Here is a 72,089-nt window from a genome sequence, read left to right as displayed (position 1 = left end):
TTCAGGTCCCAGGAAGTTCTGTTCTGTAGACACTACCAATCACAGCAAACAACACACTCCAACCCCATGAGACACAGTCTGTGCCATCAGCCTCAGTCCTCTCCCTCAGCTTCAGCAGACATTTCTAGCTCAGCATCAGCAGCTTAAGGTCTGAGGATTGATTACAGAAATATTTTGTGCTGGTTTCTTTAAGTTCTGTCAGCCAAGCACCTGCTGTGCCCTCCTCTCACCCTCATTGGAACCACTTCAATCCCAACTGACCTCTCTGTGTGTGTCCCGGTAAGAGTGTTTTCCCCTTTTTGGCTCCTTCACCAAAAGTCAGGTCCTGCACTGATTTCCTTTTCTACTTTTCTTTTTTCTCCTTCCCAATTTTGTGAGTACCCTTTCTGTCTCTTGAAGTAAGAGATGTTCAACCAATGTTCAGCAGGTGTCCTGAGAAAAGGGGTGGGTGTACATGGATGAGAGTGAGGTAAGAATGCACTTGTAATCAATGAAAGATATCAAACATGAGACTGTTATATAGGGATTAAGTTTTATAGGAGAAGAGGAATGAAATGAGTTCCACAAGAGAAACAACTATGTAAAATTCCTGGATTTTCTAGAAGAGTTTGTTTATAATGTGGTTGTTTATATGGATGACACGGTAGATACAAAATCACTTTGGTATTTAATTTAGCTTCCATTGTGTACATTAAAAAGAGTGGTTTTTGTAAATCAATATTTATAATGTCAGAAGCACCATCTTTTATAATGATTTAAAGTCAAGTTAAAATTTTTACATATTATCTTTTTAAATGGATGAGGAAAGGACACAGTGTTTCAAAATCCTTTTAGAGGGTAGTGGATGAAAAAACATTCAGGCACTTTATTCTAAAGTGCCTGGAAGCCAAGAACCTGTGCTGACAATTTAACATTTTGACCCAATAAAATGATAAAGCCAGAGTCATTTCAGAAATATCCAAAAGCTATTTCAAGCATCCCCTGCAAATGGCCAAATCCAGAACTCTGAACACAGTAAATGTTAGGTTAACACTAGGTCATTGACAAAATATTTTGGCCATTCAACTGATATCTATTAACAGCATAAATACAATATCCCTCCTTCCTACCTCTAGCCTTCAAGAAGATCTTTCAATTTTTCAAATATCAGTCAAAAGTATGTTATTGAATGAAGCCCTCTACTAGATAATAAGTACACTGAATTTGACTGTTTCATTCTTTTCCAGATATTGATTTACATGCCAAGTATAATGCCTGGGCCAGGAAGCTCAGGAGATGAATAAAATTACTTGATCATGAAGTAACACTGAGGAGGAGGCAGAGATGATCTCTGGCATGGGTATTATAATAGGTGTAGTACAAGGCTTAGAGGCAGTGCAGAGAAAGAAATGAGGAGATCTTGGAAGTGGTGGGAAGAGGGCAAGAGTTTGGAATGGTCTTTCAGAATAGGTATGCTTGAATTGACTCTTGAAAGATGGGCAGGTGTTTGACAAGGCAAGGTGAACACCACAAATAGAGGGGAGTGAAGCCATCTGGCAACCTAGTACCTTCCTCTCTGCATTGCAAACAGTTTGAGATGGCTGGTGCATGGCATGTGACTGTGCACGTTGTGTCCATGGTTTGTACACTGATGATTTAGAAATGACAGAAGGGAAATAGGTGAAGCTGGAGAATTGCAGAAGCACACAGAGGAAGACTGTCTCACATGGCTCTCCAAGGCATTTGGACATGATCCTGTGACAAAGCAAGTCATTACATGATTATTAAACTAAGCAGTAGTGGAGTGGAATTTGCCTTTCACAACAATTATTTTCCTGCAGTGTGGGTGACAAATTTGGGAGGTGGAAGAGGGGAAAGAATACAAACTGGACTACTGGTTGGAAGACAATTAGCAGTGGTCCTGGAAAGACTCAAGGCAATCAAGATGCTGTAAAGGAAGGGTGCTGAAGGGAGGGACCTTAAGGATATGGCCTCTGGACAAACTGATTAGTATTGTTTAAGGAGTAGTTTAGTGGGGAGCAAAGCAAAGAGAAGCACAAAATTTGTTCTAAGTTTTTTTGGGTTATGTAATTGAGTAAGTGGTATTGATATTTGCAAATATATATATATATATGTATATATATATATATATATATATATATAAAATCAAAAAATTAATCACATTTCAGGGAGAAAAAGTATTTTCAGCACCCTAACTCCAGGTCCTCATTTTTCCTATGAGACAGGTATCACAGGTGATGTTATCCCCATTTTATGTCAAAGGGGTAAATCTTTTGCCCACTATCACATGCAGCAGGTTGGGAAGTTTACTCTCTACCAGGCTTAAGAACAGGTAAACAAGGGAGAAAATATCCGTGCTTTCACAGAACTTAAATTCTGGTGTCTGTGTTGTGGGGGACAGAAGATGAACAAGTCAGCAAACAATGAACCTAGGCCTGAAGGACTATGATGGTGGCAGGCAATGGTAATTTATCTAGATATTATGGAAAGTATCCCTGAGGTCACACTGGAGCTGACCTTCCATTGAGAAGGAAGCAGTCATTCAGATTCTTAAGGGAAGAATGTTCCAGGCAGAGAACAGCGATTGAGAAGTCCCCGAGGTTGAAACAAGGTTGCTGCACCCTGAGGGAGGACTTCCAAATACAGAGTAAGTGAAGAGCTGGGGAAATTCCTAGTTCCAATGGCATTCCTGGGAAGGTGAAGGTGAAAGGCTTGTGACCCCTTAGGGTAAATACATAGCATAAATACTCTTGGGAAGGGCTGGGAACCTACCCACCATGCACAACACTGTCTCTAGAAACTGTATCATGACTCACAAATGCTTTTGGAAGACAAGTCCTTGATCAGTTGTCTATTTTGATAACTCATTTAACTAAAACTCATTTAGGTTTGCCTAGAGAGATGAACTTAAAAATATTTAGATGAATGGAATTCGTCTTAAATTTATCAGCGCAGAACAAGAAACCACCTACAGTCCAATGGCAGGCAGTACTGCCCCTGAGGCTCAGTCATGCCCTAACATGTTACATGGGAGCAGAGCCTCCCAGCCAACTTCCAAAACCCTAAAAAAGACCAGAGAGGCAACATTTCCCCCAAAAGATGCCCCATTAGCTCAGCTGGACAGGACAAGGAGAAATGGTGCCCACTGCCAAGGTGCCAAGCTGGGCTCTTGTCTATGTGAACCTGGAATGCCTTGGAGAGATGGGACGTTGAGGCTGCCTGCTGGCTCTGAGATGGGCCATCCCAAGTACAGTCCTGCCTGCTCTCTGGAACACACTGCTCACACCTCTCATCCTGTGGTCATCTTCCACTGCTACTTTGTGGGCTACCTATTCTTCTGCCAGCAGTGTTTCTTATGCCACCCTATTCGGCCAAATGGCTTCAAATTCAAATTCTCACTATGGGTAATGCAGATCAACCCTCTGACCCTCTCTGAAAAAATCCTACTTTACAGCCAATTCTCTCAGATGCCTCTGCTTGGTGTATCAAAAACAAAAAAAGATATGTGAATTTAATATTTATCAATATAGCATGAATAAATTATGAAATATTTAAATTATTCCTAAATTATGTAGCCCCTTTCAGAGTATCACATTGAGAACTTATATATCACGGGCATTTATTTTAAAGACAGCCCCAAACCATGAAATGCATTCTTTGGAGTGGTGCTGGAGACTATGGCATGTCCTGGTCCATGCCGAGTGTAGCCTTACCTTGTGTCTGAGCTCATTTCAAACCATATGCCCATAACATCTCTTTACTTCAGCTCACCGGCCAATTTTTTGTTCCTAAAGTCACCATTCAACTTTTGATCATAAGATGTTTCCACATACTTTCACAGCACCTGTACATCTCCTTCCTAACAACTTTAATAATGGCAATTTTTCATTTATTTGCAGTGATTGATTCACCTGTCTCCCTCAGTAACTGCAACTTCCACAACAGCAGGGACCATGTGCATTTCTGCTTACCAATATGTCCCCAGAAACTAGCACAGCTTCTGGCACACAGTAGGTGCTTAACAACTAGCCACTGGGGGAAAAATACTATGAAATATACTCATTAGTGGAAATGATTCTGCTTCTAAGAGTGGATCTACCAAAAATCATTCAAATCAAGGCTAAATAAAGTTAAGGCTCAGCTATGCTTTTTTTTCTTAAAAAAAATACAAGAAACACTTTTCTGCTATTTGGGTTTAAACTGATTTTGGAGACAATTATCAAAAGGTTTGACTAACAATTTAACAACTCTCATTTGGACATGTATGGAGATGACCAATTTTAAAACTTTTTTTTAATGGAATGAGAGTTCATTTTCAAAAAGGTTCAGCCAGATTAGACCAAATTTAAAAAGATAAGAAAAAAACTACCACTTACTTTGTCAGGCACTCTATCTCTATTATTTTCATTTAATCCTCATATCTGAACCTTACCCCTGGGTCACAGATGAGGAAATGGAGGGAGCAACAAACTGGGGTTAGAAACTGACTAAGCGGCAGAGCCAGGATTCACATCTAGGTCTATTTGATTCCAAGAGCTATGTCTTAAATCTAAGCCATAATTTAAGCTAAAAATAAATGCTGACATTGAATAATAATGTGTTTGTTGCTCCCGCTCATGAAAAGGTACAAGACCACAGCTTAGTACCGTCAACTGGGGCAAGTATTTAAAATAGAGTTTGGATGCCAATGACGGGGTAGCAGGGAAATGAGAAAATTCACAAAAAAGGAATAAGGAGGGATATGAACTAACATTAACCAAAAGCTTGTTTTATGCTAGATACTGTATTAGATGCTTTCATAGTAATATTTCTTTTAATCCTAACACTCCTGTGAGATGGGTAATAACAGTCAAGAAAAAAGAGATATAGAATAACTGGTATTTGGCTACTCCAATGTTCCTTTCCCCCTTTCTTTCTAAGGCTGTGAACCTCCCACATTTCAGCTGAGTGTAAGGTTATCTGGAATAAGGACAGTATTCACCAGTCTCTATTCCAGCTAGGTGAGGTCACAATACTAAATTCTGTTCAATGAGATGTGACAGGAAGTGTATGACAGCCTCTGGGAAATTTCCTTAAGAGACCATAGATTCTTGCCTTCCTCTGTCTCCTTCCCTTTCTTCCTTCCTCCTTTCTACATTGCATGTGATGGATAAAGCTCCATCTAGGACCATGAGATTGAGGGCCTCATCTGATGTTTACTGAACCTAAAAGGTGGAACCAGCCTAAGTCTTAGGAGATTTGTGAAATCATAATACCAGTTCTGGATTGTCTCTATAGAACTTTTTTTTTTTTTAATGTGAAAGAGAAACAAACATCACTTTGTTTATGACACAGTTCTTTTCAGTCTCTGTAACTGGCAACTAATTTTAACTAATCCAGAAACTTATCCAAAGTGATCATGTAAGGTTCAAACCCAGGCCCGCAGTCTGCAAAGTCCACACTCTTAGGCAGAAGCCTGAAGAACTCTTGTTTATAATCTGCAAAAAATTTGTGGTGGGACAAGAGATTGGTGTGTGTGTGTAAAACTGCTGACAAGAATTTGACAGAAGAAAAGAAGGAATGTTCGAATATGCTCACAATTCTGCATACCTAAGAGACAATCAAAGGGAATATGCTACTGGGCAGTAAAGAATGTAGTCTCCATCAGAGATGGACAGAGAAAGATCTTTCACCTGCATGGATCTGGAAAGAGAAAGGAAACAGAAGCTATGTCTCTGAAAGATACTGCTGACTGAGGAGGGGGCAGTGTGGAACAGAGCCCTAGAAATGGCCACAGGGTGAAATAGATAAGGAAGAATTACAAGGAACCCTGAAATCAGAGAAGCAGGAGATAAGATGCACAGTCTGGAAAGAGACAAGCCACGTCACATGACCCATATCAAAGACAGCATAAAGCCCAAAAAGGCAGAAAGAAAGGTTAAAGTTTAAGCCCTGACAACTCATTTTTATTCATTTCCTTTACACAGATTCACAACAGCATTGAAGAAGTGAATATAAATTGTGTTGCAATTGAGTGGAATCCTAAATGAGGGGAAGTCATAGAACAGGGAGTTTATTATTACCCTTTGTTCAGTTTCTAAATGAATAGCACTGATAAGAACTTAGCAGAGATCCAGTGATTGGAGTCAGGCCTAATTTTATTTGAGATCAATCTTAATAGTCCAGAAAGGGAAAGATAAGTTGTTATGTCTGCCAAAGACACTACTTTAAACAGCAGAAGGGGAAAAAACACAACTAAATCATAATAAATGTATACAGGAAATTTATAAAATATAGATGGGAAATAAAATACAAGTGGGTAATAGCAAAAAAAGGAAAGGCAGTAAGGTGAAAGCAGACATGACAGAAATGACAATGCATTCTACAACTAGTTAAATAAATTCTATGCTATAATTGGACCACCCAAATTTCTTTTGAGTGGTCACAGATCAGAATTGTTTGCAGAGCATCCTGTACTCCCCAAGTCAGGAAAGCAGAGAAGAATATGCTGTATAGAAGACAATGAAAATCATGCTGCTGGGGGAGAGGGTAGCTCAGTGGCAGAGTGAGTGCTTAGCTTGCATGAGGTCTTGGGTTCAATCTTAAGTGTATATTTTCCCTGATGTTATCAGTGTATGCTAGATGGATGCTGGAAATGAGAAAAAACAAACAAAAAAAAGTTGGAACTTCAATGTGAGAGACACTAAATAAATTTCAGAGATTAGACAAAACAGGCTATTTTTGAATGAGCAGTAAAAAATCAAAAAGGAATATAAAAATACTCAAGTACCATCAAGAGAATTTTTAAATTAAAAAAACCCTTGTTTATAAATTTGAAAAACTGTCTTAAGCAAGAATCTTCTACATATTAAAATATTTCCACCCTTCGACCCCAGAAAACAAAACAAAAAAAATCACTAATTTCAAGCCACTGCAGGAAAATGCCCACACAGTCTAAAAAAATTTGGAAGGATAATGGAATATTATTCAACACTGAAAAGAAATAAGCTGTCAAGCCATAAAAATTCATGAGGGAAATTTAAATGCATAATATTAAGTGCAAGAAGCCAATACAAAAAGGCTGTAGACTGATTCCAATGATATGACATTTTGGAAAAGGCAAAACTATGAAGACTGTAAACATATGAGTGGTTGCCAAGGGTAAGGTGGGAAGGAGGTATGAATAGGTGGAGCACAGTGGATTTTGGTGGAGTACAGGATTTTTAGGTCAGTGATAATATGATATATTATCACACTCTGATGATACTATAATGGTGGATGTATCATAGAATGTAAAAAACACCAAATGAACCCTAATGTAAGCTACTTATGGTCTGTGGGTGAGAATGATGCATCAATGTATGTTCATCGATTGTATCAAATGTACTACTCTGGTGGGGGATGCTGATAATGGGGAAGAGTGTACATGAGTTGAGCACGGGGTATATGGAGACTGGGCACTTACTCTCAATTTTGCTGTGAGCCTAATACTGCTCTAAAAATAAATTTTAAAAAACAAAATAAAACCTTGGAAGACATGATATCTTTTTCCAGTTATATTGACTAGGGCACTTTTCATTTTAACTGATATTAGTGCTTCCTTCTAAGGATTCAGAAGACTGAAACAGCAATGGGGAGAGGAATGGTCTTAAAAAACAAATCTTAACAGCAAATCTAAATCATTGAAAATGAAATCACTCTCAAAGTAAGAATGTTCATGTTAGGCTGGACATGTTGGAACACCTTTCCAAATGAATAAAAACAGAACAAGTTTCAAAGAATTGTAAATTTAATTCTAACATATAGTAGAGGGGTAAGTAAGTGTAAGTGCCATAACTCAAGTGTACACTCAGTGACAACTGTGTCCCCTTCACTACTTGAACTAAGAGTAACATCAGATATGTCATGGCTTATATTCTTAAATCACACAGACCCAGTTACTTGTGCGGTTGTCTGCCATTTTGTATTCCTTCAAGGGTGAAGCTATTGACTAAGAAAGCCGGGGCAAAAGAAAGTTATCTTGGCACTCACAAACCAAAGAGCATTTTGGGGTCTCAGGATGTGGAATCTGAACACATGGAGGGTACTGGAATTGTTAACTAATTATACTGCAGTTTGGTTGCTTCTGTGTCTTCAAACTAACATTTAGGTTTAGCAGACCTAACAGTCTGATAAAAATACATGCCATTTCATTTTCTATTGGAAAGCAGTGAACACAGCCTATTTTAATTTGATCACGTATTTGCAATTTAAAATTTTCATACTGATATCTTTTCAAGGACTTTTAGAAGTTTTTGGTAAGGCAAATTTATTCAAGAAAATTAACAGATAGGTTTTTGTTTTAAAACTTACCTGCCCTTCTCTTGGGAGGAGGGAAGAGGGTTGCTGAGAGTGGGCAGCAGGGCACTGCTGCACCCCTCTCATGGGCTAGAAAAGTGGGGGTCTGTTTTCAAGAGTTGGGAAAGATGCTTAGGACTGTCCAGGTCCACATGCAAGGGACTTTGGAAGTACAGTATTTGTGTCGGGCCACCACCTTCTCACAGGTACATCCTGAGTAAATTGTTATTTACAGATGTGCTTTGGATCCTAAGGGAAGACTCGGAGGAGAATCAAAGAACTTAACTCATACACAGAAATCTCTTTATCTTTTCTTACACTGTGTGCTTGTTACAGAAACCTGAATCCTATTGAGAGACCAAACAATGCTCAGAGGGTTGGAGAACTCAGGTTTATTATGCCAATGGGCCCAGAGGAGTTAACACTCCAAGCTCTGGGCCCTGTCTTTAGGTTTACAGAGTCTTTTATAGGATTTTAGGTTTCAATTAAGTTTGCACCATATGCAAATGAGGTGTTAGAAAGGAACCATTTAGGAGTGAGCTTTTGGGAACCAATGGAATTTTAGGGGTAAGTTTTGTTTTCCTAGAGCCAAGCAGTTTTACAGAAGCACAAAAGTAGGAAGGCAATGACCCTGCATGGGAGGTCGTGTTGGCTCCTTTGTGGGCTTTGCCCCTTCATACCTAGAAAGGCTGCAGGGCCATGTGACAGTTTACACTTGTATTAAACTAAGATGTTTAATTAAGGATTCTGGGCCTCCAGGAGCATCTGCTTCTCATAAATCCTTACCCTCAACATAGGGAGGGAATACCGTGGCAGAGGGGTCTTGCTTTACTCTTAAAGAGGGTTTTACGGCTAATAAACTGCCAGTACACCCATCTACTGCCCTGCTCATTTCCTTCTACAGTTGAGTGGCCTTCCTTTGAAAAGTAACAAAGAGCCTTGCCGAACAAACAGAAAATTAATCCAAATTCAGGAATTTGGGGGATTTAAAATTTCTGTTTTTCTCATTCAACCCCTACTCTCATCCCCACCCCAGATTTAACTGATTCTTTTTGCACAGACTCTCATCCTCAACACTCTGATTCAATTAGGCAACATCTCTATCTCCAGATTGCTACAGGGATCACACTCCCATTAAAAAAAAAAAAGTTTTTACAGGAACCTCCCAAAGGAATAAAATAAAAACTATAAAAAAACTCAGCATTTGAAGCATATCTGATCAGTTTGTATAAATGAAAATAAACAGCACAACTGCATTATATGAGACAGAGATTTGTCTGACAGAGACTGATTAGGACTATGGATTGAATTACCCTAAAAAGGAGTGACACTGCTCTATTCTATCTTTGTCCACTCCATTCTGAGCTGGCACCTGTTCTTCCTGAGTCTTGGAGGAAAGGCTGAAAGAGCATCCCTTCCTTTGGTCATCGATAGAATTTTTATTGAGCTTATGATTGTGAGACAGATGAGAGTATGAGTTTATGGACAGATTTCTTAAGGTAACTTAGATTTGGGTTTTGTCCTCAAACTGACTACAATCTGGAGGGGACAATAAAAGCTACAGAATTAAACATAAAACAGGGGAAGAAGTGAGTGTTATGAGAAATACTCATTGTGAAGTCATTACATTAAAAATTGAAAATGTCTAATTTCCCATATGTGTCTTTGAATATTTAGAAAGGAATATTCTCTCCCCTTCCAAATCTATGAACAGAGAATGCATTCTTCTGTCACAAATACCTATGTGATTTGGGGGAGTCACTTAACGTCCTTGGGAGTCAATCTCTTTATCTATAAAATAAGAGATTATAAACTAGGTGATCTGTTAAGATTTCAATTCCAATGAGGATATGAGTACAAAAGTGACTCCCATCCTTGGTAACCAAAGTCACCATTAGCAGGAAGATAAAATGCTCAAGTTTATTAAAACCATATCAACTCTGGTTTCATCTCAAATATGTAGCTTATAAATGTGTTTATTTTATTCCATTTCTCATTAATAAAATCACCCTCCATGGTAACAACACATATTACTAACACTGGAAAAAGTGGGCTTCTGAACTTGGGATATTGCTCCTGGGAATCCTCCTCTGAAACTGTAGCATCAAATAGATGTTTCTTTGTTTCTTCTTCCTCCTGTTTCACTTCACATAAACTGCTGCCTGCATTACAGTGGGGAGAAAACTGAATAACCTCAAACGCTCTTCTTGAAGAACTTTAATATTACTCACATGATTCGGGCCCCAAAAGAAAAGAGAATATTTAGGAACCAGAAATTACTGGCATCCCAGGGTAGGCCTTATAATGAGAAATACAAAACCACTTGGTGTTTTATGCCTGTTCACAGTTTTTTGACTACATTGCAATCTCTTTTAAACATGACAGGTAGAGTCTTGAAATATGCTCAAGTCCTTAGAGGAATATCTGATATTCTCTAAGGGACCCTCGATCAATTTATTTTGATCAAAGAAAGTCAATTATTCTGTTCATAGAAAATTCTGAAAGACTCAGTCACTATTTCCAGAGCCAAATTTGTCAAAGTGTAAAATTGTGTTTAGAAGTCTCATCATAAATATTAAGCACTCATTTTGTGCCCATCAGTATGCTAGATATCAAGCACGATATCAAAAAAGCATCAGTCTTGGTTTCTGACCTCAAGCAGCTCAGAACTTAGATGAACACATAGAAAACAACCAGGTACTACTTATATGAACAGATGGATCAGTGCAGATGATAATAATCAGAAAGAGTCTCATGAAAGAGAAGCAAAATTTAGAAAGACCTAAATTCTATACCTTTGCCTTATCTGCCCCAAATATTGTCTTAAAATGACCAATCCACCCTCAGGGCTCAGTCAATCTCTTTCTGGTAAGCTGAGAATATCCAGAAGAAACAGACATAGAAATACTCTGTTTTCTACAGCATCTCATTGGTTTGGGGAAATATCTAGGGGTAGGCTCCTCACATTCATATGATAAAGGGGATGACTGTGAGCAGCAATGTGGTCAGTTCCTCTGCCCAATGGCACAAGCAGTCACAAATAACAGAAATGAAAGTATCACTATAAATTGTGTTATTGAACTGCATGACCCACATGGAACAATCAACTCACTCCTAGGTTTGGCAGGGCCCTTCTGAGTTGATTCCCTGAAAAACAAAACAAAACAATAAAAGCCAAACCAACCAAAAAATAAAAATTACATATAAAAAAGAGAGACTCTGAGTGTCATCAGCTTTGCTCCATGTGGCTGCCTTGATAAGAGTTCAGTTTTCTCTGTCATGAGAAAATTTTTATGATTAATGGAAGAGAGAATATTATCCAGTATTAATAGTTCTTTTCCAATTCTGTATTCTAAAATTATTTCTGATAATGGAAAATTCTCTATTTCTTTAAATTAATTAAAACATTGAAAGTCTACAGTGTATAAAAGAAAGCACTGGAGTTCTGGAGAGGTGAGGCAGAATACGAAGGTAAACAGGAATTATTATTCCTTTTCTCAGAGGTATGTACTCTACAGGGGAAGCATGCAGCACCTGAAAGTGGAGGAGAGGTTGGTGGGCCATGCAGGTTTGAAGGAGGAGCATAGGAACATGGATCTGGGAAAGTTTGGCTAGCTTTACAGTGCTTAATTGAAATACTACTTTGGAATATTTTCTCAACATCAAGGTTCAAGTTTGTTAGTTCTACTGAGACAGCAGTTCAAAAGAAAATAACAAAAGTGAGAAGGCATTCATGGCTTTGCATTCTCAGAAAGTCATCCTGCTGGTTCAACTGTGTATAATTGAGCATATTGTCATTGATAAAGAATTTTTATTTATTTTTGATCAAAGACTTCACCATGTTTTCCTGACCTTTTCAATCTCCTGATTGCAGAAGTTTAAGGTGAGCTTTGCTCAGGCCTGGGAGAAACTCTGAGAATGACTCCTGAGAATGAGCTCAGTGGTGAGAATTCCAAGGACAGAATGAGGTGGACTTTGAACGTGTTTTTGGAATAAGGTAGCTTGACTAGAAACTGTAATTGTGCAAGGCCAGCTATGCACTTCTGTGTGAGCTGATCCCTTATCATGGTCCCAGTCTTAAATATTCATGACCAATTACTCCGTGTTCTCAGTACCCACTGTGCTGATTGACCCTCTGCCTTAACTATATGACATCCCTTCCTTTTATGACAAGTGTTAGGAAGGTGACCTTCCAGGCTCTTCTTCAAAGGAAAAACACAATTTCCTGCAGCAGGATGCCCGCCATCTCCAGCTAATCTGTCTTCTGGGAAGATGTCCAAATATTTCTTTGAAAGTTCCCTATGCATCCCATTTAAAGAATATGTACTGTCATCTGGGTCCCATATTGAAATCTGCCACACAGGAGCCAGCCATTTATTGACTATTGTCTCTTTCCCATCCATAAAATGAAGACTTCTAAGAAAATATTTGCAAGTGAAGCCAGGCTGAAAGCTTAGAATTAAAGCAGAATTGGTGCTCCTTAGCTCCTGTGAAGTGATCAAAAAAAGCCCTGATGGGTTCTGCTAGTGACTGAGACAGTGCTTGCTGGGATCCCTGTAAGGATTCAACCTGTGTTCCCTGGACCATGTTGAAATCTGGGCAAAAGTTTTCCTGATACTGTGAAAGCAGCTGGTTTCTGAGGTTCCTCATAGTCAACTCTTTCATTTCTTTGATTAGAAGTAACCCAGGTCGAGTCCCAGCTAGACCTTGATTCCATGCCCCCCCCCATCATTTTTTCCTCAATGACTGTGTGTGTATGTATTTGTGCACATGTGTTTCTTGGCCTAATATTAGGCTATCTGTTAATTGTAATACACATTTAATACTGAACTTCAATTCTAACCTTAACTGATTCTCTAAGACTAGGACATAATATGTATGCATGTGTCTGTGTATGTTTGTGTATATATAGTTTGTTAAGAATTTTTAAGAATCAAAATAAATTGTAAAAGAACAAGATTCAGAACATTTTAGAGATAGAGAAAAAGAGATATGTGCCAGAAAGTGTATGAGAATTGGTATCTTGGGTCCTGCTTGTGGCTCTTCTGGCCGTGATATCTGGGGCAAGCAACTAACAGTCTAGACAGGAGTTTCTGTTTTCTATGTGCTTAATGTATCTATCCTGGACTATATCAGAAGAGAAGATAGGACTATTTCATGTTCCAGATATCTCAGACTTCGTTTCACTTTACTCATTCATTTATCATCCAACAAATATTTATTCTATGCCTACTGTGCACAAAACACTGGACTGGTTTCTGAGGATACACTGGTCCATTTGATGGATGTGGCCTTTGCCCTTCTGGGGTCCACAAGTCTCCAAGCATTCCTCCTGGGACCATTAAGCTGGGCATGATAAATCAGTGAGGACTAGCTAACTAAACCCCAGTGTGTCCCCACACCACCATTCTCTTTGGCTTTGTCTCCTGAATCCTACGTATCCAAATGCAAACACATCTTCCAATTATCCAGTTATTCTTCTACTAACTTATCTCTGCCACCTTCTTTGTATCCAACTCACTCTCTCTACCAAATTGATTTTGGAGGGATCTCTGTAAGAAATAAGCAAAAAGACATGTGCCCTCAAGAAGCTTAAAGTTAAAAAAAAAGAGGCAAATATGTAGCTGGATATATGAGCAAATATAGGGCTGAGTAGACTCTTCTAATACAGGATATTGACATGGTTCAGAGCCTATGACTCAAATACGCTTTATAATAGCTGAATGTAACCAGGTCACCTTATGAAAAAGAGCAGTATGATAAGAAATCAGGTGTCCTTTATCTCATTACAAAATTGAAGGGCAAAATTAGTTGAGTCTTACATTGGTAGATGAAAGAGTGGTTTAAAGTGCAGAGGACTTCCCAGATTTCTCAGAGAAATTGAGACCTAAAGGGCAAATTAAAGAACTTAAGGCTTAAGGAAGCCTGTTGTTTTTGTGAGCAGAATAACTTTTGGTGTCTGGTAAAGGCCTCTGTGTAACTGGGGCAGTTAAAGACAGATTAATTACAAGTAAAAGTGAGAGGGGAAGCATACTGAAGGATGAAAACAAATATATAAGTGGGTATAAATTTTACAATTTTACCTTCGTCTTTGAGTGAACTTGATTATCAAATAAAATCCCTGGATTTGCTTAATTTACTTAACCAATTCAATAATCAGGTATAATATTTTGCTCTTCAGGGTCCTCAAGGACAAAAATAAAATGTGTGCATTCTGACAAAACACAATCATAATGCAAATAATTTCTATTTATAAACTATTTTATAGTTCATGCATATCACTCAGTGTATTACTGTCATTTCAAAATAATATGCTCTCTCCTCTGTAGTCTGTACACCTGAGAGTGACAGCATCTATTAGCAGTCCCCAGTCTTGCTGAGTCATTCTGTTCATCCTCCTGTAGCTCAGCCGTCATTCAGAGGCCTAGCAGGTTGAGAGTTTACAAGTGCTTAACTATGGTTCCCTAACTTCTTCTGCAGGAATGCTGCAAGAATGTGGACCACAGGAGGGCAAAGGTCACATCCATCACATAGACTAGCACATCCCCAGAATCCACTGCATTGTTGTGCATAGGGAAGGCACCAAATAAATATTTGTTAGATAATGAATGAATGAGTGAAATAAAGTCTGAGACTTCTGAAATGCACATCTTCTTTATCTTGTATAGTGCAGTGTCTTCTCAAGAATTAATCCCTAGCTCTGTCTACATTAACATGTTCTTACTTGATTGAGGAATTAACACACTTAAAGACTGGGATTTGGAAGTGAGAAGGAGTACATGGGAGTGATTCAGGAAAACAAGGAAATGAGATACAAGTGGCAAAATTTGTCAAAGTAAGCTAAAAAAATACTTATTACAAGATTACTTATTATATTTCTCATGGCTGTGCATGTCTTCATCTTCACCTTCTGGTAACATATACATCCAAGTTGAATTGAGCCATTTTTCCCAAATCGAGGATCTTGTGACTTTAAAGTACCATAATATCTTGAGATTTCTATGACAAGTTTTGACCAATGGGTTCTAGAGATGCTGGAAACCTTGAAAGTATAAAATAACAAGACAGTGTAAAAACATGAGTCAGAAAATCATGACTGCCTTTAGACATAGCTACTTAAATATAGCATGGTGACTTTTAGTATGGATTCTAGAGCAAGACTACTTAGATTCAAATCCTGACTTTGCTCTTGTGAGCTATTTGATTTTTGTTGTTAATTAATTTCTCTGTGCCTTAATTTTCTATTTGAAAGATGACTTGTGGTGAGGATTAAATAAACAATACTCTTAAAGCAGTTCTAGGCATATAGGAAGTGCCGTATTAATCTTAGCTCTTGTCGTGATCCTGGTTAAATCACTTATCCACTCTGGGTTTAAAGTTTCCAGGTATAAAATGAGAGATTTTGACTAGATTTTCTCTAAGGCCCTCCTGAACTGATTGTTTTCAAATGCTTAGAGTCCATGTGCTTTTCTACATATATGTATGTAGTTTGTGATAGGAAAGTGTATGATTAGTTAGTAAATGCTTTCCTTGATTGATGGAAGGAGAGGTTATTAGGGGATTCAGGCAGTCTTCTTCACTAGGCTAAATTCCTTGAGGGTAAGAGTGTATCTTTTCCTCCTCAGTATCCCAAGGCCTAATGTGGTGCCTGGGGACAGTGGGTGCTCTGTAAACTGTTAATGGATATGGAATAAATGACTGTGTCTTGTGTACCCAGGTATGTGGGAATGGGAAAGGGTTGTAACTCCTTCCTAAGACTTATTTCAATTAAAGCTACTTACACCGAATATTCAAAAAACATTAGTGCTCTTTTCTGGAGACATTCCTAGAACAAGAATTCAAGTTTGAGTTTTGATGGCAAATTCTTATTTGAGTTCATAAGTCCTGGATTTGAGAAGTAGGGGATAGCAGATACACATAGTTTACTGTGTTGCAAGCACAGATTTGGTGTTATGGCATTGAGGATGGCATGATCAGCGTTAAAATGCCAAGTCTCATTTCTTTGCCATGTATTAATGCCTTTCTTCCAGAGCACCTGTATCTATACATTTGTTCACATGTTCTGTTTGCTCTCATTCATTTTAAGTGAAAAAAAAAAAGAGAAATAGCATTAATTAAAAAACTTAATGTTAAGAAAATGAAAAGACAACTCACACTATGGTAGAGAATATTCACAAATAATATATCTGACAAGGGACTTGCATCCAGAATTCATAAAAACAAAACTAAGCAAAACAATGGGATTTACACTTCCCATTTATTATTTTCTCTATACCTCAAGTCTTTTTTTTTTTTTTTTTTGCATTATTGCTTTCTTTTTCATTAATGGAATATTTTCTAAAATTACTTTTTAATTTCTTTAGTGATTTTCTTGCTATATATTTTTAATTATTTACTTAGTGATTGCTTTAGGCCTTACCATATATGTCTTATCAAAAACAGTTTCAGAATTACACCAGCAACTTCAGAGAATGTAGAAACAGCATTCCCATATTCTCTTTTCTTTCTTACTGTGGTATTCTTGTCATAGGTATTATCTCTATGCATGTTATAAGCCCAACAATACATCAGTATAATTATTATACCTTTATGTAATTTTGTGCCTTTTAAAGAAACTGAGAGGAGAAACGAGAGCAAGTTTATATGTATAATTTTTTTTAATTGAGTTATAGTCAGTTTAAAATGTTTTGTCAGTTTCCAGTGTAGAACACAGTTTTTAAGTTATATGTATAATTATTCTCATATTAGCCTTCTTTCCATTTCAGGTTCTATACATTTTTTCCTTTGGATTCAAGTGAAACATCTGGGGTCAATTCTTAACCCAATGTTGGTTTGTTCTCACCAACCTCCTTGCCCTGCTATTGGTAAATATATTACATTTCTGTATGTTATATGCCCACAAATACAATTAAATATATATTGCTTTATGCTTTTTAAATAAGATAAGAGAAGAAAGGATAAGAAATAGGCATTTATACTCCTTTATAATTGCATAATTACCTTTATCAGTGATCTTTGTTTTTTTTGTGTGTGTATTCAAATTACTGTCTTGGGTCACTTGCTTTCAGCCTGAAGAACTAACTTTAGTATATCTTGTAAGGTAGGTCTACTGGCAACAGATTCTTTCAGATTTTGTTATCCGAACATCTTTTTATTTCATCTTCATTTTTAAATGATAATTTTGCTGGATATAGGATTCTTGATTAAGAGTTTTTTAAAATTTGAGGGCTGAAAATACATTATCCTATTGCCTTCAGCCCTCTATTATTCTGATGATACACATAGTTATTTTTCTCTTGCTGCCTTAAAAATTTTCTTTGGCATTTTTACTACGTGTCTATTCATGGGTCTTTTTAAGTTTATCCTACTTGCAGTTTGTTGAACTTCCTGGATATATAGATTTAAATTTTTTTAGTAAATTTGGGAAATTTTTAGCCACTAATTTTTCAAATATTTTTCTGCTCCTTTCTCTCTCTGTTATTCTGGTACTGCCTTTACTTGTCTGTTGGTATACATTAGTGTCTCACATTTCTCTGAGGCTTTGCTCATTTTTTGTTCATTCTTTTTTCACTCTGTTCTTTGGATTGCATAATATCTATTGATCTATTCTTAAGTACTTTTACTTTCTGCCAGTTTAAATGTATTACTGATCCCATCTAGCAAAGTTTTAAATTTCAGTTTTTGCTCTTTTCAGCCCCCAAATTTCCATTTGGTTATTTTTTAATAATTCCTGTCTCTTTATTAATGTTCTCTATGTGATGTGACACTCTCATCATGTTTTACTTCTAAAATCATGGTTTCCTTTGTTTCTTTGAACATATTTATAATGGCTTGTTTTCTCACATCTGGTCACTCCTGCAGGTGGCTTTATTGCCTGCTTTTCTTCTGGTATCTAGGCCATAATTTCCTGCTTATTTTGCATGTCTCAAAATATTTTTTGGAAAATGAACATTTTAGATATTGCAGAAACTTTGGGTACTGACTTCATCTCTCCCCTCTTTCAGTGCTTGTCATTGTTGTTAGCTTGTTTACTTGTTTAAGGACTAACTGGATTATTTTAGTGATGTCTGTTCCCTGCTCCTCCCCCTCTATCCCCTAAACAGACACAGAATAAAGCCTCTAATGTTTTTCCTCAGAGATTTGTCCTTGGATATGCCCAGCCACTCTGGGATAACAGGGTTTTAGCAGGACTTTGGCAGTGTTTGTCTAGTTACCTGACCACACTAACCTATGAAACTCCACTAACTGCTGGTTAAAAGCTCTATTGTTTGTAACAATGCCCTGGAGAATAAATTATTTACACCCTAATCCAATCATATTCAGGCTGGTATGAAGGGACAGTTCCTGATGGCCAATGTTTGAAATTTATTCAGACTCTAATTCTTGCAGTTGTTTTCTCATTTTTCTCCAGCAACTAATTGGCTTATCATTTAGCCTGCATCTTCAATGAATTTATCAGTCTCCTCTCCATTGCCTCTCACCAACACTTCTACTGTTTTTGAAAGCACCCTTAGATTTGAACTTCATATGCTGTTGGAAATAAAGTTGGCTCCTTTGGGGAGATAATTTGAGCTCTCTGTTCTATGGACTACCTTTCCTCCCAGGAAAAATGTCTAAGCCACAACTCTGGTGCTGGAGTAAGGACCAATAGGTCAATTCTAAGAGACAGTCCAGTTTGAAGAACTAAGTGCTCAGTGGATATATGAGCAAGAGCCCGAGGTGTCTTTGGCTTGTCTCCCTTGGCACAATCCCCTGTCCTATGAGCTGAGTCAAGAGCAATTGGGACCTCAGTGTCCTACCATGCCCAAGGTACAACCTTTGTCTCATGAGAGGAAACTTGGTGTAAGGATGGAGTCCCCACCTGTTGGCTGCACTTGTCCAGAACTTTGCCTCAGCAACAAGCATCATGGGACAGTATGAGAAATGCTAATATCCTGTCCTTCCCAGGAAGACAACCCTGCAACCAGGACCTGGGGGGAGTCAGAAATTTGTGTTCTTGGTTGTACAAGTCTGGGTGGAGTTCCCAGCTCAATGAGTGGAGGAGGTAACAGTACAGATCTTCAAATACTAAAGACTCATCATTTTATGGAGTTTTAGTAAATATTCTTGAGTAAATATGTCCTTATTTGCTGTATATCTGTAGCAACACTTCCATTTTTTATGCTTATAAGGCCAACTATTTTTAAATGGGTTTTTAAAAAATTTCATCAGTTTTGCTGAGGAGTGATTCTGACTTGCACACCATAGTGCCAGAAGTGGAGCCAAGAAGGGGAAACTGATCCAGTATAGATTAGCATTCTCTTTAGCTGAGGGCTTGATGTATCTTTGGTTGCTAGTGGAAGGCCTAAGATATATTTGTAGTATTAAAAATAAAAATTAAAAAAATAATTTTCTAATGTTAGTATCTTAAAAGCAAAGCATAAGATGGCAATTCCTGTAGATGATTTGTTGCTTGAATCCTCTGAGAATAAATCTTTAGAGAAGTGGAGACACAGGAGGTTGCCAGGCATTTCTCAAGGGAGATCATGTGAGCATTTCCAGCAGCCAGCACTCATAACATCTTGGGATGGATACTCTGCTGTAAAGAGACTAAGAGAGCTCAATAGCAGCTATCAAAATCTAAATCATCCTCATAAAAATAATCATAGTAAAGAATATGTAAAGAGTAAAAAGACTCAGTGTAGAGTTTACTAACAGCTGCTCCAGGAACTCAAATCAACCACATAAACATAATTGTAGTAACAGTAATAAAAATAATATAACAGCCACTCTTATTGGACACTTTCTACCTTTTAAGGAATACACTTACTATCTCTAATTCTCATGATCACACAGTAAATTAGATATTATCCTTACATTTATTCAGGTGAAGAGATTAGGTCTAATCTCTTCTATGTCACTTAGCTTGGTTCTAGAGCTTAGTCTCAGATGCAAGTTCTCTGACTCCAAGGCCTGTCCTCTGTACATTACTTACATAAAACTGTCCAAAAAGAGGTAAAGAAATGAGAAAGAAAAAAGAAAAACAAAGGGTAAAAACAGAGAAGAGAATAAAATGGTAAGGAAAAATGTATAAAAGTATAGTCATGCATGGGAATGCCAGGGCTGGATCAACAGGTGCCCCTGTAGCTCTTCATTAGCACAAATACCCTCTGATTTGGTCTAAGCCTTCTGAGGTGAGCTTCATCAAGGCTCAACAATGCTGAACCCACAAATACTTTCAATGTAGCCCTATCCCTACCTTGGGTTTTTGCTGAGAAGGCTGAGGAAAACTCCCTTAAACTTTCTAGAAAACCAATTGTTTGACAGCATCTATGATACACACTGTATCTCCTCAGAGAGTCTTTTTCTTACTATGTCATACTCCAAGGATCCAACCTTAAAGATTCTGAGGTTTAAACAAAAGACTCTTCAGTCACATTCTTCATTTCATATTTGAGCCCTCCATCTTTTTTTTTTTTCTCTTATCTGGCAACACCCTGGATTTGTTCTTTGCTTTGAAATCATTTCTTAATTTAATTTTAGGATCATTTCCATTCCTGGGAACTGCTGCTTTGTGTCTTCTTTGCCTCTTCACAAAATTGAGTTTATGGTCTCCATAAGATTATATACCATGACAAAAGTGTCGTACAAGTCTCCTTCAACTTTCACTGCATTTCACAAATTTTGATGAGTTGTATTTTTATTTTCATTTCATTGAATACATTTTAAAATCCCTCTTGAGACTTACTTGACCTATGTATAATGTAGAAGTTTGTTGTTTACTATCCAGGTATTTTAGGACTTTCCAGCTATCTTTCCATTGTTGATTTCTAGTTTAATTTCACTGTAGTCTGAGACATACATTGTAACATTTCTGTTCCTTTCAATTCTTAAGGCGTGTTTAATGATCCATAATGAGGTTTATCTTGGTGAATGTTTCATGTTAGCTTGAGAAGAATGTGTATTCTGATGTCTTTGGTATTCTATAAATGTTGATTATATCCTGTAGATTCCAAATAGAAAAATCAATCAATATAATATACCACATTAAGGGAGCAAAGAAAAAAAATTGGTCATCCAATTGATTCACAAAAATCCTTTGAACAAATTTAATAATCTTTCTTTTACAAAAAAAAAAAAAACTCAAAAATTAGGAATAGAAGAAAACTTCCTCAACATGATAAAAACCATGCATGAAAAATCCACAGCTACATCATATTCAATGATGAAAGACTGAAATCTTCTCCCCTAAGGTAAAGAAAAAGACAGTAATGCCCATTTTTACCTCCTCTATTTAACATACTATTAGAAGTACTAGCCAGTGTAATAAAACAAGGGAAAGAAAGAGATTTAAATTTGGAAATGACATAATGAATTCTCTCTTAATACACGACATGGTATTAAATATAGAAATATCAAAGTTTTCACCAAAAAATAATAGAAAAATAAACAATTTCAGCAAATTTGGAGGATACAAAATCAACAATTAAAAATCAGTTGCATTTCTATACACTAACATGACAATTAAAAAATTAAGAAAGCAATCCTATTTAAATAGGATCAAAGAGATTAAGATAATTAAAAGTAAATTTAGCCTAGAAGAAGTCTTGTATACTGAAAACTATAAACGTTGCCAAAAGACATTAAATAAGACATAAAGAAATAGAAATACATCCATGTTCATAGGTTGGAAGTTTTAATGTCACTAAGATGTCAGTACTACCCAACACAATCTACAGATCTGATGTAATTCTTATTAAATTTTGAATATTTTTCCAGAAAAGAAAAAGTCATTGTAAAATTCATAGGGAATTTCAAGAGATCCCCAATAAGCAAAGAAAAAATCTTGAAAGAGAAGAACAAAGTGGGAGATATCATACTTCCTGATTTCAAAACTGACTACAAACTATTGTAATCCAAATATACATATAGACCAATAGAGTAAATACATATTCTCATATGCGGTCAAATGATTTGGTAACAGTGTCAAGACCATTCAGTGGGGAAAGCACAATATTTTCAACAAGTGATACTGGGGAATTTTGATATTCACATGCAAAAGAATGAAGTTATACCCTACCTTCTTCCATATTCAAACATTTACTCAAAGTAGAACAAAGATCTAAATGTAAAAGCTGAACAAAATCTCTTAGAAGAAAACGTAGGGAAACTCTTCATTCTATTGCATTTGGCAATGATTTCTTGGATATACACCAAAGGTGTGTGCAGACAACAAATGAAAAAATAGATAAATTGGTTTTTACAAAAACTTAAAACTTTTATGCATATCAAAGGACAATATCAAAATATAAAGGGCAACTCACAGGATAGGAGAAAATGTTTACAAATCGTATATTTGATAAGAAATTAATATTCAGAATATATAAAGAATCATTTAACTCAGCAACAATGAAATCAAAAACAAAGAGCTCAATTCAAAAATAGTCAAGGACTTGAAGAGACCTTCTCCAAATAACAGAGATAAATGGTCAATAAGTACCTGAAAAGGTGCTCATCACCATTATTCATTAAGGAAATGAGATATACTTCACACACATTAATATGGTTGCCTTTTCTTTAGAAACAGAATACAAATTTTGGTGAGGATGTAGAGAAATTGATAATCTTGTATATCATTGGTAGGAATGCAAAATTGAACAGCTGCTGTAAAAAACAGTATAACAATTCCTTAGAAAATTAAACATAAAATTACCATTTGATTCAACAATTCAACTTCTAGTTATATATCTCAAAAAACTGAAAGTAAGAACTCAAATATATAGTTGTACATCAATGTTTATAATAGCATTATTCAAAACAATAAAAAAAAATGGAAACAATCTAGTTATTCACCAACATATGAATGGGTAAATAAATTTTAGTGTATTAGCTGGTCAGAATGGCTGTCATCAAAAGATCACAAATAACAAATATTGGCAATGATGTGGAGAAAAGAAACCCTTGGTAGCCTCTTGGTGGGAAAGTAAATTCATGCAGCCACTGTAGAAGGTTTCTCCAAAAATCTCAAAACAGAATTACCATATGACCCAGCAATTCCACTCCTGGGTATATAAAACCAAAACCAAAAACAAAAACAAAACCACTAATTTGAAAAGATACTTGCATGTCAATGTTCATAGTATCATTATCTACAAATGCCAAGGTATGGAAGCAACCTAAGTGTCCATGAACAGATGAATGTGTAAAGAAGATATGATACACACAAACATGCACATACATATAGATAGATATAATATTTATAGATATTTACTGTATACTATACACTCACACACACAATGGAATACTACTCAGCCATAAAAAATGAAATTTTGCCATTAACAGCAACATGGATGAACTTGGATGGCATTATCTAAGTGAAATAAGTCAGACAGAGAAAGACAAATACTATATGATATCACTTATATGTAGAATGTATAAAATACAACAAACTATTGAATATAACAAAACAACAACAAAAAAGAAGCAGACTCACAGATATAGAGAACAAACCAGTGGTTACCAGTCGGAAGTGGGGTGAGCAATATAGGTGTGGAGGAGTGGGAGTAACACTATATTGAGTATAAGACGGGCTACAAAGATGTATTGCACAACACAGGGAACATAGTCAGTATTATGTAATAATTGCAAATTAAGTGGAAATGTAAAGTTCTATGAAAATTAAAAATTAAAAAAATAAAATAGAATGTAGTACCTTCTTACCATGGAATATTATTCAGCCTTAAAAAGAAGGATATTCTAACACATGTTACAGCCTAAATAAACCTGAGGACATTATGCTAACTGAAATAAGCCAGTCACAAAAAGGAAAATACTATATGATGTCATTTTTATGACGTATCCAGGGTAGTTAAATTCATAGAAACAGAAAGTTTACTCAAGATTACCAGGAGCTTGGGAAGAGGGAAATGGGGACTTTTTCATTGGATACAGAGATTCAGTTGAGCATGATGAAAAGGGTTGGAGGTAGATAGTGATGATGATTGTAACATCTATGTGAATTTACTTAATTCCATTATATTGTACACTTTAAATAGATAAAATAGTAAATACTTGTGCATGTTTCATCAAAATAAAATAATTAGGTACTTTAAGTGGAAGGGAAATACAACTTGATTGACTGCATTATCTATATTAATGGACAGTCAGCAGGGACAGAGAGAGATTGGGGCCTTAGACCAAATATATCAGGGGAGGAATTCATTACTCATGTTTGATCAGGGACTGTTTCCTGGGCCAAGAGTGGGCACCATATTCAATGCAGCCTGGGACCAATGTCCACAAAACAGTGGGCCACTTGTCCACAAAAACAGTGGTCAGAGAAAAAGATCACATTATCTGAAGTAAAAGAGATTCCATCCAAATAACACGGTTGAGTAGCACAACCACACTTCCATGGAAAAAGGGAGACAAGGAAGAACATTCCAGAGTTGACATATCAGTCCTAGTAGAGTCATAGAAACAGAATCCACTTTAGTTTGTTTAAATATAATAAATTTATACAGGTGATAGAGGAATAGAGATCAAAGAACACAAAATTCTTCATCAAAGCCTTTAGATTTTTGCCTATTGGTAATAGGAGGGATATTTATTACCCTTTGAAAAGATAAACAAATGCCACACTTATTCATTCATCCAACCATTAATCTATTTATTCATTGTTTCAATCACCATGCATGCTGGGTTTTACCTTACTTTAATGTTATCATATTTGGTCCTTAGGGCTCTATAATACAAAACTATATCCCCAGGCAAGATGCACTAGTTTGAAAGCAAACTTAAAAAAATGATTATTTGGTTGCTACTTAGATTCTTGGTCACTACACATAAGATACACACACACACACACACACACACACACACACACACATACATACATACACACACACACGTATATGCATATATATAATTACAATATTTATTTCTGCCTAAATAACATTATGTAAGGTCCATACATGGTGTAAGCTGCATGAGGATAAGATCTTTATTTTTCTCTCTTTACATAATCCAGAAGAATGGCAGGGAGGACATAAGAATTTAGCAAATAGTGTAAATAATTAGAACTAAGCATTCCTTAATGAGGATTAGAATAGATATGTGAATAAACTGTTAACTACTTTTTAAAGCCTTTTTATTTTTCTAAGTGATTATTATAAGTCAGTTTTATTATTTTTTATTGAAAGGAAATAGAAACAGTATTTCAAAGAAACATCTGCACTGATGTTTATTGCAGCATTAGCCACAATAGCCAAGAAATGAAAACAGCCTAAATGTCCATCAACACCAGAATGGATACAAAAGATGTGACACATATACATATACATATACATATACACAAGGGAATATTATTCAGTCACAAGGAAGGAGGATATCCTGCCATTTGCAACATCAACGGGCCTTGAGCACATTATGCTGTGAGATAGGTCAGAGAAAGACAAGTACAGTGTGATATCACTTACATGTCGAGTCTAAAAAAGGCAAGACTTCTCTTTGCTCTTCAATTCAGGGTGTGTCTAGTCCAGGGGATTTGAACATCTGCTTAAGTCAAGCTCTCAGTGGGGACAAATATACAGATACTTCTGTAGAATAGTTTGCTTTTCCACTAAACCCCACAATATATTGGTCACATATTCATTACTATATGGTTTCTTCTTTAAAAGGCAAAGCCATTCATTCCTCCCTCGGAACACCTGAAGCCATGGCTAGATGGAATCATTTAAAGTCTCCAGTGGAGATGAGTTAACATCCTCACAGAGATACAGAGACTGTGTGCATAAGGTCACAGAGGGGGAGACTGTAATGAAAGATTTTCTTCTGCTCCTCTGGCCCTTAAGTTAACTTAGAGACTTTAATCTAATATTTAAAATCCAAACAATCTATTACCTCAGAACTTTGGAGTGTTCATGGAATTCTGGCAATTGAAAACAATCACACATGTGTCAGCTTTTTGTTTTTTCCAGAAGTTTCTACTAAGTACCATCTGTGCCAAAACATACACTATGAAGATATACAGAAAAAAAATACATATAATGGTGTCTGTCTTCAGATGAACTTTACTTTTATTTGAAAACAAATACTAGACCAAGTTAGTTGCACCTGGGCCAAGACAGCATTTATTACCATGATGCCATGTGCATCTCTAACAGGGAAACTGTGATGTCTTTTCAGGATCTGAACACCACTGTTAGCTTGGATTCTGATTCTGAGAGTCCTTGAAATGTTTGGGCATTCTCATTTCCCAGCACACATATCCAAGTACATTTCCAGAACTCCCTTAGGAGAGGGACTGTGAAAATCATTATCATTTATCCTCATCCCAGAGTTTAAAGGTCTTTTCTCTTAGGATCCTGCCCTCCCCTCCAGGTGACAGTTCCATCATCTGAAATTGGTTCAGATCAAGGCTAGTGATTATAACCTTTTATCTATGCTACCTCTCAGCCTCCTATAAATATCCTTGATTCCGTTTAATTGTTTCCTCCCCATTCCTTTTTTCTCTACAGACACCTTGTTTTATTTGCCATCTTCAGACTTTTCTCTGGTCAGTTCTGCTGGCTGTCACTCCAACCGTATTATAGACTGAATGTTTGAATGTGTTCTCCAAAGTCCATTTGAGGAAACCCCAACTCCCAATGTCCCAATGTGCTTGGAAGTGGGGATTGGTGGGATTAGATAATGAGTGTGGGGCCTTCATGAATCTAATTAGTGCCCATATAACACAGAATCATAAGATTCATTCTCTCTCTCTCTCTTCGCCATGTGAGGACACAGTAAGAACCTTGTCATCTGTAAAGCTGGAAGAGGACCCTTACCAAGAAAATAACAATGCTGGCACACTGATTTTGACTTACAGTCTCCATAAGTGGGAGAAATAAATGTTTGTTTTGTAAGCCACACAGTCTATGGTAATTTGCTATAGCAGCCTGAGCTAAGACAAACCACAATGCTCATTACTCTCATTATATGTACTTGGATTCTGATGTTTAAATGCCAACACCTGGCCTCTGTGTGTCTGGGTTTATCATTCCCCAGTACTGTCAAGGCATCCATTTCTGCAGTGGTGAATAACCCCTTCTGTACTTGCCTGCAGCAGAGATGCCACCACTGAAATTAAGGATGATAATTCCTCTCAGCAGTGAATATTCTTAATGTTTAGCAATTTGTTTCTAAACACCTTAAAAGTGTAATTCAAACCTATGAAGTAAAGGTTACTCTTGCTGAGATTTCAAGGGGTAACAGGAAAGTTCATACCTTATTTTTGAGGCAAATATAAGGGATTAAAAACCAAGGCCAAAGTGAAAACAAGATTAGGATGCAAATTTTATTTTCTAGTATTTTGATCTTAGTCTTAGACCCCTTATTGAGCAGATTATGTGATTTCTAGAAGCAATGAGCAATTCCATTTATTCACATTCAATTTACTATTTTAAATATTACTATTATACTTTGATTTCTTTGTTATTTGAGAAATGATAACACAAGCTATCTTTGCAAAATTGAAGAGATAGGGTATATAATGAAAATCATGTGTCCTTTCCATCCCTGATGTCAAGCTGTTCTCTCCAGGAAGAACCAATGATACCAATTTCTAATGAATCTTCCAGAAATGTTCTATATATACATATGTATGAGTGCCCATAATAATTGCCTTTTTTTATGGTGAACACTTTATACTAACTGTTTTGTGCCTCATTTTTTCACTCTACAACATATCTTCCAGATTGTTCTATACTTACACAAATAGAGCTCCACTATCTATTTACTAGCAATCTAGTATTCTAGTCTATGTGCATGCAAAATATATATTACCAAATTACATAGATGAGCATTAAGTGGTTTCCAATCTTTTGCCATTAGAAGCGAAGCCTCAGTGAACCTCTTGTATGTATGTACATATACATATATATGATTTTGCACACATATATATATTTCCTAAAAGTAAATATGCTATATCAAAGTGTCCATTCATTTATTCTATCTAATGTGGGCCAGACATCAATATTCTCTAGAAGCCACTTTTTATATTTAAAGCATTGCTGAATGAATGTGAAAAGCATGGACATCAGAAATAGGCCAGAGAATATACATGTATAATATATTATATATCTGATTCCTTTACAAGGAGAGCTACTTCTTTTTAAATAGTGAGCCCACTCCTTTCACAACATTACCAAGAATGTTAGCTGGGGCAGGCAATAATGAAGTGATTCTTTTGCCAAGGTTGTCCAAGGCTTGTGCAAGCAAGGTACTATCATCATTTTTAGTATCAACAATCCTCTTTCTCAAACGATTTATCTCTGCATTCATCTCCTCACATTTCTTTCTAAATCCTTCAGTACGCAGATCTTCTTGGACCTTAAAAAAAAAGTGAGGAAGTAAAACTTTTTAAATCCCCCATTTATTTAAGGATTTCATTTTGTCAAACTTTAAAACTTTGTCAGGCTATCTTTGTATTAATTCCTAAAATTGTTCTCTCTTAATCATGAAAGAAGACTCTTGTAACAAGGAATATTTCCTGGTTTGGACCTAAATATTAAGAGACAGTGTAGTTTACAGCCTTAATAATATTCATATACCATAAGGTTTGGTCAGGAGGCTAAGCCTGACATGAGGACAAATGTAATATTTTCCAGTCAAAAAATGCAAGTGAGAGTTAGCCTTGGTCTGACTGCACTAATTCTCAGTCCCTCTCAGGATGGTACTGTCACCCATATTATAGAAATCTGTTATAAACACATGGTCACAAAATTATAGGAATCTCTTATAAATCATGTTCAGATGGACAATGAGAGAAATCCCTCCAAGCCACATGATAGCTTGGGGATCTGTCCACAACTGGAGGCAATGCAGCAAGTGTAAAATCTATCATTTCCCTGTGTTTTTAAGCCTGGATATTTCTAGTAGTTTTATGTCAGTACAGATCTACCTCAGGGCCTTGGGCTGAGCAGGGCTCCTGGTAAAAGGTAGTGATCTTGGTAGAGCATACTAGTTGTTGCTCATATTAAACAGTAGTTGGAATATCTGTTCAATCAAGCCCTGTGAGGTAATTTTAAAATTCCTAAAATGGCTATTAAACCCTATTTATATTATCTGAGGGCTTGGAGTGGGGGCCATACTCATCCTGAACTCTCCAAAGTCTACTTACAGAGCAGAACTCAAAGGTTTTGGAAGGATTCAAAATCTTCAGTGTTTTAATAAATCATAAGCAGTAAATGCACTGGTGATCCCTGCATGATCTTGCTGTAACCCTCACCCATCCCTTCCTGAGGAACCAGGGCAGGCTATCAAGCTCTACTACTACCACAGCCTGATTCACCTTCAGCTGATGCTCCAACATCTTGTTCTGCTCTCTCAGCAGGTTTTCTCTTTCCCTCACCAGCTTCTCCATCAGCTGGACTATGTGTTCCTGGAGACTCCTATTCTGAGCCTCCACCTGCTGCTGCTGCTCCTGCAGTTTCTGTTTCAGCAGCTCCTGTTCCTTCTCAGCTGTCTCCTTCCTGGCCCGCTCCTCTGCCCCAGGGAGGTTTTAGAGAGGAAAGAAAATAAGGTAAGGAATGACCTCCACCCTCCTGAGCTCAGAGACAAAACCAAATTGAAGAGAGAGGTAGGAAATCTCTGAAGTCCACCCACACCCCATGTCCACACCATCAACAGCACACTTCAGAATGTGAGGGGAAAGGCTCTGTCTGTCTGGCATCCAACCACAGTTCCCTTTGCTGTTTCCAGATGCAGCAGGGTTGTTCCACAGAAAGGAAGGAAGCTCCTTGTATTGGGAAAGTCTTGTTTTCACACCTGTCAGAGGGCACTGCAAGAATCTACCCATCTCACTGTGAGCCTAGCCCTACCCCGTACCTGCTATGGCCTTCTCCCCATCAGTGAGGGCTTTATCTGCCTGCAGGATGGATTTCTCTATTGCCACCTGTGACTGCAGAAAGCTCTGGAGGACCTCATTTGCCTGAGGAACCAAGAAGGAGCACAGAACTTAGATTTCCAAAAGAAGATAAGTACTGCCAAGACAAGTATGTCCATGTAACTTTTACTTCATGTTTAATATTCCATAATGGTTCCTTACAAGTCCAAGCTCCTTAGAGTGACCTATCTCCCTCCAGTCTCTTGCCCAGTGCTACTTCTTCCTCCACACTCTAGATTCCAGCTAGTCAGAACAATGTTCAGTTCTGAAAACCCAAAATCTCTGGTGCTTTTACATACCTGCCTTCCCAATGTGAAATATTGCCTCAAGTTCTGCTGCTGTTCTCTTCTGCCACTAGCTGATTATAAGTTTAGACAACTTATTTTAACCTACCTATGCTTCTCAGTTCAGATTTTTAAAATGTTGATAATGAGAGTAGATGCTTCTTAATGCTATTTGAAAGATTAAATTAAAGAGTCTAGGGAAAGAGCTTAACATTTTGGCTATAGGAAACAACAGTTCAATATATGTTTGTTGCATTATTATTGTTGTTGTTTTTTATTATTATGATTGTTTCTACTACCTAAGTAGCTCTTTCCTGAGTGTTATAACTTTGTATGTAATTGTCTATGTAGTTGACTTCCTGCCTCACTTGTAGTCATCCTTGGATACAAAGACTGACTTGTAAATTGTCAGTGCTCAACACATTAAATATCATGTTGTTGAGTAAAAAAAAAAAATGAATAATTTCTGTTCTGTCTCTTGTGGATTTTAAGAAATCTGTACTCATGGTTGGGAGTTGACATTTCTACTCTCTTCAGGAATAAATAACATGCAGTGGACCTTAAGAGCCAAAGCTATTCAAATAGCCCCTGCTCTCTCTTTATGCATGCATGGAGCTGTGCTCTCAGATTTTCAGGAGACCCCTTTGACTCTATTCTGTAGGTTCCCCATGTTTCCCTCATTCCTCACCTTCACTCCTTTCCTGGGCACTTGATGATACTCCCTTTCAATAATTTCCTTTGCTTTCCTGTAGAGTTCATGACCTCCAGGAACAGAGAAAGTTCCTGCTGAGATACTTTCCATTAGTGTCTTTGAAATCTGATCAAGTTTATTCTGGCAGTATTTGATTGATATCTCTTCATTCTGCATCAAGAAATCCTCTTTCTTATTCTTTATGATTTCCTGAAGGGTAAAAAGATAGATGGATGTCACCAGAAGCAAGGCACAGAGGAGGTAAATTTCCAAAGTATCTGGTAGAAGGATTGGTCTAACTGTGGTCCTCATGAGACCTCCAACATGGGGTGTTGGAGGACATGTAATAAAACACAGTCATAATATTTGATTTACTCACAGCTCTGAAAACTCTGGAAGACCATGGGAAAGTTCCCTAACCTCCTTTTGGGTATTTCATCTGAGCTGTTGGAGTTGCATTACCTAATCTCTGTGGTTCCTTGAAGCTGCCACATTCAGTGATTCTATCTGTCTTCAATGATACATACAAAAAGGAGCAACCGAAGCTGAAAGTGGCCTGAGATGTGGATCTGAAAAGAGAAATTTTGGCTCCCAAGCATAGGAGTGTGTTCACAGAAAAAGAAACCAGGTAAAGAATGTCTTTTGGGTGTTCTGGACAGGCTTGGAATCCACAGAAGTATTTATTTCAAGAGGATCTCTATACTGATTTTGCATTGAAGGTCAAAGAGAGTTCCAGATAAACTGCCTAAGGTCTGGCAGTAAAAAAAGAAGGAAATGTAGTCCTTTGAAACTCTGTCCCTCATAAGGACATGGACTACTTTATCCCTGAGTAAGAGATGAGCCATAGGACCAGTAACAGCACTTCTAGGCTTCATTCTTCAAGGGGAGGGGACATATGGTAAATACTAAGACAGATTACCACAAGATTCTTCTGGAACTCCTGCTTGTCATCCTTGAAGGAGTGCTCCATGAAGATTGCAGTGGCTTCCCTCTCACAGGCAACATGCACCTCCAGCAGCTCCTGCAGTGTGTCTGTGGGAAAGCTCACTCTCTGGGCCATCTGCTTGCTGTAGTGGTTGGCTGCCTTCTGAATGGCAGCTGAGTTCTCCAGCTGGGCCAGAGTTGTCACTGCGTTCTCCAAGCAAGGTACTGCTCCGCTATTGATAGTGTCCACATAGGTCACAACAAGAGTCCTCAGCCCTGAAGAAGCAAGGAAATTTAGGGGCTAAATATCAAGTTATCAGTCAATGGCTCCAGGATTCTGAGACTACACTTCTAGGGTCATATACACATGCACACACACAAACACACACATGCACCGCTACATTCTTCTACTATTATTGCCTTCATTTTCCTACCGACTCTTCATTTTTATGGTTTTCCAGGCCACAGAACTAAAAATCTTAATATCTATTTCTATCTAACATACTAGGGACTACCTGGAAAATATGGTTTCTCACTTTAAAAATTGAAAACAATATAGATTTCATAGGTAGACATATGAGGGAAGGTGTACCATGCTTAATTTATTCCTAATTCTGAGGCTTTGAATGGATTTTCAGTGATTTATGGGCTAATATTTATTTTTGGACCACTCTAAATTCTCAAAATATATTTTGAATTCTCCTTGTGAAGAACACTTACTGTATAGGACTTCCTTTGAAAACATGGAGTATTCTGTTTTTATACCAAGAGAGTGATTTCATTCTAAGTGAAGGATGTTTTCAGATAAGTGGAAGCCACAGATATCAGTGACAAAAATTGCAATTTGGGGGAGGGATTTGTTAAGCCCCCAAAGTGAGATAATTATAAAGTATACAGATTTCTTCATGGAGTATAAATATCTGTAAAATCAGAATTCTTTGTAGAATCAAACAAAAATACTAGAAAACTCATTATATAAAGTATTCAGCATGTATCAGTCCCCACGGAAATGGGAAAAAGAGACTCACTTTTCCCAGTGACCATGATTCCTTCTGTGAGGGTCTTGGTCCTTGCATCAGCAAAGATGTAAGAACAGAAATTTTTTGTTTGCTCCTGGAATTTAGGATCTAGTTGGTCTTCAGATACCATCCCAATATTGGCTAGAATTTCTTTGTCATTTGTTGGCCGGTCAAAGACAAAACACTTCCGTCTTGGAAAGAATTGCCTGATACACTCTCTGGGTAGATTGGATGTTTGGGCTTTAGGATTCTTCCCTGAGGACAGAAAAACAGGAATTAAAGTGTGGAGAGTCTTGAGGCAAGGGGGCTACAGGTGCTTCCAGCAGGGATTTGTGTGTCTTTGCCATCTTCTACACATAGAACTCCTTTAGCATAAATAGTCAATAATTCTTTGCACATCAGACTTACACCAATGATATAACTGTTGAGAAATTTAGGGAGAAATCTGATACAGTAAAGGAAACCTATGGCTGGTCTCTCCAGACCTGCACAGAGTAGAGTGGTTGTCTATTAGGTGTCTACTGAACTAGCAGCTAAAAGGATGAACGGTCAAATGAAACTTTCTACTCAACTCGACCTCATGTAGGAATTGAGCAGTGGAACCAAAAAGAAGAGCTAAAAACAAGGGATCATGGGCAAAAATTGGAATATTAGGAATGACACCCTCATTATTTAAGGAAAACTGTTTTGATGCTGAAAATAATTGATGCAGTGTTATCTATTTTTTTTTTTTAGCAAAAGCCTCTGAAGGGTAAATGCACCTGAAATGTAATTTTAAGGTATCATCACTAATCTATAAACTCTTTGAGGTAAAGGATTATATCTGTTCCTCTCCTGCCAGCCAGTTTCTCAATAGGTGTTTTGAGAAAGCATAAATAGAAGCATGAAATTAAGAATGAATAAATTGGAATTGATATTTTTCTCAAGGTTTCAATAGACACACATCCTTGTAGATGTAACCAACGAAAATAATTTATTACCTTGTAATTAAATCGTGGGTAAACATGTGGTAATTAAGAGAAAGCTATGATGTGGAAGGTAAAATGAATGTTCTTATAAATAGTATTATTGAAAAGGCATAGATTGTAAAGACAGTCACTTCTTCAGGTTTATTTACAGCATACAATCATTTTGTAGATGATATAATTATACAGGATTAGAAAATTATATATCCCTCTTTGATAAGAATAGTATGTGAAATATATATTTTGTTCATTAGATATGCTTTTCACTGCAGTTTCATGTCTAACAACTAGCTGATTAGTTGTTTTCTTCAACAGAAACAAGCAGAAGCCAAAATAGGATACACAGTGTCTAGTCTTCAGAAAGTTTCAGCACCCATTTAAATCTGAATGCTAAATTTAAAGATGTGTAAAAAACAAATTTGCTTTGAGTAATTTCACTTTACACTTTACTTTTCTTAAGTAAACTTCAACTGTAGCCCCTAGATCTTTGCAACCCACTTTTCAGCCACCATTTCCACAGACATTGATTTAGTCTCAAATACAAATGCAATCACAGAGATAAGGGACAGTGTTTAGTAGATCCCACCCTCTATTGGACCATACACTGCCCAGGCCATGCTCTGATACCTGGAATCAGCTTCAGGGCATTCTCCAAGTACTTATCTTCTGTGATAGGCTGACCATGTAACTTCAGCTCTAGGGTGAAATCCCGTACAGTCCAGATAAAGTCTGGAAAGAAACTCACAAATTCTGTGGAATCTTCTACTCTATCAGGTGTTTGAGAGGACTTTGCCCTGATGAGTTTTGCAAGCTCTGTCACATAACTAGGACTTGGTTAAGGAAAAGAAACACACTACCAACAATTCCCAAATTTCTCGAATATAAAAGCATTATAAACACTCTATTTTGCCATGGGTCCCCTCTGCTCCACCCAAGGAAATTAAATGACAGGGAAGGAGAGACTGATTCTATCTCCATTCCCATGAATTCAGTGAAACAGTGGTTCAAGACCTGGAAGGATACTGCAGCTGCTCCAGGGCCTGGTGGTTGATGGTGCTCATGCTGTTGTAGACAAAGCTACTGCACAGAAGCACAGCCAGAGCAAAGATCCACGAATCCTTCTTAGACTCATCCTAGAAAGCACATTAGAACAAGAGAATTATAAGTATACCCATAAATTAGAAATTCTTCCATACACTTATTCAATCATGGTTTCATTTATTATTTCAGCTAACATACTCACCATGCAAAGAAATTGCTTGAAGACAGATGTAAATGAGGATATCAACTTTGATAATTACAGAGACATTTCTTGTGTTTGCAAATTTTTCATATATAAAAGGATTCTAATGTTCACAGTGCTTTCTTTTTCCTCGATTTGATAAAGTAAAATAACTTATACAGAAAAACTAATACAATACCTGTTGTGCAATTAAGTATGCAGTGATGAGTGCGGGCACTTATTCATTCTACATATATTTATTAATCAGAGTCCATATAAAATATACCATAGTTGGTATAACTGGGCATTTAAATTGTATCCAATCAATAAATAATTGCAGGAAGCTACTAAATATCCCCCACTGTTCTTAGATTTCAAAAAAGCAGTGCTAAAAATGAAACTTATTCCTTTCAATATGACTATTTCAAAACAGTGGGCAAACATCCATAACAGTAAGTGCAACAAAGATAGCAGTATCTGTAAAAGGCTTACTCTCAGTAATGTATATAAGCAATAGAACCTATAGCTTTAACACTAAACTAAAATTTAGAAGTCTATCAAGGAAGAACAGAGCTATGAAAGTTGGAGAAAAAATATATGGTCTGAAACCTTCCTCAAAGTCTTGATCTGAATATTAAAGAACTGGTAAATGTGGAACTGAAGAAAGGAAGGAGATCCCATAGACAGAAACACCCAGAGAAACAAAATTAGAGATGGGAGAATACAGGGGTCTTGTAGTTAAAATAGAGTCATTTGAGTTGACTGGAGCTGATGGCAATTGGAGAAGTTAAGGGGAGCTTTCATGCAGCCTAATCAAGGGCCTTAAAGCCCAGGCTAATTTGTATAAATAATAGCATTGTCTAAATAATGGCATAAACCAGAAATTGTTTTTATTATAAATGGCATGTAAAGTTGCTCCCAGTGCAAATGCAAAAACTGATTTATGCTGAGAAGTTTCTAAATGGGAGTTTGGGGGGATAATAGTCTATTCATTACTTTATTTCCCCAAAATCCAATTTTTAAAAATAATTAGGGTAAGAAGAAGTAGCACTTACGGCAAACAATTATTTCAACACAAGATTATATTATTGTTTGATATATGGCTTTAAAAATAAGCACAGGAGAAGCAAGATGGTGGAGTAGAAGGATGCTTGCAGCTCACCCTCTCCCACAAATACACCAAAACTCACATCTACAGACCCACTCAGCCAACCAGATCACCTGCCGAACTCCGACAGAACATTGTCCTCTTTGAAAGATAGAGACACCAAAAATCTGGTAGGAAAAAAGGAGAAAAAGCAAGAAGAAAAAGCAAAACTGTGTGGGATTGATCCCGCTGGGAGGGAGCAGCAAAGGAGTACTGGCACTTGTTTGCTGGGTCTCACCTCTTCAAAGGAGGGGCCAGTGGGATGGAGGGGGAACCTTGAAGGCTCAGATCTGCCCTGAGCACCCCTTGATCAACAGAAATGAGTTAAATGGGCACAAAGGTTCCCCACGACACCCAGCCCGAGATGTGAGTTGGCAGCTGGGGACAGAGCAGGTGGCCCGAACTGGGCGGAGGACTGGGGTGGCTGCACTGAGGCTTACCAGGGGACTGCAGGGTTCTGTGTACCATGGCTGGGAGGGATACGGAGCAAAACAACCTCAGTCCCCCATAAATTGTGGAAAAATCAAAGCAACAAGTCTGGTGTGCCCTGGGGGGAGGGGTGCTATAGCCGTTGTCTCCTCAGACCTGTGCTGCCATTACTGGCACTTGTCATGAGAAGAGAGGCGGGGCACAGCCAAGTTTCCATATTCTCCTGGTCACAGTGCCTGGGCCAGGGTGGGGCCGAGCCCTGAATCTGCACCTGGGGGATCTGCAACCTCCTAGGCAGGACTGAGACTTGTTTACAGCTGGAGGCAGATAGGATCTTTCTGCCCTGTTCCGTCAGAGAACTCAAGCCACCAAGGCAAACAAGGAGGTGAGATTTGGCATGGAGCAGAGGTGGGGCAGTTCCATGACCTTCCCCGAGCCCACCTTCGGAACACCAACCCGAGGCGAAGTGGGCAGCTGCACAGCAGCAGAGCGACTGTTGCCGGGAAAGAGTGGGTGGCAACCCACTTTCCTGGCAGAAATGCAGCACCTGGCCACGGTGCTGGGAGAAGGCGCTATCCACCCACCTGCCTCCTCTGAGTGCAGCATCTGACTGCAGCATCAGGAGGGGGAGTGACCCTGCTTACCCACTGGATAAGAGCTCAGCACATGACCCAGTGTTGGGAGGGGGTGCAATCTGCTAGCCAACAGCCACTGGGAGCAGCACAGAAGAGGGTGCCAACAGAGGGCCTCTGGAAACAGCAAGCTGACTTCATGAAATAGGACAAACATGTAAAGACCTCTCAATAAAATCACTAAGAACACAGCATCTCCATGAGAACTAGATAACTGATACTCCTTAAGCCACAGTGCCAGAGAGATATGAACAATATGAAGAAGGAGAGGAACCACTCCCAATTAAAAGAACAAGAGAAATCCCCTGAAAGCATGATCAAGGAAGTAGACATTGATGGCCTACTAGATCAAGATTTCAAAAAATGAGTGATCAAGGTACTGAGCGAACTAAAAGAAATAGTGTTTAGAGATATAAAATATGTCAAAAATGAAATAGAAGCTATAAAGAAGAACCAAGTAGAATTAGTAAACTCATTTGCTGAGATGAGAGCTAACCTAAAGGCTGTACAAAGCAGGCTAGATAATGCAGAGGAATGAATAATTGACCTAGAAGACAGGACAACATAAAGCACCCAATCAGAACAGCTGAGAGAAAAACAAATAAAAAACAATGAAAACAATATAAGGGACCTAAGGGATAATACAAAGTGTGCCAATCTATGCATAATAGGGGTTCTAGAAGGGGAAGAAAGAACAAAAGGGATTGAAAAGGTATTTGAAGAAATCAACTGAAAACTTCACAAGCCTAAAGGAATCAGATATCCAAGTACAGGTGGCTCAGAGGGTCCCAAACAGGAAGAATCCAAACAGACCCACACCAAGACATATCCTAATCATGATGGCCAGAGTCAAGGATAAAGAAGTGATCCTAAAGGCAGCAAGAGTAAAACAAAGAGTGAGTTACAAGGAAACACCTCATAAGGCTCTAAGCTGATTTCTGTACACAAACACTACAGGCCAGAAGGGAGTGTCAAGATATATTCAAAGTCCTGAATGAAAAAATAGATGCAGCCTAGGATACTTTATCCAGCAAGGCTCTCATTTAGGATAGAAGGAGACATAAATAATTTCACAGACAAGCAGAAACTAAAAGAGTTTAGCAACTGTATACCCATGCTTAAAGAAATATTGAAAGGTCTACTCTAAATAAAAAAGAAGCAGGATGCTACAAAAATGAGAAACTCATAACTGGAAAGGAGATAACTTCCATGAATTACAAAAAGAATAAACACAAAATTGTAAAAGAAGACATATAAATCATTAAGAGTGGGAGAGGGAAGCTTGGAAAGCCATTGTTGAAAACAGTATGGAGATTCCTCAAAAGACTAGGAATAGACCTAATATATGACCCAGGAATCCCTCTCCTGGGCATAAATCCAGAAGGAACTCTACTTCAAAATGACAACTGCACACCAATGCTCATAGCAGCACTATTTACAATAGCCAAGACATGGGAACAGCTTAAATGTCCATCAACAATTGACTGAGTAAAGAAGTCGTGGTATATTTATATGATGGATTACTATTCAGCATAAAAACGGACAACATAACACCATTTGCAGCAACATGGATGTTCCTGGAGAATGTCATTCTAAGTGAAGTAAGCCAGAAAAAGGAAGAAAAATACCATATGAGATCACTCATATGAGGAATCTAAAAACAAAACAAAACATAGATACAAAACAGAAATAGACTCACAGACATAGAATACAAACTTGTGGTTGCCAAGGGGGCAGGGATTAGGAAGAGACAGAATGGGATTTTAAAATGCAGAATACATAAACATGATTATACTGTATAACACAGGGAAATATAAACAAGATCTTGTGGTAACTCATAGCGAAAAAATTGTGACAATGAATATATATATGTTCATAAATAATTGTAAAATTGTGCTCTACACTAGAATTTGACACAACATTGTTAAATGAGTATTACTCGATAAAAAATGTTAAAAAATAAACACAGACTTTCTAATTTCCGTTGAGAAAAAAGAGAGAGCTATATAAATGTAGGTACTATTTCCAAATAAGTCTCAAAGGTGGAAAAGGAGGGATAATTATTTTCATCCATTAGTATAACCTTAAAACACCAAAAATCCATCTTAAAATGTTTCTTTTAGGACAAAAACTTACTTTTATAGAACTTGCACATTCAGAGGTGCCTCACAGATTTCCAGAACACTCTGTGAGTAGTTGATGAACTTCATCATAGAAAATGTAAACCCATCTCTTAAATCCAACCCTTAAATACACTCTTCACCTGGTAGCTAAGGAAGTGAATCAGAAATCTTTCCTCACTCACAAATTGATGTTTCTCCTCTTTCTTACTTATGCTTAACTGTAAGTTCTCAAAACGAATCAGGTGCTACCTGGATGATCTTTCAAGACTGAAGGACTTATTCTCCAGCTGTTGGGAGTGCTGGTGGAAAACAGTCTTCAGGTGTCAGCACTCTTAATTAGAAAGGCTTCTGGAGCAGCCTTTCCCTTCAAAAATGTATCAGCGCCCCTGTCCAAACTCTGGATAACTCAATAAAGCCATTCCAGCCACAGAACTCCCATGGAATTCCCAGTAACTAGGGATTGCAATGTAATTTCTTCCTCTCTCCAGCCTGCTTCTCTCCCAAATACATGGTATTAAATCTGACGGCAGATAATGTGTTCTTGTCAATTGAACTAGAGACTCTTTTAGGGCAGGACCTTTACTTTGGTCACTGATATCTACAGTGCTAAGCCCAAAGGCCTGGAACTCAGCTGTTCAATAATGATTTACTAAATGTAATCAAGTCATCCACACAGTGCCAAGAATAAAAGATTTTATCTAATACACCATGATATCTTACCTAGAATTGACATTCAAACAAACCATAGTTTGCCTCATTTACTGTCATTGATTTCTAGATTTTACAGATTAAAGTAGTAAAATTTCTATGATCATGGAGAGATAAGGAGAAAATTCAGAATAAAAAGGATTTAACTGTGAATTTCTGCCTTACCGTTCCCACATCCCCGAGGCCCTCAGTGTCCAAAAGAATCAGCGTATGATTTGGCTTGTGTGGATGAGGTACACACCACATCCAGATGCCCTTAGTTTCAGACTGCACTGTAGACCCTAGAGGAAAGCCTGTGAGGAGAGGGAAGAAAGCAGCATTCAGTGAGAGCAGACAGTCTAAGCAACCAGGGGGGCTACAGACTCAGTTCTTTGGAATGTCAGTACCCCAGCATATGAGATGGTGCTTTCTCCATTTCCTCAAGAATATCCTACTTTGTGTGTCATCTGTTTCAAGGAGGAAGGAATATTAATTGTGATAAGGATACCACACAAGGGCTCAACATGGAGGCAAAGGGGAATCCATGAATCAGACAAAATGGAGGTCACTGATAATCATAACAAGTGTATCTTGAAAGAATGGTGAGATTCAAAGCCAGAGAGAAATGGACTGAAGACAGACATGGGAAGAGAAAAAAGTGGAAAAAATAAATCAAGATTATATTTTTTGTCGGACAAAATTATTTTTCATAAGTGAGGAGAGGTGTTAGCCACAGTAGGATATGACATACAGGAAATATTTTTAAGATTATAGAAATTTGAACATCTTTATATGTTGATGAGAGTATTCCATAAAAAAGCAAAAATTGTTTCAAGAGAGAGTAGACACCATTGCAAGAGTCAAGTGATTAAGCATGTAAAATAAGGTAGGATTGTGTGACTTGTTAGGAGAAATTTTGCTTTACAGGAATAAAACAGAATATGGTAACAAATTAGAGTAAGATAGTGATTTAGCAGTGAGAAATAGGAGTGGAAAGTTGATTTGTTAAGAGAAGTTTGGTTCTCCCTACACATGATCAGGAACAAAAATGAAGAAGCTGAGGTATTAGCTAGAATCAAGCAACTGGCCCTTGACCAGGTACAATACTCACCATGATTCTGACCTGCAAGACGGTTCATCAAGTAGGATTTTCCCGTATGATATGGTCCTACAATGGCCACCACGACCACTGGCTGAGAAATCTCACCAAGAATCTGTAGAGCTTTTTGGTTCACTGACAGCACTTCATTGACACTTTCCAGCAGACAAACGGGGTCCATCAATTTGGGTCCGGATGCCATGGCAACCTAAAAACCTAGAAGAGCTTCCTAGTGGAAATCAGATTATAAAGTAATTCTCTAACTCAGACTTATACAAAGCATCCATCAATTTAGAATAGGGTAAGTAAGACTTCTGTGTTTTCCATGAGACAAAATGTAACCTAGAATTAGCATACCGCAGAGGTTTTCCCCCATCATTCCCTCAAGTCTCTCATGATGTTGGTAGTGAAATAATATATTATCACTCTCCGAAGTGTTACTTCAAAATAGTAATATAATTAAAGTTATTGTTATGATGCACTGAAGTCCTACAATATACAAAGCCTTTTGATAATAACTTTCATATCCAGCTAAACTGATATTCACAAGAGGCTGAAAGTTACAAAATAATATAACTACTTTGGAAATGAGGTAAATGGTTCTCACAAAGGCTGAGTGAATGTCATTGAGCAAGGATTAAAAATCTACATACTTGAGCAAAATGACAGACTAGCGAGCTCTAAGCTCTTGTTTCCCCAAGGAGACATCAAAAACAACCAAAATACTGGCTAGAATAAACTTACAGTAGTTCCATAAAACAGTCAAAGGTCCAAAGCAACTAACCAAATACCAAATCAAGAAGAGCCTCATTGAAAATGGTAGGAAATTCTGTGGTGTTTTTGTTGCCCTTGGTCCCCATTGTGATAAAGTCTTTGAGAAACTGGCAACTCATTTTCCAATTCTCTCCCCTGATTCAGAGAGAGGGAATTTTATAATGTTCTAACCTGTCAGGGCTGCCTCTTCAGGTCTCTGTTTCACATCAAATGAATCTCAAGGAAGGGTGGCAGAGGGGTAGGTGGTGGTATAACTTGGATATCAGGTGGAAAGAAGCAGCAGGCATTTCTCAAGAATAATGTGGAGAGACAGCTCCACAGATGCCTAGAGCAAGAGGTTACCAGTGAATATATAAAATAGACTATATAAGGCATCAATCGAGTTTCCAATTCCTTTCTTCAAACTAAACGAGCAGAGAAGACTGCATTTACATTGATCTGACATCTCATGGGCTGCCTGAAAGACTGTTATCTTTTCCCCTAATTGGATCTTAGGCAGGGAGAAGCAGTGGGCATTGCTTGGGAAAGCAGCAGGGAGAATGGCCTGCAGACACCAATGACAAGACATTATGGGTATGTGATATTGAGATTTATAATAAGAAATACATATGTGATTGTTGTCCTTATTCCTGGTATATAGCTCTTAAAACCCTATGTGATGAGAGAGATTAAATTATCTTTTCTTATAATTTTTGGTCTTTTGTCCTCAATTCCTAAAATATCTCCAGACTGATATAGATGAAAGGAGAGTCTTTTGTTATTCATAACAAGTGTCTTTCAACCACATCTGAGTTTATGTTAATGAGGTGATTTTGTAAAGCCCCTAGATCACTACAGAATGGAGTTGGTTGCTAGAGGAATCAATGTTATTAGAAAGCTGGAATATTTAGCCTGATACTTCAACCACTGGGGAGCAGAGAAGAGCTGAAAGTTGAGTTAATCACCAATGACCAATAGTTTACTCAACCATATCTAAGAAATTCTCCATGAAAAAAAAAAAACTAACTGAAGGGGTTCAGAGAGCTTCTGGCTTGATGAACATGTGGAGGTGGTTAGAAGGTGGCACATCCAAAGGGGTCATGGAAGCTCCACACCATTTTCTTGATATCTTTCCCTATGCATCTATTCTATTTTGCTGTTTATAGGTTGTATCCTTTTTTAATATAAACCATTAATCTAGTAAGCAAACTATCTTTCCTGAGTTCTTAAACCATCCTAGCAAATTATTGAACCTGAGGAAGAGATGGTGGGAAACTCCAGTGTATAGCCAGTAAGTCAGGAGTACAGGTGACAACTGGGATTTGTAATTGGCATCTGAACTGAGGGGAAGTCTTGTGGGACTAAGCCTTTAACCAGTAGGGAATGAGCTAACTCTTGTCAATTAGTGTCAGAATTGCTTATTGTGAAAAAAATGTTCACATATGTGGTGACCAGAAGTAAGTATAGAGAATAGAGAGTTGAGAGGAGAAATTGAATTTTTCTTTTTCTTTTCAGTGTGGAGACACACAATTGACAATCAAAAGTTCCAAGGAGACACACTTTGGGAAATTAATATACTTAAAGGGGCACATATATGGGAAAACTGAAAAAGTAACACACAGGCCGAGGGAAGATGCATGCTCAAAAAAGCCTAAAAATACTACAGCTTCTCCTAAGCTTCATCTCAAGCCTCAAAATCAAGGGCCAGCTTAGGGAAAGACTTCCTTGTCACAAAGCCAGTATGCAAAGAATGGGAAAGGTGACTGCTTTCATAAATGCTCAATTTTCAGGGGGTTGGAGGGCAATAACTCAGTAGTAGAGCATGTGCTTAACATGTCCAAGATCCTCAGTTCAATATCCAGTACCTCCATTTAAAATAAATAAACAGATAATTAAATATTCAATTTTTCAACAACAACAACAAAAGTCACAAGGCATACAAAATAAATGAAAATATGTCCCTTCCGAAGGAAGAAAATAAAGTGGCAAAAAACAAAAAACAACCCTGAAGAAACATATACATTAAATGTTTTAGTCAAAGACTTTCGAACAACTTTTTAAAAACATGATTAAAAAGCTAAAGGAAAACTCAGAAAAATAACTAAAGAAAATCAGGAAAATAATATGTGAACAAAATTAGAAAATCAACAATGAGATAAAAATAATAATAAAAAAAGGAATGAAACTGAAATTCTGAAGCTGGAAAATATAATAAATAAATTTACAAATTTTCTAGAGGATTAGACTAGGGAGTATAGCTCAGGGGAAGAACATTTGAGTGCACATAAAGGGGATTAGACTTGCACAAGCAAAAAGACTCAGAAACTTGAAGACAGGACAATTGAAGTTATCAAGTCTCAGGAGCAGAAGGAAGAAATAACTTTTTAAAAGTGAATATAGCCTAAGAGAATTATGAGATACTGTCAAGTAGACAGATATATGCATTATGAAAGTCCTTAAAGCAGAAGGGAGAAGCAGGGCAGAGAGACTATTTGAGGAAATAATGGCTAAAAATTTCCCAATGTAATGAAATACATGAATCTACAAATGCAAGATATTCAACAGACTCCAGTAGGATAAATCATCAGAGACCAATGCTGAGGCATATTATAACAAAATTGTCAAAAGACAAAGAGAGAATCTTGAAAGCAACAAGCTGTAACTCATCACATCCAATAAGATTGCCAGTCAATTTCTCAACAAAATACTTGGAGGCCAGAAGACAGTGGAATAATATATTTAAATTGCTAAAAACTGAAAGTGAAGTGGTGGGGTGGGGGACCTGCCAATCAAGAATACTGTTTCCAGAGAAGACGGGTCAAGATGAGGGATAATAATTTCTCACAGAAAAGTGACTGAAAACTGGCTGAAGAACTTCTATACAAACAAGATTTTGAGAGATATTTCCACATAATTAGGTAGGGCAGGAGTAAATACTTCAGGTTGGGACCTGTGCACCTGGGGAAACACTAACAGGAAAAGGAAGACTGTGCAAACAGTACCTAACCCTGAGGAGTGAGTGAGTCAAGCCACAGACTGGGCATCCCAGTCCTGGGGTCCTACACGGAGGAGACAAGTCCCCTTGGCTACTTGGAGAAAGACTGAAACAGAAAGGCTGGAGAAGCCTAGACTAGAAAGAGTGAATGGGTGCTGGTTTGCCACCAGACAGATTGGAGACAGGTCTGCTCTAGCAACTAACACCTTATTATACTCTCCAGGAATATATTCTATGCAAATAACAACAAAAAGTGTACTTTTGTGGTTATATCTATAAGAGATAAAAGAGAATGTATTTCAAGCACTGTTAAAAGAGACAAAGAAGGACATTATGTTAAAAGAGTCAAGTTTATCTAGAAGATAAAACGATTCTAAATATGTATACCTGAACATCAGAGTTCCAAAATATATGAAATAAACATTGACAGAATTGAGCAACAGATCACTCAACAATAATAGGACAGTTTAATACCCTACTTGTAATAATAGGTAGAAAAAACAGACAGAAGGTCAAGAACAAAATAGAGGACTTGAACAACACTATTGATTAATTGAACCTAATAGACTTATATAGAACATTCCCATTCAACAACAAGAGAACACATGTTTTCCCAGATGGGCATGGAATATTTCCAAGGATAGACCATATTTTAGGCCACAAAACAAGTCTTAACAAATTTAAAAAGGTTAAAATCATACAAAGTATCTTTTCTGAGCCCAATGAAATGAAACTGGAAATTAATAGATGGAGTAAAACTGCAAAATTTACAATTATGTGAAAACTAAACAAAACAAAATTAGGAGTAAAAATAAATTACCTCAACATAAGGAAGGCTATATGTGGAAAACACACAGCTAACATCATCCTCATAGGTAAAATATTGAAGCCTTTTCCCACCGTCCTGCCTCCCCTTTTTCAGAAGGAGGCTGCACACTTTAGGTCAATGTTCCCACACATTTGCCCCTTCTTCCACTTGCCACTCTTCTTTTGTTTCAGGATGTCCTGAATCTTGAGAGATTTAGGTCAAAATGGTTAGCTGAGAAGGGTCAGGATTTTGCAACTTAATCCCGTAAGTGAAAATAAGACTGAAAATGTAAATATTGTTTTATATTATATTGAGAGAAATATACATATACTTAGAGAGAAAAGCAAATGTAGCAAAATGCCACCAGTGAGTAAATCTAGGTGAAAAGAATATGAGATTTCCTTGTAATTGTTTTCCAAGGCAAAATTTGACTTTAAATATTAAGTATTAAAAGCACAATTATGCCGTGGTTTTTCTGGCATATTTTTGATTGGCATTATATTAAAAGTTCCCTATAATATCTACGCATATTTCATAATCAGGTTAAATAAACATGATGTTATACTCAAATGTCTCAACTATTCATTTCCATATTTATAGGCCAAGTATTCAAGATGCCTCAAATACTATCAAAAAATACTTTTTAAAAATACCAGCTTTATCAGTTACTAATGTGGCCTTAAACAAAAAGCTTCATCTAACTAAACCTGAGTTTTTAAGATTAATTATAGGGGTAATATGAAAAAAATGGTAAGTCCAGTCTGGAGGATGTTTTGATAATAAAATTAGATAACTATAAGCTTATATATGAGCATAGCATGTGGCACAAAATGGGATTTCAGTGCATGTTTACTGAATTAGATGGTGATTTATCCAAAATAATTGCACTAAACAAATTGGGTTACACATTTGAACACAATCTGCAAACTTTAGGTTACTAAAAACAAAGTCTATATATATATTTTTTTTTTATCAGAGCAAAGCAGCAAGGAAATTCAAACACTGCTCCAGCACCATCTCCTTTTGTCTGATTCTTCATTGTGGGAGCAAAGAATACAAAGGTAAAACAGGATCCTCTAACAGCTACATTATAATGACTAGAATTTTCCAGTTCCCTCTTTAAAGGGAAAACTAAAGGAAGATACAGAAAAATGTGAGAGAAACAACTTTATAAAAACCAGGTCTGTGGAATAGAATAGAGAACACAGAAATGAACCCACAAAGATTTGGTCAACTAATCTTAGACAAAGGAGGCAAGAATATACAATGGAATAAAGACAGTCTCTTCAGCAAATGATGTTGGGAAAACTGGACAGCAGCATGTAAATCAATGAAGCTAGAACACTCCCTTACATGATACACAAAAATAAACTCAAAATGGATCAAAGATTTAAACATAAGACAAGATACAATAAACATCTTAGAAGAAAACACAGACAAAATGTTACCTGACATACATCTGAAAAATATTCTCCTAGAACAGTCTACTCAAGCAATAGAAATAAAAGCAAGAATAAACAAATGGGACCTAATGAAACTTACAAGCATCTGCACAGCAAAGGAAACCATAAGTAAAACAAAAAGACAACCAAAGGAATGGGAGAACATTTTTGCAAATATGAAACCAACAAAAGCTCGATCTCCAGAATATATAAGCAGCTCCTACAACATAATAAGAAACAAACAAACAACCCAATCGAAAAATGGGCAGAAGAGCTAAACAAGAATTCTCTAAGGAAGACATACAAATGACCAATAGGCACAAGAAAAAATGCTCAATATCACTAATTATCAGAGAAATTCAAATCAAAACTATGATGAGGTATCATCTCACAGCAGCCAGAATGGCCATCATTCAGAAGTCCACAAATGACAAATACTGGAGAGGCTGTGGAGAAAAGGGAAACCTTCTACAATGCTGATGTGAATGCAGTTTGGTGCAGCCACTGTGGAAAACAGTATGGAGATTCCTCAAAAGACTAGGAATAGACTTAATATATGACACAGTGATCCCACTCCTGGGCATATATCTAGAAGGAACCCTACTTCAGGATGACACCTGCACCCCAATATTCATAGCAGCACTATTTACAATAGCCAAGACATGGAAACAGCTTAAATGTCCATTAACAGATGACTGGATAAAGAAGTAGTGGTATATTTATACAATGGAATACTATTCAGCCATAAAAACAAAAACATAATGCCATTTGCAGCAACATGGATGTTCCTGGAGAATGTCATTCTAAGTGAAGTAAGACAGAAAGAGAAAGAAAAATACCATATGAGATCTCTCATATGTGGAATCTAAAAAAATTTTTAAAAGAAAATAAGTACAAAATAGAGACAGACTCATAGACATAGAATACAAACTTGTGGTTGCCTAGGGGGCGGGTCGGGGGAAGGGACAGAATAGGAGTTCAAAATTTGTAGATACTGACAGGCATATGCAGAATAGATAAACAGGATTATACTGTATAACACGAGGAAATATATACAAGATCTTTTGGTAGCTCATAGTGAAAAAATGTGACAATGAATATATGTATGTTCATGTAAAATTGAAAAATTCTGCTCTACACTGGCATTTGACACAACATTGTAAAATGACTATAACTCAATAAAAATGTTTAAAAAAAAAAGGCCTATGATTTCTTAGCTGTGAATTAGCCACATAATTTTTAACATCAAATTTACAAACTACAGCTCTTCAATCCTGTTCCAGGTTGGTTTTCAAAATGGGATCTACAGGAAAAAAAATCACCCGAAGGGATTGTTAAACCTAGGTTGTGTATATATAAAACATGCTACAAATGATTCCAATGTTATTATGAAAAACAAACCCACAAATGCGAGGGCGGGGGTTGAGGAAGAGGGGAAGAGAGAGAATAAGAGGGAGGAAGAGTGAGCCAGAGAGACAGAAAGAGAAAGAGAGTTTTGACGTGATCATAATGTTTAACTAATAAAGATCAGGGGTGAGGGGACTAAATTTATCTCTACACAGAGATTTACAGAGCTCTCACTGTAAGCTTTCTTAAATTGACTAATAGAAATATTAAAAAGAAACTATCTCTATAGATGACAGTTCCCTATAACCTCCTTGCCAGGGACTCTCTTATTCTCTGAATTCTAATGCCAACCCACAGAACTTGACAGAGAAAGACAGGCAGGCTCCCAGGAGGACTCTTTTAAGGAGCAGCACATCCAGGGGTACACAGTGTGCCTGGCTGTCACCTTGCAGCTGCCACTGGTCCATACAGAGAAGCTGAACTTCTCTCGAACTAAAGCCAGCCACAGACCCCTGCATGCCAGACAGCAGGCCACTTGCCCTTCTTCAGGTGTCACTTTGAATCTGAAATCAATCTTGCAAATTACTACATACAGAAGAGATAAGCAACAAAGTCCTACCGAACTATATTCAGCATCTTGTAATAACTTATAAAGAAAAAGAATATATATGAATCACTGTGCTGTACACCAGAAACTAACACAGCATTGTAAATCAACTATATTTCAATAAAAAAAAAAAGAAATCAATTTTGTGCTGCACGTAAAAGACAAGGACATACCTGCTCCGCACACTGGGGGTACAAGAAATGTTCTCAGTGGCTTCTTACACTTTGCTCACTAGCTCCTCCCACCTGTCTGTCTCTTCTTCATCAAAGCTAAAAAAGAGTAAGGTGGTTCATCTCTTCTTGGTCCATCTAGTATGATAGTAATAAAACTGAAGCTGAAAGCAAAAGTAATTCAGGCTGTTTTTCAGTTAGCAGAGTCATGCTAGATCTACTGATTACAGCATGAATATGGGTGTGTGGTTCGTGGTGAGAGGAGATTAGAAAAAGTTATTTAATAGTCACATCTTAACACATGCCACCACTTTCTGTGGGCCGCCCTGAACTGGAAGGCCTTCATAGCCCCACTTCTTGATACATCTCTCCCCCATATAAGGTTGCCAAATGTGACTTAACTTTCCTTGGCAAACAAGAAAAATAGAAAATGCATGGCACAAATGTAAGCAAGGCTGTATACAACAAGTATATTTCAAGCATTTTCCTCTTGGCGAGGATCCCTGGGTATTTTTGTTAGTGAAGGTCTTTTAAGATTTTAAATCTGTTCCTTAGTATATACGTTTAAATGAATATATTTTATCATAAATAGAAAATAAAGATTAAAGATGAAAATGAACAACCTATTGTATTATCTGGAGATGCTCACTATTGGCATTTTGCTCAGCATGCCTGTACTTCCCTAACATATGGATCCTCTCCTAACATAGATATCCTCTTTACACAGGAATTTAGCCAATTGGACCAGTTCCAAAGGGATGCATTTGGTCAGATAAAAAAAGTGACTGGGTGCACACATGTGTTTGTGAGAAAGAAAATGGAGCAGTGTATCAGAGAAAGATGAGAGGTGCAGCACTGATATGGCCAAGGACGCCAGGCTGTGAGGGTACAGGGAGTCCTCCTCCTCTCTCCTTTTCTCTACCTTCCTCACCACTCTCCGTGCCTATGGGAACATCTTCATAAAAGGCCAGATAGTAAATATTTTAGACTTTTTGAGACATAGGGTCACTGTCGCAACTATTCAGTGAAAGCATTCATACAATAGGTAAACAAATGGGCATAGCTATATTCCAGTAAGACTTTGTTTACAAAAGTGGACAATGGGAAGCCATCCTGGTTTAGGTAAATGTGATGCTACGATATGCCAGTGGTTGTCATCAGCTCATGAATGTATCATTGTCTTACAAGCCGAGTAAAATGGTCCAAGTACAGAATCTCAGGCTGAGTGTCTGCTTCTAGTGCCATTTGGGTTAAACAGCATCTAAATATCCTCATTGTCTTGGAGCAGAGATACAGAAAAGGAATGTGTGTACTGTCCATGTGTCTACGCATCATCCACATGAGTTCCTGCCTGATCTCCAAGCCATGAATCCACACATCTATGCCAGTAACTGTCTCACTCCCAACATCATAGCACTTCCAGTAGCTCCTAGATTGGCCAAAGAGAAACAAAAAGTGATGGAATACAGTCAGTGGCAGTGAGGTAGAGCCTGGTTTGGTGTGTGACATCTGCCCAGGTCTGCAAGCCTCTGTGAGTGAGCGAAGAATCCTGACATCTGGGTACATGTCAAGGTGACCATAAACTCAATTTTGGAATGAGGAATAGGAAGACATCAAGCAGCTATGTGGGTATTTTTTTAATTCATCTGAGTAGATAAAATATCCGCTCTGTTTCCAATTAGTCTTTTCCACCTATGGTAGTTGCTTTTAGTGTCCCTACATTTCTCAAGACCCCCAGAAGGGGAAAAGAAGCCTAAAGCTGAGTGATTATAGAGAGTTTAAGGGCTAGAGTGGGAAGGGGAAAGTCTGATAAGGGTGGATTAAGAGTTGAAGTATGTAGCTAGGGGAACATATTAATAGATCTCAGGATAGAGATCTATTAGATTTGAAGGGGAACATATTAGCATCTCCTGTCTTGGAATAGCCAGTATCCTTTCCATTTGGCTTTTAAGCAGCCAGAATGTAATTGTTGCATGGGATAGAAGTAAGAACCATGAGTACCTTATCTAATAATTCTTGAACTATTGGACAGCATCCATCAAGTTTCCCTTGTGTTATGCTATATTGGGGGATCTTAGGGAGGGGCATGGACAGAAATACTTCCACTTACCATAGCATTGTATTATGGGGTTCTCCACCCCATACATGATCAATTTCAGTTAAATTCCTTGTCTAAAAAGAAGAGAAGTCCTGTCCACTAATTGGCTTAAGTCCACAGTAAGATTGGTACTAGGTTGAAGAGGACAGAGAAGCTTAAGGAAGTCAGGTAAAGCCATTAGAGGAAACAAAAGTGAAAGAAATGAATAGGAGACCTGTGAAAGAAGTCCTGCAGTATCACAATGAAGTATAATACCCCAATCCATGAAGCTATTGTGGTAGTTTATCTAAGAGGAAAATTGTGTTGAGACATAAGGGATCTTATAAATATACTGAAGGACTGGGAGGCAAACTGAGGCAAATTATCAAAACCCACCACTGGCATTTTGGTGACTTTGAAGAAGGTGCCAGAAAAGGAAGCAGTGTTAAAAGTGAAATATGCCACTCCAATATCAAAGAGAAATGTGGTAGGGTGCCCTTCAACTCAAAAGGTTAACCTCACCCTGTGAATTTAGTGGGAATTGTGGTCAAAGAATGCTTGCTTCCTCAGAGCTAAGTTAGTATTCCTCCTGTGTAGAGAGTTTTGGGGGCTTTTCTTTCTATTTGGAGTCTAGACAGTCCAAAATCCAATGGACTTTTTCTTTGTAATGCCAGCAAGTATCTTGTTCAACAGGAGCCCATATTTTGGGGTCCTGACTTTGTTCAGGTTTTTGTAATTGTTTTAATTGTAAAGCCATGTGATTCGATAGTGAGTTTTCTATTTTTTAGAAACGTTATCCTCACAGTGCTGAGCTAATGTCTGAAGATTAGACATCTCAGCATTCTAACACTAGACTTTTTTTCCTGTCATGAAGCTCAAGTCTTATACCATTCAGAAAGCTGTGGCTAGAGCAAAGGCTACTTTAGTAATTAAGTTCAAGTCTTGCTTATCTTTCCAAATAGTTTCTAATTGCTGGTGTTTATTTACCACATTTCATCCTTCAGTTGTTTACAATTCTGAACACATGACCAAACAATTTTAACAAGATAAAAATTAGAATGGCTTCTAACCCTTTTCCTCTAACGCTTTCACTTTCTGACTGAACTGAGCAGCAGTTTGAGAACCCTTAAGTTCTTCCAAGATACTGGTCCCTTTAGCTTTCTGAAACCAAAGAAAAACATCTCCAAAAATAAGTGGATAAGTTGATATAAGTTGGGGGAATCTCAGAGAATAAGCATCCAAGGCTTCTTGAATTTTTGTGTAATTTCCCTCTTTCCTTTTGGGACTTTTGGGGAAATAATTAGCCATGCAAGTTAATTGAAGACAGAGGTTTAAATGCTACCTACTCAGTTTGTTTATGGTTGGGAGTAGGTGACAGGAGTGATTTGAGCATTGTCTACAGAAGGTGGAGATCCAATAGATTTATTCTCCACAGTAAACTGAAAAGCAGGAGAGCATTTTGAGAGGGGAAGTAAAAGAGAGAGTGAAGAGGGAAGAATGGAGGCCCTGGAGGATAGGGCATAAGGGATTGTGTTTGAGCAAGCAAACTCCTCTGCTACCCTCTTGTGGATATCTGTGGCTGAGCAGCCGATCATCAGGCTCCCACTAACTAGCAACTGGTAGATTGCTTTCCTCTGTGGCAGTAACCAGGATGCTGAATCAGACATAGCCACACTTCAAAATAATTAATTAATTGATTTGTTTGTTTGTTTGTTTAGGGTCAGCTAGTCTTCTGTTGCTGGTAGCTTATGAGAAGTTTCCCCTATTTTCTGTCCTAGCCCCAAGGTTTAGAGTCAAGGAAGAAAGCAAAGCATTTCATAAATATATGAAGCTGTTCCCTGTGAAGAGTGGACACATTTGGACAGGCAATGTGCAGCTCCTGGATTGTGACTAGGCGGGATCAGAATGGCCCTTCTCAGGTGTGCAGACTGACCTTCATTCTGGGTGCCAGTGAGTTACTGAGCTGTTTCTGCTGTTTTTTTTTTTTTTCCTCCAGGAGGGGGCATAAGCCTTTAAAATAAATATATATGTAAAAGTCATATGTTCATTTGTACACTGGGAAAAACAGATAGTGAGAGAAAGAGAAAGGTCACCTGTGATGTCAACAGAGTGACAAGCTGTTGGTGGTTTGCATTGCATCATCCTGTGTGTATATGTATCTTTGAAGAGTTGTATCCTATTAGAGAATATGTTCTAGACCCCTCTTCTCACACAGCACCATAACTGCAAACATGTTCCTCAGCCGTGCTCATCTTTTTCACCTGTGTAGCCGTCCTCATGCTCACATCAGTTCCTTTGCTCTCTGCTATCCATTGTGAGGATGGGAAGATTTAAGAGGTGTCCCCCATGGCAGCCCCTTGTTGTCACTCAAGTCTCATCTCAAATACTGCCACCCCAATGTCACCTTCCCTCTCCCTCAATCTAGGGAAACTCCTCTGTTATTTGTTATTTCCTTCATGCCATGCATCAGTCCTACTGGTAATGAATTTGTTCATTTATTTGTTGGCTTGTTTTTGGCTCTCCCCTGAGAGCCGAGGCCTCCTCTATTTTCTTTATCACCCTGTCCTCAGGGTTTAGGGTAATATTGATGCCAAGAATTTGCTTGGGTGATAACTGTTCGCTGATTGGCTGAATTCATTCTGTGGTGGGACCAACAGTACTAAATGTGTTTAAGTGATTTATTTTTGCAGTGCATTTAGGTTGTACCCTGAGTTATAATATTTTTAACTGCACTGCAAGAATGCCTTTGTACACTAGGACAGTTATTTTCTCTCTCTAAACATTAAATTGAGACATTTTAAACATACAGAAAAGTGGAAAGGATAGTGCAATGAGCACCCATATACCTTCCATTAAGATTTAAAATTTGTTAATATTTTGCCACGTTTACTTTCTCTCTCTACATACATTTTTGATGAACATTTAAAACTTGTTTTATGACACTTCACAATACCTCTAAGTATTTCAGCATGCATCTCCCAAGAATAAGTATCTTTTCCTAAATAAACATGTGTTATTAGTTTACCTGGGAAAGAATGGTAATTAATAATTCTCTAATATAACCTGATAGCCAATATATGAATTTCCCCAATTGCATCTAACATACTTTTATAGCTGTATCATTTATTTATATCTTTGAATCAGGGTCAAACCAAGTATCATGCCCTATGTTTATTTGTTATATCTTTTTATATAAACCTAGAAGTATCATTTTGTGTTTTTAATGTGTTATTAATTTTAAAAAACAGCATTGAATTTTTAAAGATACTAGTTTTCTTATAGAATATCCCACCTGTTTATTTTCTCAAGTTGTCTTTTATCTTGTTTTTCTTTCCCTATATTTCCTATTGCTGAAGTTATATCTGGATACTTGCTTAGGTTAAGTGATTATAATCACTTATACTCATGAGTCTTTTTGATATTAAAATTACCCCAAACTTGCCCATGAGATGTCCATTTGGCATATTTGATATGACCTCATTAATCTTTGAGTGTACATTTGGTTTCTGGCACCAAATTATATCATAGCCACATGTTGTGTTTTTCCCCTACACCTGCAATCAATCTGTGATTTCTCCAAGGAACATTGTTTGCTACATTTTTTTAAGTGGACAAAAATTTGAAAACAAAAATCTGGGTATTGCATTTGTTCATTATTTCTGCAGTGTTGTTGCTTCAAAAACATTTTAGTGTGCCAAACTGTTATATATTATATATATATATAGTATGTAATAATATATATAATATATATGCACATACACACACACTTAAATTAAATTTAATTTAATTTTTATTAAAGTTTAGTCAGTTTACAATGTTGCATCCATTTCTGATACACAGAATAATGTTTCAGTCATACATATACATAAATATATTCATTTCCATATCTTTTTCTTTATGTTACAAGATACTGAATATAGTTTCCTGTGTTATACAGTATAAACTTGTTTATATATTTTATATAACTTAACAAGTTTTTAAGTGTGTAGTGCAGTATTGTTAACTGTAGGCACAATACCATACTGCAGCTCTCTAGAATAAACACATCTTGTGCAACTGACATCCTATTGAACAACCAATCTCCTTCCATCCTCTTCATAGCTCCTGGCAACCAGCAATTTATTCACTACATCTATGACTTTGACAATTTTTAGGCACCTCATGTAAGTAGAATCATGCAGTATTTGTCCTCTGTGACCAACTTAATTCGCTTATGTAACATCTTCCAGTTTCATTCATGTTGTGTTAAATGGCGGGAATTCCTTACCTTTTTAAAGACGAGTAATATTCCATTGTATGATTAGACCACATTTTCTTAATCTACTGATTTGTTGCTGCACATTAACTGTTGACAGCTTTGTCTGGTTTATAGTTATTTGTTCATCTTTTCCTTTCTTGCTGTCTTCCTTTATGTTTTGTTGATTTTTGTTACTCTTTAATTGCTTTCTCTTTTTCTTTTGTCTTCTCTGTTGGTATTTTCATGTCATGAGGTTACCATGAGGCTTGCATAAAAGATCTTAAGAGTTATGCCTCTTTTTAAGCTGACAATAACTTCACTTCAATCACATATACAAATTCTACTCTTTTATTTCATCCTCCAACTTTATATTTGTTGTCACACTTTATATATTTTTATATTGTGCATCCATTAATAACTTTTTATAGTTATGTTTATTTTTAAGACTTTTCTCTTTTAACTCTTATACCAAAATAAGCTGTGATTTACACACCACTATCACAGTGTACAATATACCATATTTGTTTATATATTTATATTTATCAGTGAGTATTATACTTTGGTATACTTTCCTGTTGCTGTTTAGTGTCTTTTCTTTTGAACTTGAATAACTCCCTTTAATATTTCTTGGTGATGATGAACTCTTTCAGCTTTTGTTTGTCTGAAAATGTCTTTCTCTCTCCTTCACTTTTGAAGACCAATTTTGTGGGATATAGAACTCTTATTTTACAATTTCTCTTCTATCAGTATTTTGAGTATATCATTCTAATCCTTTCTAGCCTATGAGACTTATGCTGAGATATTCTCTCATTTCTGGGCTCGCTATTCTGTTCCATTGGTCCATATGTCTGTTTCTGTACCAATAAAACGCTGTCTTGATGACTGTAGCTCTGTAGTATTGTCTGAAGTCTGGGAGAATTATTCCTCCAGCCTCTTTCTTTCTCTTAAGTAATGCTTTGGCAATTCTAGGTCTTTGATGGTTCCATATAAATTTTATTATGATTTTTTCTAGTTCTGTGAAATATGTCCTGGGTAATTGGATAGGGATTGCATTAAATCTGTAGACTGCCTTGGGTACTGTGACCATTTTAACAATATTGATTCTTCCAGTCCAAGAGCATGGGATATCTTTCCATTTCTTAAAGTATTCTTTAATTTCCTTCATCAATGGTTTATAGTTTTCTGTATAATTATTTCACCTCCTTGGTTAGATATATTCGTAAGTATTTTATTATTTTGGGTACTATTTTAAAGGGGATTGTTTCTTTACCTTCTATTTCTGTTTATTCATCATTAGTGTAAAAAATGCAACTGATTATTGAACATTAATCTTGTCACCTGCTACCTTGCTGAATTCTTCAAATAGATCTAGTAGATTTGTATAGACCTTTTAGGGTCTTATATATATAGTAACATGTCATCAGCATATAGTGACATTTTTACCTCTTCTCTTCCAATTTGGAACCCTTTTCTCTCTCTTATCTGATTGCTGTGCCTAGGACTTTCAAGACGATGTTGAATAGGAGTGGTGATAGTGGGAATCCTTGCCTTGTCCCACATTTTAGTGGGAAGCTTCTGAGTTTTTCACTGTTGAGTACTATGCTGGCTGTAGGTTTGTCATATATAGCTTTTATTATGTTGAGATATGTTCCATCTATACCTACTATGGTGAGAATTTTTATAATAAATGGGTGTTGAATTTTATCAAATGCTTTTTCTGCATCTATTGAGATGATCATGTGGTTTTTATCCTTTCTCTAGGTGATGTGGTGTGTTACATTGATTGATTTGTGTATGCTGCACCACCCTTGTGTCCTTGGGTTGAACGCCACTTGGTCATGATGTATAATCTTTTTTATGAGTTGTTGGAATCTATTTGCTAATATTTTGGAGAGGATTTGGGCATCTATGTTCATCAGTGATACTGGCCTATAATAATCTATTTTTAACATTATTTATTGATTTATACTCAATTTAAAATGTCAAATTCCAGTGTTCAGCACAATTTTTAGGCATTCATGGACATATACACACTCATTGTCACATACATTTCTCTGTGAGTTATCATAATATTTTGTGTATATTTCCCTGTGCTATACAGTGTAGTCTATTCCACAATTTTGAAATTCCAGTCTATCCCTTCCCACCCTCCACCCCCCTGGCAAACACAAGTCTGTATTCTCTGTCTGTGAGTCTATTTCTGTCCTGTATTTATGCTTTGTTTTTGTTTGTTGTTTGTTTTTGTTTTTGTTTTTTAGATTCCACATATGAGCGATCTCATATGGTATTTTTCTTTCTCTTTCTGGCTTACTTCACTTAGAATGACATTCTCCAGGAGCATCCATGTTGCTGCAAATGGCATTCTGTTGTCGGTTTTTATGGCTGAGTAGTATTCCATTGTATAAATATACCACCTCTTCTTTATCCAGTCACCTGTTCATGGACATTTAGGCTGTTTCCATGTTTTGGCTATTGTAAATAGTGCTGCTATGAACATTGGGGTGCAGGTGTCATCCTGAAGTAGATTTCCTTCTGGATACAAGCCCAGGAGTGGGATTCCTGGGTCATATGGTAAGTAAATTCCTAGTCTTTTGAGGAATCTCCAGACGGTTTTCCATAGTGGCTGCACGAAACTGCATTCCCACCAGCAGTGTAGGAGAATTCCCCTTTATCCACAGCCTCTCCAGCATTTGTCATTTGTGGATTTTAGAATGACGGCCATTATGACTGGTGTGAGGTGATACCTCATTGTAGTTTTGATTTGCATTTCTCTGATAATTAGTGATATTGAGCATTTTTTCATGTGCTTTTTGATCATTTGTATGTCTTCCTTGGAGAATTGCTTGTTTAGGTCTTCTGCCCATTTTTGGATTCGGTTGTTTATTTTTTTTTTTATTGAGTCATATGAGCTGCTTATATATTCTGGAGATCAAGCCTTTGTCGGTTTCACTTGCAAAAATTTTCTCCCATTCCGTCGGTTTTCTTCTTGTTTTACTTCTGGTTTCCTTTGCTGTGCAGAAGCTTGTAAGTTTCATTAGGTCCCATTTGTTTATTCTTGCTTTTATTTCTTCTAGGAGAAAATTTTTGAGATGTATGTCAGATAATGTTTTGCCTATGTTTTCCTCTAGGAGGTTTATTGTATCTTGTCTTATGTTTAAGTCTTTAATCCATTTTGAGTTGATTTTTGTATGTGGTTTAAGGGAGTGTTCTAGCTTCATTGCTTTACATGCTGCTGTCCAGTTTACCCAACACCATTTGCTGAAGAGACTGTCTTTATTCCATTGTATAATCTTGCCTCCTTTGTCAAAGATTAGTTGACCAAAAGTTTGTCGGTTCATTTCTGGGCTCTCTATTCTGTTCCATTGGTCTATATTTCTGTTCTGGTACCAATACCATGCTGTCTTGTTGACTGTAGCTCTATAGTGTTGTCTGAAGTCTGGGAGAGTTATTCTTCCAGCCTCTTTCTTTCTCTTAAGTAATGCTTTGCAATTCTAGGTCTTTGATTGTTCCATATGAATTTTATTATGATTTTTTCTAGTTCTGTGAAATATGTCCTGGGTAATTGGATAGGGATTGCATTAAATCTGTAGATTGCCTTGGGCAGTGTGAACATTTTAACCATATTGATTCATTAATCCAAGAGCATGGAATATCTTTCCATTTTTTAAAGTCTTCTTTAATTTCCTTCATCAATGGTGTATACTTTTCTGTGTATAATTCTTTCACCTACTTGGTTAGATTTATTCCCAGATATTTTATTACGTTGGGTGCTATTTTAAAGGGGATTGTTTCTTTACTTTCTTCTTCTGTTGATTTATCGTTAGTGTAAAGAAATGCAACTGATTTTTGAACGTTATTTTTGTAACCTGCTCCCTTGCTGAATTCTTCAATCAGCTCTAGTAGCTTTTGTATGCACCTTTTAGGGTTTTCTATATATAGTAACATGACATCAGCATATAATGACACTTTTACCTCTTCTTTTCCAATTTGGATCCCTTTTATTTTTTCTCTTGCCTGACTGCTGTGGCTAGGACTTCCAGGACTATGTTGAATAGGAGTGGTGATAGTGGGCATCCTTGTCTTGTCCCAGATTTTAGTGGGAAGCTTTGAGTTTTTCACCATTGAGTACTACGCTGTCCGTAGGTTTGTCATATATAGCTTTTATTATGTTGAGATATGTTCCCTCTATACCCACTTTGGTGAGGTTTTTTATCGTAAATGGGTGTTGAATTTTATCAAATGCTTTTTCTGCATCGATTGAGATTATCATGTGGTTTTTATCCTTACTCTTATTGATGTGATGTATTACACTGATTGATTTGCGTATGTTGAACCAGCCTTGTGTCCCTGGGATGAACCCCACTTGGTCATGATGTATAATCTTTTATATATGTTGTTGGTTTCTATTTGCTAAAATTTTTGGTGAGGATTTTGGCGTCTATGTTCATCAGTGCTGTTGGCCTATAATTCTCTTTTTTTGTAGTGTCTTTGCCTGGTTTTGGTATCAGGGTGATGGTGGTTTCATAGAATGAGTTTAGGAGTATTCCCTCTTTTTCAATTGTCTGGACGAGTTTGAGAGGCACTGGTATGATTTCTTCTTTGTATGTTAGGTAGAATTCCCCTGTGAATCCGTCAGGTCCTGGACTTTTATTTGTAGGGAGGTTTTTAATTTCTATTTCTATTTCCTTTCTAGTGATCGGATTGTTCAAGTGTTCTGATTCTTCTTGAAACAGTTTTGGTGGACAGTATGTTTCCAGAAACTTGTCCATCTCCTCTAGGTTATCCAGTTTGGTTCCATATAATTTTTCATAATATTCTCATATGATATTCTGTATTTCTATTTTGTTTGTTGTAGTTTCTCCATTTTCCTTTCTTATTTTGTTAATTTGTGCTCTCTCTTTTTTCTTCTTTGTGAGTTTGGCCAGATGTTTGTCGATTTTATGTACTATTTCAAAAAACCAGCTTTTGGTTTGGTTGATTTTTTTCTATGGTCTTGTTAATTTCTATTGTATTTAATTCCTCTCTGATCTTTATTATTTCCTTCCTTCTGCTGCTTTTTGGGGCTTTTTGTTCTTCTTTTTCTAATTCATTCAGGTGGTGGGTTTAATTGTTTATTTGAGATTGTTCTTCTTTTTGAGGAAGGCCTCTATCGCTATAAACTTCCCTCTTAGCACTGCCTGTGCTGTGTCCCATAGGTTTTGAGTGATTGTGCTTTCATTATCATTTGTCTCAAGGTATTTTTTAATTTCAGCTTTGATTTCCTCATTGATCCATTGCTTTTTCAATAACATATTGTTTAATCTCCATGCTTTCCTTTTTTTCTCTTTGTTTCCCTGTTGTTAATTTCCAGTTTCATGGTATTGTGGTCAGTAAAGATGCTTGAGATAATTTCTATCTTCTTAAAATTGTTGAGGGTTCTTTTGTGCCCAAGCACATGTCCGATCCTGGAAAATGTTCCATGTGCACTTGTAAAGAATATATATCCTATTTTTGGGAGTGTAATGCTCTGAAAATATCCACCAAATCTTGTTTTTCTATTGTAGTATTTAATTTCTCTGTTGCCTTGTTTATTTTCTGTCTGGAAGATCTTTCTTGTGATGTTAATGCAGTGTTAAAATCTCCAACTATGTTTGTATATCCATCAACATCCCCCTTTATCTCTGTTAATAATACTTGTATGTATTTATATGCTCCTATATTGGGCGCATATATATTAATGAGTGTAATATCCTAAACTTGTATCACTCCTTTAATCATTATAAAATGTCCTTCTTTATCTTTCTTTATGGCCTTTGTTTTAAAGTCTATTTTGTCTGAAATCAGTACAGCAAAACCTGCTTTTTTGGCTTTTCCATTTTCATGTAATATCTTTTTCCATCCTTTCACTCTCAATCTCTATGTTTCCTTCTACCTAAAGTGGGTCTCTTGTATGCAGCATATTGAAGGTTCTTTCTTTATTATCCAGTTGGCCACTCTGTGTCTTTTGACTGGAGCATTTAGTCCATTAACATTTATAGTAATTAATGATAGATATGTGTTTATTGCCATTTTGAACTTATCTTTGCAGTTGAATTGGTATATCCTCTTTGTTCCTTTCTTTTTCCTTTTGTGGTTTGGTAATTTTCCTTTGTATTATCATGGATTTTATTTAATTTTTGTGACTCCTTTGTAAATTTTTGGCTTGTGGTTCCCCTTTTTTGTAAATCTATCAACCCATTACTATAACTGTTTTTATTAAACTGATAGTAACATGATCTCAAACCCATCCTACTGTTAAAAAACTTTAAAAAAGAAAGAAGAAAATATTCTATATTTCCCAGCCTCCCTCTCCCACTCTCAGTGATTTGTATGTCTTCTTTTATAATTTCTTGTTTACTTTATTTGTAATTCATGACTTATCAACTTTCCAGTTGTGTGTTTCTCATTTCTGTAGCATACTGCTGCTTTTCTATTTAGAATAGCCCTTTCAATATTTCTTTTAGCATGGGTTTAGTGTTGCTAAACTCCTGCAGCTTTATTTTTGTCTGTGAAACTCTTTATTTCTCCTTCTATCTTCAAGGATAGCCTTCCTGGATAAAGGATCCTAGGCTGCATCTTTTTTTCATTCAGGGCTTTGAATATATCTTGCCACTCCCTTCTGGCCTGTAGTGTTTGTGTAGAGAAATGAGCTGAAAGCCTTATGGGGTTCCCTTGTAACTTACTCTTTGCTTTTCTCTTGCTGCCTTTAGAATCATTTCTTTATCCTTCACCCTGGCCATCTTTATTGTGATATATCTTGATGTGGGTCTATTTGGGTTCTTCCTGTTTTGGACCCTCTGAGCTTCCTGTACTTGGATATCTGATTCCTTGTTTAAGTTTGGGAAGTTTTCAGTCATGATCTCTTCAAAAACCTTTTCAATCGCTTTTGATCTTTCTTCTCCTTCTGGGACCCCTATTATGCGAAGATTTGGACGCTTTATATTATCCCATAAGTCCCTTATGCTATTTTCATTATTTTTTATTTGCTTATCTTCTAGTTCTTCTGAATGGGTGCTTTCTATTACCCTGTCTTCTAGATCACTAATTCGTTCCTCTGCATTATTTAGTCGGCTTTGCACAGCTATTAGATCATTCCTCATCTCTGTCAATGTGTTTACCCATTGTACTTGGCTCTTCTTTATAGCTTCAATTTCATTTTTGACATATTTTATATCTCTAAACACTATCTCTTTTAATTCCTTCAGCTATTCGATCACTCCTTTTTTGAAATCTTGATCTAGTAGGCTATCGATGTCTATTTTGTTGATCTTCCTTCCAAGGGATTTCTATTGTTCTTTTAATTGGGAAAGGTTTTTCTGCTTCTTCATCTTGCTAATACCTCTCTGGCACTGTGATTTATGGAGTATCAGTTGTTTATTTTGGTCCTTAAGGCTTTTATCTATCTAATTCCTATTTAGGAATAGAACTTAGGAAAAAAAAAATAAGAGACAGAGAGAAAGAATTTTAATAGGAGAGAGAAAGAGGGTTTGAAAACAGTGTATAATGAATAATAGAAGAGTGAGTTGAAGCAGCGTATTAATTGGGTTGAGACGTCCTTTTGAAACCTTTACAAAAAAAGGGGGTGGGAGATGAATAGATGTATTTGAAACCTGTGTCTAATCAATAGCAGGACATCAAAACCCAAGAGAAATAGAAATGAATTAAGAAGTAAAGATTAAGAAAGTAATAGGAAATAGAACAAGTAAAAACAGATTTAAAAAAAAAAATGGGTGGGGTTTGTCGGTGTTCTCCTGGAGTCTGTGTGCTTTTAATGTGAAATCTTTCTGTCTTCATCCTGTTTTGGAAGCTCAGCTTGCTGTTTTCAGAGGCCCTCCGTTGGCGCCCTCTTCTGTGCTGCTCCCAGCACCTGTCGGCATGCAGATCGTGCCTCCTCCTAACACGGGGTCAGGTGCAGCTCTCCTCTGCTGTGGGCGGGTGGGTCACTGCCCCTCTGGATGCCGCAGTCAGATGTTGCCGACCGGCCGGGTAGGAGGTCGGGTCATGCCCCCTCCCAGCTCCTCAGTCAGGGGCTGTGTTCCTGCCTGAAAGGCGGGGGGCCACTGTCACTCTACCTGCGCTGCCAGTAGCTCCGCTGCTCTGTGCGGCTCGGCGCTCCACCCGGGTCGGCACTCCACCCTGGTCGGCGTTCCGCAGGTGGTCTCGGAGAAGACCGAGGGACAGCCTTGTCCCTGCTCCGAGCCAAAACCCAGCTCCTTGTTTGTCTTTGTGGAGCAAGTTTTCTGAGGGACCAGGATGGAAAGATCCTTTCTGCCCCGGGCTGCAGGCCAGTCTCAGTCTGGCCTTTGAGGCTGCTGGGCCCTTCGGTGTGGATGCAGGTTTCGCCCCCACCCCCACCTGGGTGCTAAGTGCCGGAGGATATGGCGGCGGTGCCTGAGCCCCGCCTCTCTTCCCCCAAAAACTTTCCGTGGTTTTCAGAGATGGGGGTGTGCACCCTTCCCCCGAGAACACATCAAAATTGCTGTTTTATGGAGGGCCCAGGTTGTTCTGCCCTGTGCACCCACAGCCACGGCTCGCAGCCCCTTTTGTTCCCCCGGGGCTGCCTCCGTGCACCCGCCACCGTCCTCCACCTGGCTTGTGCAGCCTGGCCCTGCCCGCTGCTGCCGGCCCACGTCTCAGGCTGGGTTTCGGGGGGACGCTCTGTGCCCGTTTAACTTACTTCTGTCAGTCTAGGCTGCTCTGTACAGATCCGAGCCTCAGGGCCCCCCCCTCCATCCCGCTGGCCTCTCAGTTGGAGAGAGGAGACCCAGGGAGCGAGAGCCTGTCCTCCTTTGCTGCTCCCTCCCCGCGGGACCCGTCCCGCGCTGCTTTGCCTTTTGTTCTTTCTTTTTTTTCTTTTGTCCTACCAGATTTTCGGTGTCTTTATCTTTTGAAGAGTGCGATGTTCTGTTGGAGTTCCACAGGTTCTCTGGTTTGCTGAGTGGGTCTGTAGATGTGGGTCTTGGTGTATTTGTGGGAGAGGGTGACCTGCGAGTGTCTTTCTACTCCGCCATCTTCTCTGTCTCTCTCTATAATACTCTTTTTTGGTAGTGTCTTTGCCTGGTTTTGGTATCAGGATGATGGTGGATTCATAGAATGAGTTTGGGAGTATTCCCTCCTTTTCAATCTTCTGGGAGAACTTGAGAAAGACTGGTATGAGTGAACCCACAAACTTTTGATCAACTAAACTTCGACAAATGTTGCAAGAATATACAATGGAATAAAGATAGTCTCTTCAGCAAATGGTATGGTGGAAACTGGACAGAAAATGTTAAGCAATGAAGCTAGAACACTCCCTTACACCATACAAAAAAATAAACTGAAAATGGATCAAAGACGTAAACATAAGACAAGATACAATAAACCTCCTGGAAGAAAATATAGGCAAAATATTTTCTGACATACACCTCAAGAATGTTTTCCTAGAATAGTTTACTCAAGCAATAAAAATAAAAGCAAGAATAAACAAATGGGCCCTAATGAAACTTACAAGCTTCTGCACAGCAGAGGAAACCATAAGTAAAACAAAAAGACAACCTATGGAATGAGAGAACATTTTTGCACATGAAACCAACAAAGGCTTGATCTCCAGAAAATATAAGCAGCTCATATGACTTAATAAGAAAAAAGCAAACCCAATCCAAAAATTGGCAGAAGAGCTTTCAAGCAATTCTCCAAGGAAGACATACAAATGACCAATAGGCATTTGAAAAAATGTTCAATATCACTAATTATCAGAGAAAGGCAATTCAAAACTCCAATGAGATATCACCTCACACCAGTCAGAATGGCCATCATTTAAAAATCCACAAATGACAAATGCTGGAGAGGGTGTGGAGTAAGGGGAACCCTCCTACACTGCTGGTGGTAATGCAGTTTGTTGCAGCCACTGTGGAAAACAGTCTGGAGATTCCTCAAAATACTAGGAATAGACTTAACTTATGGCCCAGGAATCCCACTCCTGTGCATATATCCAGAAGGAACCCTACTTCAGGATGACACATGCACCCCAATGCTCATAGCTGCACTATTTACAATACCCAAGACATGCAAACAGCCTAAATGTCCATCAACAGATGACTGGATAAAGAAGAAATGGTATATTTATACAATGGAATACTACTCAACCATAAAAACCAACATAATGCCATTTGCAGCAACATGGATGTTCCTGGAGAATGTCATTCTAAGTGAAGTAAGCCAGAAAGAGAAAGAAAATACCATATGAGATCGCTCATGTGTGGAATCTGAAAAAAAAAAAATAACAAAGCATACATACAAAACAGAAATAGACTCATAGACATAGAATACAAACTTGTGGTTCCCAAGGGAGCAGGGGGTGGGAAGGGATAGACTGGGATTTCAAAATTGTAGAATAGATAAACAAGATTGTACTCCATACACAGGGAAATATATAGAGGATCTCATGTTCGCTCACAGAGAAAAAAATGTGACAATTAATATATATATGTTCATGCACAACTGAAAATTTGTGCTGTACACTAGAATTTGACACAACATTATAAAGTGATTATAAATTAATAAAAATGTTAAAAAAAAAGAAATTCTCTCATAGTTTTATGGGTTCTCTTGTATGTGACAAGTTATTTTTTTTATGCCACTTTCTACAGTCTCTCTTCATCTTCGATTTGACAATTGCTTATAATGTGTGTCAGTGTCGACTTTAAATCCATCCCCTTTGGATTCTTTATGCTGTATGAATCTGGATGTTTATTTCCCTCCCTAAAGTTGGGAAGTTTTTAACCATTATTCCTTTCTGAAAAACTTTCTGTCCCTTCTCTCTCGCTCCTCCTCTCCTCATACTCTTCTAGTATTTCCTTCCTTCTAATCACTTTGGGCTTTGTTTATTTGTTTGTTTGCCTTAGGTTCTTCAGGTGTAAAGTTAGATTGTTTATTTGCTTTCCTGTTTCCTGAGATAGGCCTTTATAACTATACATTTTTGTCTTAGAATAATTTTTGCTGTGTCCTATAGATTTTGGAATGCTGTATTTAGATTTTAATTTGTTTTAAGGTATTTTTTATTTCCTCTTTGATTTCTTTGTTGATCTATTTACTTTTTAAGAAACTTGCTCTTTAGCTTCCATGTGTTTGTGGCTTTTTTTCCAGTTTTCTTATTATAATTGATTTCTAATTTTATACCATTTTGGTCAGAAAAGATGCTTAATAAAATTTCACTCTTCTTTAATTTATTGGGTTTTTTTTTGTGGCCTCACATGTGATCTATCTTGTAAAATGCTTTATGTGTATTTGAAAGAAATATGTATCTGCTGGGCGGAATGTTCTGTGTTAATCTATTATGTTCATCTGGTCTAAAGTATTGTTTAAGGTCATTGTTTCCTTTCTGCTTTTCTGTGATCTAGCCATTGATGTAAGTGAGGTGTTAAATTCCTCAACTATTATTTTATTATTGTCATTACTATTATTATCTTACTGTCTCCCTTTGTGTCTGTTAATATTTGCTTTGTGTATTTAGGCACTCCTATGTTGGATGCATAGATATTTACAAGTCTTGTGTCCTCTTTTAAAAATATTTTATTTATTATTGTATGATTTAATTATTTAATTTGGGGGCAGGGTAATTTGGCTTGTTTATTTTTAGAGGAGCTACTGGGGATTGAATACAGGACCTCATGCATGCAAAGCAAGCACTCTACCACTTGAACTATACCTTCCTCCCATACAATTGTTATATCCTCTTGTTAAATTGATCCCTTTATCATTATGTAATGCTCTTCTTTGTCTCTTTTTACAGTCTTTGTTTTAAATATACTTTGTCTGCTGTAAGTATTGCTGCCTCAGCTTTCTTTTTGTTTCCCTTTGCATAGGATATATTTTACCATTCCTTCACTTTCAGTCTGTGTGTGTCTTGATCCAAAGTGAGCCTTTTGTAGGCAACATATATATGGATCTTGTTTTTCATATGTTCAGTCACTCTATGTCTTCTGTTTGGAGACTTTAGTTCATCTAGATTTAGAGTAATTATTGATAGGTATGCAATTATTGCCATTTTGTTAATTTCTTTCTGGTTGTTGATATTTCTTTAAAACTGCCTCTGCATTAATCTCCATTTGGTTCTGGAACACCCATTTCATATAGTTTAGATTTTCTTGCCTTATCCTCTAAGATGCCTCACTTCTCTTCCATATCTTCTTCTCCTTCTCCTCCTACTTCCTCTTCTGTGCTGCACTCAAGATATTGTATTCTGACTTGTCTCCCAGTACAGCAGTTCTCTTGTCAGATATCTCTAATCTGTTTTTAATAATATACTTTGGGTTTTTAATTTCAGCTATTCCATTTTTCATTTAAAGAATTTTTCATTCCTTTTGAAATCTGCTGTCACTTTATATAGTTTTCTATTACTAACAAATATTTTAAAGTTTGTCTTTTATTTGTTTAAACAGAGAAAGCTTTTGAGTTTGTAATCTGTATTCAATAATTTTCAACATTTAAATTTTGTTAGTCACTTAATACTTTTTTTTTTATTTGTAGGGGTGTTTGCTCATTGTTTCCTTTTGAGCTCGGCAATTTTAAAATTTTTTATTGCTATTTAATTTATTTTAAAATTTCTTGTTGGAATTGTAAGATGAATAGGGTAAAATTATCTTCCATTGTGAAGGATTCACATTTAATTCTTTAAGGTGCCTGTGGATATTACTAGTCCAGAATCATCCTAAGCCAAAATTTTGGCTTCAGTTTCTGGACAATCCAAGAGATGCAACCCTGTAGTAACTATATTTACTAGCTTCTGCATTTAATGGTTTGGCATCTTGGGACTTTGCAGTCCCTGAAAAGACTGATCAATCTGGGGCTAGCCAATTCTTAGAAATAGTAAAGGACTCCCTTGCAAGTGTGCCTTTTGTATAAAAACAAACCAGTCGATAGCCCATATTACAGCCACCTCCTCTATCAGCCTTCACACTCTGGGCCACTATTCAACTGCTCTAATCACCCGAGGATCAGACATCAGTCAACTATGGACATGCCCATAACATACAGCCTGCTGAAATTATTCAGACTAACCAATCTTAACCCTGCCTACTTTGCTTCACCCCTTCCCTTTCCCCTTCTAGCAGCAGCCACAATAAAGCTCTTGCCCAGGTTTAACCTTGCTCACTCTGCTCCTTACTGACCCTGGTACTTCCTTGTGTGGCCCCACATTGGCATGGCATGCCCTCTTCTCTTGGAAATTGTGAATAACAAACCACCTTTTCAATGACAATCATCTCCTTATCTGTTGGCCTCACCATATTTGAATAATAACAAAACATACATTTTAAAACAAACCCTGGGTTGCAAATAAATATGATAGCCAGGAATCTTTTTTTGCTTCTACTCTCTCTCCTTTCCATATTGTTTCAAATCAAAATTGAATATAATGCATTGGGAGAGAGGGAAGGCAGATTCCCTTCAAGTTCACACTTTCTTTGTAGGTGTACTCCAATTGTTTTCATTCTCGGCTTGCAATTAAAATCACTTGGGGAGTAGGCCTTAAAAAAACACTCATGCTAAGCTCCAAGTCCAGCTTTGTTAAATCAGAGACTCTGGTGATGGTCCAAAGATCAAGTGTGAGCATTTTTAAGAGCATCCTTGTTGATGTTTATGTACAGCAAATGTTAAGAATAACTAGTTTAGTCTTTCACTATCTAAAGGAGGTCTCCTACTAGACCCTGTCTGTCCTCCTAACACCTTCTACTGACAAAGCTGAACTTTGCCATTTTGCAAAGGAAAAAATACTTGAGGAGTTCAGCTCTATTTTTTCAGAATAGAGAATAAAGAGTAGACTTGGAGTTGGGAAGTCAGTGAATTGACAAATAGTACAATCACATTGAGAATCACACAAGGTGTATAGTGATCACCTTTAATAAATTAACATTTAGCAAGTTTAGCACAGTTCCAGGAATACAGTAAGTGATTAATATATATTATACTGTTATTATATTTTCTTATATAACATACAGTTTTATGTATTATAAAACCCATTCTAGTTTTGTTATCAAATAATGCTGGAATTCTAATTAACGACCTTAGGAGGTGTGAAATAATGGATAATTTTCAGGAGAGATGAGATAGCATCTATTCCGTTTAAGCTGAAAAAACAAAACAATGCACAATTATTCATTTGTCTCATATAGATTAAGGAGTATTCTGATCTGAAGTTATTTTTTGAAGAGAAAGTGTAAGCGCCTCAAACTTCAGCAGGAATGCTTTACTAAGGCTCTACTATGGGAATTTCAAGCTTGGAATTTTTAATGTTCAAGCAAAACATATTTCTTCATTAATAAAGACACTTTGCCATTGAAGCTTCATCACCTTTTGTGTTGAATGGAACTGTATTGTCATTGCATTAATCTTCAGTGTTCTTGAGAGGCAAGAATATAGAATTATCCATCCCATTTTATATTGTTTTTATTTCTTATAATTGGTTAATATCATGTTATTAAAACCTAAGTCCTTTACCTTCATTTTTCTTCTTTTCTTCTTTGATATTTTAGTTCATGAATTTTTACACTATTTTTAAATTGAGATATAACTGGCATATAACATTATATTACTTTCAGGTGCACAAAATCATGGATTTGAGATATATATATATATATAATATACATGTATATGTATCATATTTATGTATTTGATACAAATGATCACAATAAATCTAGTTAACATCCATTGCCACAAATATCTATATATATATATTTTTCCTATGATGAGAATGTTTAAGATCTACTCTCTTAGCAACTTTCAAATATATAATACAATATTATTAACTATGGTCATCAAGTACATTGCATCCACATAGTCTTTGGGTGAGCTCTGGCTTTTGAACTCTGGCCCCTTATCTCATAACACCTTCAAAATTGATGGCACATTCCTTTGTTTCACAACAGCTTCCGTGCTCCACTTACCTCATTGAGTTCCCAGTTTCACTTGAAATTTGGCCTAATTATGTCATTCAGTACTAGTTTAATATTTTTATTGATTATGAAGATAATTTTTCTTAATCCAGAGTTCAAATTATTTTCAGTACAAGGCTTTGTCTGAAAGTATTATTCAGATTCAGTCACTCTGTTTCCCAATTCTTAGGCTTCAGTTATTTCCAATTATCATTGCTCATCCTCTTGCCTCTGTTCTCAAACCCACTGTAGCAGAGCATTCCTGGTACCAGTAAGCTTACATCTATGTCCTGCCTCGAGTGCCATTCATATTTTCTGTCTCAGGCTTTTCTTTAAACTGTGAAAGGCAGCTCATTTTTCACAGCCTGTAAGTTTAGGGGTGTTAAATACCTCTACAGAAACTCTCAATCAATGGGAAATGTGAGTTGTTGTATAAATCTCCACATTGCCCTTCAAAGGCATACTTCTGTAGTGCATTCTATGTAGTTCTTCAGAATATCCATTTTGGGATTGACCTCATTTCCCAGAAGGGGAACCAGCCCAATAACTCACCTTTCTTGACTTTTCCATTTTCCCTGTCTTACTCTCCCTTTTCCCCATCTACATCTATCTGGATTCCTGTCATCACTTCCCAAATAAGCCACATACATCCAAATATCTTTTGCTGTGAAATTTTCTCTCTATAGGAGCTTAAGACCTTACTACTTCTCTCTTCATTTCAATTAACCTTTAAAGAAACTATGTTATAGCTGATTATGTTAGGAAACATATGATGGAAAAATTATTATTGCATGCATGGGATATATTTGTATATGTGGATTTCTACTTCACTATAATTGAATTTCTATAAAATCTACATTGAATTTATATTGAATTCAGTAAAGCACTTTTCTCAGGGAAATTCACACATTACTGGGTGGATGATGGTTTTGAGTTACCACATGATGACAGGGTCGGCAAGCATTTAAACCTTAGGTTTGGCCTTGTGCAGCACCCTTGGGAAATGTGTTGTTCTCTAATCTGTGCTGGGGATGAACAGACCATGTTGCACAACTGTAGGCAGAAGTACCCCTGGAAAGTCTGTTATAACCTTCACCAATGCCCCACCCTCTCAGGCTAGCTGAAGTCACCTTGACGTGTACCATGATGTCAGGTTTCCTCTCTCACTGACAGAGGCCTGCAAACCTAGGAAAATGCCACATGGCCAAACCAGCCTCTTCCAAACCACTACCACTGACTGTATTCCATCAATTTCTGTTTCTATTTGGCCGGTCTAGGAGCTGC

The 72,089-nt window shown here is 37.2% G+C and overlaps 1 protein-coding gene across 5 annotated transcripts; it reads right to left on the bottom strand.

Annotated features, from left to right (window-relative positions):
• Positions 1 to 19,784: 19,784 nt before the first annotated feature.
• Positions 19,785 to 49,716, bottom strand: LOC141573436 (guanylate-binding protein 6-like). Of its 5 annotated transcripts, none has more exons than XM_074341574.1 (12): positions 49,568 to 49,716; positions 41,455 to 41,671; positions 40,530 to 40,657; positions 35,127 to 35,236; positions 34,731 to 34,927; positions 33,148 to 33,393; positions 32,115 to 32,395; positions 31,193 to 31,405; positions 30,163 to 30,265; positions 29,627 to 29,820; positions 28,482 to 28,665; positions 19,785 to 21,298 (listed from the first exon to the last, which is right to left on the bottom strand). In XM_074341574.1, the coding sequence occupies exons 2-12, from the start codon at positions 41,642 to 41,644 to the stop codon at positions 21,279 to 21,281; spliced, it is 1,866 nt and encodes a 621-aa protein (XP_074197675.1). In that variant the 5' UTR covers positions 41,645 to 41,671; positions 49,568 to 49,716; the 3' UTR covers positions 19,785 to 21,278. The 5 variants fall into 5 exon arrangements, with proteins under 5 accessions (XP_074197675.1, XP_074197672.1, XP_074197673.1 ...); XM_074341571.1 differs by lacking the exon at positions 19,785 to 21,298 and adding an exon at positions 25,471 to 26,310; XM_074341572.1 differs by lacking the exon at positions 19,785 to 21,298 and adding an exon at positions 25,471 to 26,310 and having other exon boundaries at positions 41,455 to 41,658.
• Between the last annotated feature and the right edge of the window lie 22,373 nt (positions 49,717 to 72,089).

The sequence above is a fragment of the Camelus bactrianus genome, chromosome 15 (genome assembly GCF_048773025.1).
Source record: "Camelus bactrianus isolate YW-2024 breed Bactrian camel chromosome 15, ASM4877302v1, whole genome shotgun sequence".
NCBI classification, from domain to species: domain Eukaryota; kingdom Metazoa; phylum Chordata; class Mammalia; order Artiodactyla; family Camelidae; genus Camelus; species Camelus bactrianus.
This window is presented reverse-complemented; position numbering and strand designations above follow the sequence as displayed.

Coding starts and splice junctions, on each gene's coding strand:
- LOC141573436 (XM_074341571.1), bottom strand. CDS start 41,644: ATGGCATCCGGACCCAAATTGATGGACCCCGTTTGTCTGCTGGAAAGT. Junction 32,396..33,147: donor AATCATGGTCACTGGGAAAA/GTGAGTCTCTTT, acceptor TTGCTTCTTCAG/GGCTGAGGACTCTTGTTGTG. Junction 30,266..31,192: donor TGCCCAGGAAAGGAGTGAAG/GTGAGGAATGAG, acceptor TTGGTTCCTCAG/GCAAATGAGGTCCTCCAGAG.